The following is a 62,761-nucleotide window of genomic DNA, read 5'->3' as shown; positions in this document are numbered from 1 at the left end:
GTTCTGTCAGCCCAGCGGCTGCTGTGCAATCCTCTGAGGCTTGGAGGTTCCCCTTCTATCCTCACTGACCTCTCTGTTTGCAAGGGTGTATCCCAGTGAAAAAGCACTATTCCTCCTTTACCGCTCCCTCCCCAGCAGACAGGTCTCACGCTAATTTCCTTTTTCTTCTTATTTTTTCCCTACTGGATTTTGTGAGAAATTTGGTTTCTGAAGTAGGTGATGTTCTGTCAAAGTTCAGCAGGTGTTCTGAGTGAATGGGTGCATCCGTGGATGTCTCTTTTGGTGTATTCATGGGAGAGGGTGAGTTAAGTGTGTCCTTCTATTCCACCATCTTGGCATCCCCTCCACCCATATTCACTTTGCTAAGATTAATGTTAGAGAATGTACTGCCTGTGATTCTTCTAGGAATTTTGTGGTGTCAAGTCTTACATTTAAGTCTTTAACCCACTCTGAGTTTATTTTTGTATATGATGTGAAAAAGTAGCCCAGTTTGATTTTTTTGCATGTAGCTGTCTTGTTTTTCCATTACCATTTATAGAAGAGGCTATCTTTTCCCTATTGTATATTCTTGCCTACTTTGTCATAGATTAATTATCCATATAAGTATGGGTTTATTTCTGAAATCCTTATTCTTTTCCACTGATATATGTGTCTGCTTTTGTGCCAGTACCATACTGTTTTCATTACTGTAGTTTCTAGTATAGTTTGAAATCAGGGAGAGTGAAACCTCCAGCTTTTTCTTCTTTTCAGATAGTTTTAGCTACTCAGATTTGCGTGTGTGTGTGTGTGCGTGTGCGCATGCAATTCTATACAAATTTTAGGATTCTTCCAACTGTTTCAAATTGTAGGATTCTGTTCCAGTTCAGTGGAAAATGCTATTGATACTTTGATGGAGATTGCATTGATCTGTAGATCACCTTGGATAGTATGGTCATTTTAACAATATTAATTCTTCCAATCCATGAATATGGTATAGCTCTCCATCTGTTTGTGTTGTATTCAATTTCTTTCATGTAACATTGCCTCTATAATGTCTGATTTTATTTAGGTGAGACTCACTCTTTTTTCTTGGTGAGTGTAGTTAAACATTTGTCAATTAAAAAATTTTTTTTCTTAGAACTAGCTGTTAATTTCACTTTCTCTATTATACTTTTAGTCTTTATTTCATTTATTTCCATTCTGATCTTTATTATTCCCTTCCTTCTACTGACTTTGGGCTTCATTTGTTCTTCTCTTTTTCTAGTTCCTTGATATGTAGTTTTATTGTTTATTTGAGGTCTTTCTTGTTTTATGATGTAGACATTTATCTTTATGAACTTTCATCTTACAACTCCTTTTGCTGTAACCCATAAGTTTTGGTACGTTTTATTTCCATTTTCATTGGTTCAAGATATTTTTATTTCTCTATTGATTTTTCTTTGACCCATTATTTTCTCAGTAACATGTTGTTTAATCTCCAGTTATTTGTTAATTTTCTAGTTTTCTTCTTGTAATTGATTTATTTCATACCACTATAGTCCAAAAATATGCTTGATGTGATTTCAAGTTTCTTCAATTTTTTAAGGCTTGTTTTGTTCCCTAACATATGGTGTGTCCTGGAGACTGCTCCATGTGTGCTTGAGAAGAGTGTGTATTCTGTTGCTTTTGGATGGAAAGTCGTGTGTTAAGTTCATTTGGTCTAACTTGTCTTTTAAGGCCAATGTTTGCTTATTGATTTTTTGCCTGGATGATCTATCCATTGATAAATGTGGGGAATAAAGTCCCCTACTATTATGTATTGGTTTTTATTGTCTCTTTATGTCTATTAGTATTCCTTTAAATATAGGTTTTCCTATGTTTAGTGAATAAATATTTAAAATTATTAGTGATGTACCTTGGAAATATTGTGAATTTGGTCCCAGACCACTGCAATAAAGTGAATATTGCAATAAAGTGAGTCATAGGAATTTTTTTGGTTTTCCAGTGCATGCATATGCACTTAAATGCAGTCTATTGTGTGTAATCACATTGTACCTAAAAATCAATGTATTAAAAGTTGATAAGAATACTGATCATCATCTGACAATGGAGGGTTGCCACAAAACTTCAATTTGTCAAAAAAAATGCAGAATCTGTTAAGTACAATAAAGCAAAGTGCAGTAAGATGAGATATGCCTGTATATCCTCCTGTTGGTTTTACTCCTTTATCATTATCTAATGACTTACTTTGTCTCTTATTACAGTCTTTGTCTTAAAGTCTATTTTGTCTGATGTAAGTATAGCTACTTCAGCTTTCATTTGGTTTCCATCTGCAGGGAAGACTTTTCCTTAACTTTCAATTTGTCTGTGTCCTCACATCTCAAGTAAGTCTCTTGTAGGCAGCATATATATGTGTCTTTAAAAAAATCCATTTATCCACTCTGTGTCTTTTGATTGCATAACTTAGTCCATTTTTGTTTAAGGTAATTTTTGATACATATGTACTTTATTTTTTTGCCATTTTATTAATTGTTTCCTGGTTGTTTTTGCAGTTCTTCTCTGTTCTTTTCTATTTTGCTTGTTCTCTTCCCCTGTGGTTTGATGATTTTCTTTAGTGTTATTTTTGGATTCCTTTCTCTTTATTTTTTGTGTATCTGTTATAGGTTTTTGGTTTGTGGTTACCATGATGTTCATGTACAACAATCTATGTATAAAGGAGACTATGTTGAATTTATAGTTGCTTAAATTAGAATGCATTCTAAAACATTACATTTTTACTTACCTCCCAACTTTTAATATTTTTGACACCATATTTTATATCTTTTTATTTTGTGTATCCTTTAACTACTTCTTGTACTTTTAGTTGATTTTACTACTTTTGTCTTTAAAAGTAGCTTCATAAGTCGCTTTATTATATATTTGCCTTTACAAGTAAGATTTTTCTTTCATATATTTTCCCATTTCTATTTATGGTCTTTTCTATTCTGCTCAAAGAAGTCCCTTTAACAATTCTTTTAAGGCTGGTTTAGTGTTGATGAACTCCTTTAGTTTTTGCTTGTCTGGCAAACTGTTTCTCCTTCAATTCTGAATGATAACCTTGTCAGATAGAGTAGTCTTGGTTAAGTTTTGTCTTTTTAGCACTTTGACTATATCATGCCACTTCCTTCTGGCTTGTAAAGTTTCTGCTGAAAAATTCACTGATTGTCTTATTGGGGTTCCTTTATATGTAACTAGTTTTTTTGTGTGTGTACTGCTTTTAAAATTCCCTTTATCTTTTGACATTTTTATTGTAATGTATCTTACTGTGGCTCTCCTTGGGTTCATTTTGTTCGGGACTCTCCATGCTCTCTTTACCTGGATGTGTGTTTCTTTCCCCAGGTTAGGGGAGCTTTCAAACATTATTTCTTCAAAGGGATTTTCTGCCTCTTTCTCTCTTCTCCTTTTGGGGATCCTTATAATGCAAATGTTACTATGTTTTATGTTTTCCCAGAGTTCCCTTTAACTATCCTCATTAAAAAAAAATGTTTTCTTTTTGCTGTTCTGATTGGTTGCTTTCCACTACCCTGTCTTCCAGATCATTGATCCATTCTTCTGTATTATCTAACCTGCTATTGATTCTTTCTAGTGTATTTTTAATTTCAGGTGTTGTATTCTTCACTTTTGATTGGTTCTTTTTTTAAAATATTTTATAAGTTTTTGAAGTTCTCACTGTGTTTATCCATTCTTCTCCATGTTTAATGAGCATCTTTATGACCATTAGTTTGAATTCTTTATCAGTTAGATTACCTATCTTCATATCATTTAGGTCTATTTCTGAGGTTTCTGTCTTGTTCTTTCATTTTGAACATATTTTTCTGTCTTCTCATTTTGCTTTGGTCTCTGTTTGTTTCCATGTATTAGGCAACAGAGCTACCTTTCTCATTCTTAAAGAAGTGACCTTGTGTAGATGATGATCCTTGTTCAACCTTGTCCTAGCTCTTAGTTGTCTCATGAATCTTTGCAGTTGTCAATACCACCTGATTTATTCTTGATATACCCTGAAATTGTGGGTGTGCTAAGACCTGTCAGTGTTCTAAAGGGACGAACTCATTTAACACCTAGTTTCAATCTGATTGAAAACCAGACTCTCAGGTAGTACTTTTAAATATGCAGATATATACAATCCTGTAGAGCCATAATTGTATTCCCTACTGCCTTCCAGACCAGGAGATCTAGAGGTGTCCTCTGGGGAACAGTTGTGAAAATTGGGGCTCCTGACTAGTGTATAAGCTCCTCTCTGGAGAGTCTTGTTGAGCTCTAGTGAGGCCAAATGGATTTGCAAAGATGGTGTCTCCCTACTAATGTACCCTAGGAGCACTTTCTTAGTCTTTAGATGTGTGGGAAACCTGAAGCCTGTACCTCAGGGTGAAGCTCCATGCTAAATAAACAGGCCTTTTTAACAAGAAGACTGGGGTTGTGTTTCAGTCTGCTGTCTGTGTAGAGCTCTGGTGATAGTGGCCTGCCAAGAATTGTCTTTCTGATTGTTACAGTCCCATGGAGCTCTGGAATGCCAGCTCCCTTGGTCACCAGGGCCAGGCAATCAAGTGGTGTCCCCTTTGTGAATGATACATGCCTAATAGCTTTAGCAAGGAAGCTGGAGAGTTTATGGTGCAGGGCTTGTTCTCTTGCTTCAGAAAAATGCAGTGGAAAAATGACTTGACTGCATGCAATTGTGGGATTCAGCAAAGCAGCAGGAGAATGCCTTGTTTGAGTATATATCAGCTTTAAGGCAGGTATACGAGAACGCTGCAACTGCTCACATTTGCAAGACCTAGCCAGGCAGCAGGGAAGTATTGAGTTGGCTTTAGGCTGGGAGAAGAATAATACTACAACCTGCCATTCTAACCTGCCATTCTCACCTGCCCCATCCAGGTAGTGGGGTAGTACTGCAACCACAGAAGCTCCCTGACTTCCACAAGGTGGTGGAATAGTGCTGTGACTGCTTGCCCCTGCATCCCAAGCTAATTTTCAGGTTCTTTTCAGAGTAGAATGATCATTATATAGCTGTGTATTTGTTGTTTACTTGGGAGGAGGTAAGTTCAGGCTCTTACTATGCTGCCATCTTGAACCCTATTATCTTAATTTTTATTTTCAACATTAGCTTATCAGATGCAAAAATTCTCAATAAAATATTAGCAACTTGAATCCAACAATGTATAAAAAGAATTATACATCACAACCAATTGGAAATTATTCCAGGTATGAAAGGCTGGTTCAATAATTTGAAAATCGATAAATGCAATCCATCACATCAACAAACTAAAAAGAACAATCACCTGATCATACCAAAAGATGCAGAAAATGTATGTGACAAAATCCAACACACATTCCTGAAAAAAACTCTCAGTAACTTAGGAACAGAGAGAAACTTTCTCAACTTGATAAGACTATCTATGAAAAAATCTACAGGTAACATCTTACTTAATGGTGAGAAACATAAAACCTTCCCTCTATGATCAGGTACAGGGCAAAAATGTCCTCTCTCATTATTCTACTTCAAAATGTACTGACGGTCCCTGCTAATGCAATAAGACAAGAAAAGGAAACAAAATGTATACAGATTGGGAAGGAAGAAATAAAACTGTCTTTGCAGATAACATGATTGTATTTGTAGACAATCTGAAAGAATCAACAAAAAACTCTTGGATTATAGTAAGGTTGCAGGATGAGATCTTAATATACAAAAATCAATCTTATTCCTATATATCAATGACAAGCAAGTTGAATTTGAACTTAAAAACACAACATAATTTACATTAGCACCCCCTCAAATTAAATATTTAGGTATAAATCTAACAAAATATGTACAATACCTATATGAGAAAACCTATAAAACTCTGATAAATGAAATCAAAGGATAACTAAATAAATGATGAGATAGTCCATGTTCATGGGTAGGAAGACTTACTAATGTCCAGATGTCAGTTCTTCCCAAATTGATCTATAAATTCAAAGGAATATCAATAAAAATCACATCAAGTTACTCTATGGATATTGACAAGCTGATTAAAAAGTTTACATGTGAGGCAAAAAGAAAAAACAAACAAACCCAGAATAGGCAACACATATTAAAGGAAAAGAACAAAATTATAGAATTGACATCATCTGACTTCAAGAACTAGTATAAAGCTACTGAAATCAAGAGGGAAATATTAGGGAAAGAGCTGACAAAGTGATCGATTGAACAGAATAAAGAGCCCAGAAATAGATCTGCATAAATATAGTCAACTGATCTTTGATAAAAGAGATAAACTGGAGCAAAGATCACTTCAATAAATGATGCTGTAACAACAGGACAGCCACATGCATAAAAATGAATCTGTACACAGACCTTACATGGTTCACAAAAGTCAACTCAATATGGATCATAGAACTGAATGTGTAATGTAAAACCATAAAACTCCTAGAAGATAACATAGTAGAAAACCTAGATGACCTTGAGTATGGTGATGACTTTCTAGATAAAATGTCAAATGAATGATCTATGAAAGAAATAATCAGCTGTACTTTATTAAAATGACAATATTCTTGTCTGTGGAAGGCAATGTAAGAGAATCAGGAGGCAAGCCACAGACTGAGAGAAAATATCTACAAAAACACATGTGATAAAAGACTATTATCCTAAATATACTAATAGTTCTTAAAACTCACCCATAAGAAAACATACAATACAATTTAAAAAATGGGCCACAACCCTGATAGGTACTTTACCAAAGAAGATATACAGATGGTGAATAAGCATGTGAATGATGCTTCACATCCTATGTTGTCAGGAAAATGCAAATTAAAGCAACAATGAGGTATCACTTCACATCTATTAGGATGACCAAAATCTGGAACACTGATAATACCAAATCCTGGTGAAAAAGTGGAACAAGAATTCTCATTCGTTGCCGATGCAAATGCAAAATTCTACAGCCACTTTGGAAGACAGTTTGGCAGATTGGCAGTTTCTTCCAAAATTAACATACTCTTACATCTGATCCAGCAATCACATTTCTTGGAATTTACCCAAAAGGATTTGAAAATTTTGTTCACAGAAAAACCTGTACATGGATGTTTATAGCAGTTTTATTCATAATTACCAAAACTTGGAAGCAACCAAGATGTCCTTTAGTAAATTAATGGGTAAATAAACTGTGGTACATCCAGACAAAGGAAAATTATTCAGTGATAAAGAGAAATGAGCTATCATGACATAAAAATACATGAAAGAAACTTAAATGCATGTTGCTAAGTGAAAGAAGCCTTTGTAAAGGCCACATACTGTATGATTCCAACTATATGACATTCTGGAAGAGACAATATTTATCTCCATTTTTACTATGAAGTCAGTAAAAAGATCAGTGGATGCCAGGGGTTGGAGTGGAGGGAAGGATGATTAGCTAGAACAAAGAGAATTGTTAGTAAAGTAAAAATACTCTGTATGATATTATAATGATAGATACATGTCATTATGCATTTGTCCAAACCCATAGATTGTACAACACCAAGAGTGAACCCAAAGATAAACTATGGACTTTGGGTGATTATAATGTGTCAATGTAGGTTCATCAGTTATAACAAATGTATCATTCTGGTGAGTGATGTTGATAATGGGGGAGGCTATGCATATGTGGGATCAGGAGATGAATGTGAAATCTTTGTATCTTCTTCTCAATTTTGCTGTGACCCTAAAACTGCTCTAAAATAATAAAGTCTTTAACGAATTAACTTATCATAATATATACCATTAATATACTGTCTCATGGATTTAAAATTTGTTTGTCATATGAATTTTAATATGTGTTAACGTAAAACTAATAAAACAAAAGTTATTTTACCAGCAAAATGGGTTTTATTTGGGAAACATCAATTGCAACTTGAGACATGCAACCTATCATGAGCCACAGGCATGTCCAGAAAACAAAGGAAAGGCATCTATCTGCTTTTATATGGAAAGGAGAGGAAGTTGGGAGGGGTTCTAAATGAAAATTCATTTGGGAAAAGTAGGAATTCAGGGTGGTGATGGTTTCTCATTGGCTGAACTGCACCCATTTCTTATTGGTTGGGCTATTGCTGAGCAAGGAAAATTCATCCTTCAGGATAGTAAAATAGTTGTTATTCTTGTTTGGGAGTGCAAGGTAAACATTCCTTTCTGTGAAGCATGCAAATCAAGGTCAGTGTATGCAAATAATGGCAAGTGATAATGTGTGAGAGCTCCCTCTACAGGCCATTCCATCTTTAATTTTAGTTGAGATTTCCTTTATTTTCACGTTTGTAGATTGGTTAAAAACAAGCACAATCAGGGTACAGAAGAGTCCTATTACTCCTCAAACTGTCTTGTGTTATCCCTTTGTTATCATGCTTTTCACCATTCCTAAATCCTGACAACCACTGATCCGTTCTCTGTAAATGGAATTCTATAAATGGAATCACAGAAAAGAATACAGGACTTTTGAGAATAGCTTTTTTTTTTTTTTTTTCACTTGGTTTAATGCTTTGAGATTAACTAAAGCTGGTCCATGTATCAGTGGTTTGTTCCTTTTTATTCGGGAGTGGTATTCCATTGTATGGTTATACCACAGTTTGTTTATACATTCCCCCACTGGAGGATATTTGGGTTGTTTCCAATACACGGTGATTGTAAATGGAGCTTTTATAAACATTTGTGTACAGATTTCTGTATGTACAAAATTCTTATTTTTCTACAGTAAATACTTGGTTTACTATTGCTGGTTCACATGGTACATTTATGTTTAACTTTTACAGATTTATTGAGCTATAATTGATATAAAAGGGCAAACATTTAATGTATACAATTTGATGAATTTGGACATATTTGTACACTTATGATACTGTCACCACAATCAGGTAATAAATATATTCAGCACCTCTAAAAGTTTCCTTTTATCCTTTTTTTTTTGGATAGGAATGTATATTTAACTTTATAAGAAACTGTCAAACTGTGTTTCAGAGTGGCTTTACCATTTTGCATATCCACTATGCATGTATGGGAGTTCTGCTAATTATAGTTCTGCTCCATCCTCACCAGCACTTGGTGTTGTTATAATTTTTTATTTTACATATTGTAATAAGTGTGTAGTGGTACTCATACTTTTAGCTTTTATTTCTCTAATGGCTAATAATGGTGAACATCTTTTCATGTGCTTATTGGTCATCCTATAAACCCCTTTTGTGATGTGTCTGTTCATGTCTTTTGCCCACATATGAATTGCATCATTTATTTTCTTATTATTGAGTTCTATGAGTTTTGGCTACAAGTCCCTTGCTGGATATGTAACTTGCAAATATCACTTCCCATTTAGTAGTTTATGCTTTCCTCCTTTTTAACAGTGACTATGTCAGAGCAAAGGTTTAAAATTTTGGTGGATTTCAATTTATCAATTATATCTTAATGAATCATATCTCTAGTGTCATGTCTATTAACTATTTGCCTCTGCCAGTGCCATGAAGATTTTCTTTTATGTACTATTCCGAGTGCTTTGTAATTTTATGTTTGAATCTATGATCCATTTTGAGTTAATATTTATATAAAGTGTGACGTTTAAGTTGAGGTTCGTCTTTAAAATATGGATACCGAAATTTCCCAGCAGCATTAAAATAATGTTCTTCCTCCATCAAGTTGCCTTTGCATCTTTGTAAAAAAAATCAAGTGACCATATTCATGTGGGTCTATTTCTGGACACTATCTTCTTTTACGTTGATTTATGTCTTTATTACTGCAAATTCCACATTATCTTAATTACTGTAGCTTTATAGTAAGTCTTGAAGTTAGATAGTGTAATTAGTCCAAATTTCTTCTTCTTTTTAATATTCTTTTCTCTGTTCTAGTTCCTTTGACTTTCCATATAAAATTTAAACCAGCTTGTCTGTATCTACAAGTCTACTGGAATTTGATTGGAATTATATCCAATCCTTAGTTTAATTTGGGGAGAGCTGAAATTTTTCCTATACTTACACTGGTCTTCCAATCTATGTACATAATATGAGTTTCAGTTAATTTAGGTGTTCTTTGATTCTTTCATCATTGTAGTTTTCAGATTATAGACCCTATACATGTTTTTAGGGTTTTACATATTTCATTTTTGTGGAGCTTTTATAAGTGGTAATTTAAAAAATTTGAGTTTCCAATTGAACTTTGGTAGTGCACAGAAATACAATTGAATTTTTCCTCAGCTATATTGAGAAATAATTGCCATTTAACATTGTCTAAGTTTAAGGTGTACAAAATAATAATTTGATACATGTATATATTGCAAAATGTTTATCAAATAAAGTTAGTTAACATCTTTATTATGTTACATAATTGCCTTTTTGTGGTAATAACATTTCATATCTACTCTCTTCATAAATTTCAAGTATTCAGTACAGTTTTATTAACTACTGTCTCTTTGCTCTACAGTAGAGCCCCAGAACTCAACCATCTTAACTGGAGATTTGCACCCTTTGTCCAACATGTCTTCATTTCGCCCTTGGCAACCATCATTCTACTCTGTTTCTATGACATTGCCTTTTTGAGATTTCACATATAAGTGAGATCATACAGTATTTGTGATTTCCCATTTGACTTATTTTGCTTAGCATAAATGCCCCCAAGGTCCATCCATATTGTTGCAAATGGTAGAGTTTCTTTCTTTTTCATGGCTGAATAATATTCCATTGTTTGTGTGTGTTGTATATGTATAATTATGCACATATGTATATAAAATCACACTTTTAAATTCATTCATCCATCAATGGAAACAGGTTGTTTCAATCTCTTGGTTATTATGAATAATGTTGCAATGAACATGGGGAAGCAGATATCTCTTTGAGATGGTGATTTCATTTCCTTTGGCTGTATACTCCAAATATTGTTGTTGGGATTATTGGATCATATGGTAGTTATATTTTTAATTTTTTGAGGCACTTTCATTCTATTTTACATAATGATTATACAAATTTACATTTCCACCAACAGAACACAAAGGTTCGGTTTTCTACACATTTTTGCCAATACTTATCTTTTATCTTTTTATTAATAGCCATTCTAATAGGGATAAGGTGATATCTTATTGTGGTTTCGATTTGCATTTTACTTATGATTAGTGATGTTGAGTATGTTTTCATGTATCTTTTGGCCATACGTATGTCTTCTTTGGAAAAATATCTATTCATTTCCTCTGCCCATTTTTAATTGGGTTACTAGTTTTGGTTGATATTGTGTTTTATGAGCTTTTTATATATTTTGGATATTAACCCCTTATAGATATATGATTTGCAAATATTTTTCCCATTCTCTAAGTTACCTTTACATTTTGTTGATTTTTTTTTCACTGTGCAATAGCTTTTTAGTTTGATGTAACCAACTTGCTTCATTTTGCTTTTATTGCATGTGCTTTGGATGTCATAATTTAAAAAATCATTGCTAAGACAAATATCAAAAAACTTAACTCCTATGTTTTATAGTTTATAACTAGGAGTTTTATAGTTTCAGGTCTCATATTTAAGTCTTTAATCCATTTAAAGTTAATTTTTGTGAATGGTGTAAGATAGAGGTTTAATTTCTTTCCTTTTCATGTGAATGTCCAATTTCTCCTCCATCATTTATTTAACAGACTGTTCTTTCCCCATTGAGTATTCTTGGTTCCACTGTCAAATGTTAGTTAGACTGTATATTTGTGAGTTTACTTCTGGGCTCTCAAGTCTGTTCCATCAGTCTACGTGTGTATTCTCATGCCACACCATATTGTTTTGATTATAATATCTTTGTAGAATAGTTTGAAATCAGAGCTTGTGATGACTCCATCTTTGTTCTTTCTTCTCAAGTTTGTTTACACTATTTGGGGTGTTTTGTTGTTTCACATGAATTTTAGGATTGTTTTTCTATTCCTGTGAAAAATGCCATTGGAAGTTTGATAGGGATTGCCTTGAATGTATAGATAGGTTTAGGTAGTATGGACATTTAAAGAATATTAAATCTTCCAATCCGTGAACGTGATATTTCTCCTTTTTTTGGTGTTTGTCTTTTAATTCCTTTTGTTAATGTTATAATTTTCAGTATACAGATCTTTAACTTCCTTGGTTAAATTTATTCCCAAGTATTTTATTGTTTTTGATGAGATTGTAAATTGGACTGTTTTCTTTATTTCTTTTTCAAATACTTTGTTGTTAGTGTATAAAAACACAACTGATTTTTGTACGTTGATTTTGTATCTTGCACATTACTGAAATCATTTATTTTTGGTGTACTCTTTAGGATTTTCTATTGATAATGTCACCTGTAAACAGAGACAATTTTACTTTCTCCTTTCTGATTTGAATGCCTTTTGTTTCTTTTTCTTGTCTAATTGCTCTGGCTAGGACTTCTACCACCATGTTGAACAGAAGTGATAAGAATGGGCACCCTTGTTTTGTTCCTGATCTTAGAAGATAAGCTTTCAATCTTTCATTGAGTATGATGTTAACTGTGGGATTTTTCTATATGGCCTTTATTATGTTGAGGTACATTCCTTGTATACACAATTTATTGAAGGTTTTTCTCATCAAAGAATGTTGATTTTTTTTCAAGTGCTTTTTCTACATCTATTGAGATAATCATACAAATTTTATCTTTCATTATATTTATGTGTGGTATCACATTTATGGATTTGTGTATGTTGAATGATCCTTGCATCCCAGTGATAAGTCCCACTTGATCTTGGTGTATTATCCTTTCCATGCACTGTTGAATTTGGTGTGCTTGGATTTTGTTGAGAATTATTGCATCTTTCTCCAACAGGGATATTGGCCTGTAGTTTTTTTGTAGTGTTCTTCTCTGGCTTTGGTGGCTGGGTAATTCTGGCCTTGTAAAATGAGTTTGGGAATAGTCCCTCCTCTTAAATATTTTGGGAAGAATTTTAGAAGGACTGGTATTTATTTGGTGGAATTCACCAGTGAAACCAGTGGTCTGGAGCTTTTTTTGTTGTTGTTGGGAGGTTTTGATTACTGTTTCAATCTTCTTACTCATTATTTGTCTGTACAGATGTTCTATTTCTTCATCATTTAGTCTTGGTAGATTGTATGTTTCCTGGAATTATCCATTTCTTCTAGGTTATCCAATTTGTTGGCATATAGTATTCATAGTTATTTCATAAGAGCCTTTGTATTTCTTTAATATCAGTTGTAATGTCTCCTTTTTCATTTCAAATTTTATTTGAGTCTTCTCTCTTTTCTTAGTTTAGCTAAAGGATTGCTAATTTTGTTTATCTTGTCAAAAACCAGGTCTTAGTTTCATTGACCTCTTCTACTTAAAAAATAAACTGTATTTCATTTATTTCTGCACTGATCTTTGTTCCTTCTGCTAACTTTGGGCTTAGTTTTTTTTTTAAAACTAGTTTCTTGAGGTGTAAAATTAGGTTGTTTATTTGAGGTCTTTTTTTTCTCACTTAATGTAGGTTTTGTTTTGTTTTGTTTTTTACTATAAACTTTCCTCTTAGAACTACTTTTGAGGGAGCATGCATGGAAGTTCCACATTCCTTTTCCCATACCCTGGGGAGAACTGCAGTGGTAATCTTTTTGATGAAGCAAGATAGAGTGGGATCAGGTGCCCAAGTGGAAGAGTTGGCTTTAGATAGGAGCAGTCACCTATTATCCACAGTTAAAGGAAGACTGTGTTGGCACAGATGTGAGTAAGTGGGCAAAGGTGGTTAGAGATTTTGGGAGTTTTCTTCTGATGACTTCCATTTTTGATGTGTTAACCACTGTAAACTGAGCATAGGGAAAGTAGAGGAGGATGCCAGGAGAACAGTTCCAGAAAGGTTTAACGCAATGACTGAGGGGTCCATCTTTCTCTAATGGGCCTTGATGAGCTGCTGAGAATGTTCTGTAGCAGAGGAGTGGGATATGATCAGACTTAATATTTGGACTTGATTTTTTAGACAGAATAGATAAAAACGTACAAAGGTTGGGGGTGGACAGTAACCTAATATGTCCAGTAACCTAGGTTGGAAATGATGGGACCTAAATTAGTCTGCAAAGATGGAGAGGAGTTGCTGGCAAAACTAGAATTAAATGAAGTTGGCAGTTGTGTGACTGAGGCAGCAACTGCCTTAATTCACTTATTTATTTATTCATTCATTCAAGAAATATTGATGAGAGGTTGGCAGTGGCCCATTGGAGGTCAGGGCATAAGTGCAGAAGGCTGAAGAATGGAGGAGTTCAGTTTTTTTTATGCCAAAGCTGGTTTGTTGAACTTCATGAATTCAGTAAAGGCACTGGGGCCTCAGCAAAGAAAAAAAAAACTGAGTTGGTGGCCCAGTAGGGATTGGGGCTTGATTGAAGTGGGGAGAAAAACAGGGTGGCAGCCAGTTGTCTGAGAATATTGGTTACGTACAAGACAGGATATATAACGATATTGAAATTATCAAACAGAATATTTAAAAAAATATAATAGGCTTAAAGAGGTAAAAAAGGAGATTGAAAATATGTGCAGAACAGAAGACAATAACAAATGACCAAGTAGATTTGAAAAGCAACCAAACAGAACTATTCTATTTAAAAAATATAATAATTGAAAACTAAACTCAATGGATAGATCAAACAGAAAATTAAACTTTGCTGAACAGTAAATTAATTAGAAGACCATTCCAAAGAAATTGTCCAGAATATGGGTCAGAAAGAGAAATCCAGCAACTTAGAAACAGCTGCTTGTCTGGATTCTAATCCAGCTTGTTACAAACAGAGAAACCTAGGACTCTAACTGGCCTCTGTTTATGTGGGACTCTAACCTGGCTTCTAGAGTATGCTCAGAATCTTAAGAATCAAAATCTATCCTCATCGTGTTTCAGTGGACATTTATTTGGAGCACCAGATTTTGGTTGTAGTCAGACTCACCACTGGATGGATACCCAAATGAACAAGCAGAGTGGAAACAAAAGGTCTTAGTGGGAGATGGGAGTCTTGGTTGCCCCGTTTGAGGGTCTGATGGTGGTTCTGATCCAGATTTGAGTTGTGGCACTAAAAATCGTTAAGGAGAACCAAAGCCAGACAGAAGTTAAAGTAGTGAAGATAGATTTTATTCAGTAAATTATTGCAATTGCAGAAGACAGACTGTAGTAAAGAACTGGGTTCAATTATGAAAAGAACCAGAACAAGTGGGGATTTATAGCTAAGGAGCAAGTTGAGGGGGAGTGTTGATGAATGGAAAACTACTAAGAGGAGACATCCAGTCTGGGAGGATTCTGGCTGAACTGATCTAAGAAGATTCTTGCTGAAGGTAGGCTAGGTGATCAGATATCACTTGGGGGATAGTGGGGATGAGGAGTTTGATCAGATATCAAGGGTAGGGACCTCTCATTAAAATGACCTATTAGGATTCTTGCTAAAACTGGATTCTACAGGGAAGTACATGGATGGGCTCTGTTGGGGATAAAGTTCAGGGGAGTCTGACTAAAGTTTGGTTAAGCAAAGAATCTTTATCAGTGGACATGAATTTTTAAATCCTTTGGGTAAATACCAAGGAATGTGATCACTGGATCATGTGGTAAGAGTGTGTTTAGTTTGGTAAGAAACTGCCAAACTGTCTTGCAAAGTGGCTGTACCATTTTGCATTCCCACCAGCAATGGATGATTTCCTGTTGCTTCGCATTGTGGCCAGCATTTGTTGTCAACTCACAATGATCTGAAATGTTGTTTGGCCTTTGAAGTCCTATAGTCTGGGAATGGGATGTTTTGCCACACACTCATTTTGTCTGAGATGGCCTTTTCCTCCGTTTTGGAAAACTGTTACCTACCTTTCAGGTTCTACCTCTTCCTGGAGCCCTACCTGATCTGTTCCTCTGAGCTCCTAAAGCCTTTCTTTGCCTATATTTTTGTCTCCTCCACCAGACTGGGGGTAAGTCTGACAACATGAGGCCACAAACATTTACTGACAAGATCCTTGTTGCCAAAACTTGTTCCAGACTGTACATATAGGGTGAATTACACCTGGTCCATACTATTGAATGTTGTTGTAGAATTAGATGACTATAATGTCCTTAGCACAGTGCTTGGGGAAAGTATAAGAACTTGATATTAGCTAAAATCACCACCACCACCACCATCAATATCTTTCCATGTCAGTTTACAAATATATGGCCCTTTTTTAATTGATAAAATCACCCAAAGTGATGCTTTAAATTTTTCATTATTGCAAATTAGCAAGGCTTATACTTGTTCACACATGCTTCCTTGAAAGTATTTTTCCCGTAGAGCAAAGGTTCTTGAAGTGTGGTCCCTGAATCAGTTAGCAACAGTATTACTCCCAGCTTATTAGAAGTGCAAATTCTCAGGCCCCATTCCAAATCCACTGAAACAGAAACTCTGATAGTGGGTGGGCCTCAACAACCTGTGTTTTAACAAGCCCACTAGGTGACTCTGATGCACTGCTCTAAGATTCTTGGGCGTATACATAAAAATTGGATTCCTGAGCCAATAGGATACATGCATCTTAAGATTTTAATAGACACTGTCCAAAAAACCCCACCAGATCTCCACTAGGAGAGCAGGCTGGAATTGGCCTCTCCAATCTTGGCTCCCATCACATCTGACGTCCCCCAACTCCGCCGCCGCCCCCCTCGCCCCCCTCGCCCCCCTCGCCCCCCTCGCCCCCCTCGCCCCCCTCGCCCCCTGACTCGATTGCATCAGCCTCCTGCTAGTCCCGCCCCAGAGTACGTGCACACGCAGGCGCAGTTGCTGAATCTCAGATGCGAGCGACGCACACGGGGCGGGGCTTCAATTCCTACGCTTGGAGGAAGGAGGTGGGAGGAGTCACAAAGGGGCGGTATCTATCTCGGGAGTCGCTGGAACAAAGGCAGAGTAAGGAGTAGTGAACTCTAGGGTCGCAAGTTTCCTGGGATCCAGCTCTCAGAACCATGTGTTTGCCTGCATTTCTCGCTTACGAGTAGGACGTTGCCACTTTTTAAAGCATCGGAAGAGGGAAAGAGAGAATTCAGGAGCCTGAAGCTCTGCCCCACCTGCGGCAGAGGCTCGCCAATTGGCCAGTTGTGGGAGCGCATGCGAACCAGTGAGAATGACATAATCTTGCAGATCCGAGCGGGAGCGAGGTTTTGGGGGAGAGGGAGGGGCTTGTGTGAGAGTAGCAGGGTGGGTGGGATAAGAATGGGACAAGCCCCGGCTGAAGCGCCTACTAAGAATTGAAGGGCCCCAGAAGAGAGTAGAAAGAGGAGTCTTGGATGCGCCGAGAACTAGGCTGAGTCTGGACCCCCGAGGATGGAAGCCGCTGCCCTGGAGGAGGTTAGAGCCACCCAAGGGCTGGTAGTCGGGTGGCCGCCAGGGGGTGACCGTGCCTGCACATGTCCACAAGTTGGTTCCACACAGACTCGCCTATACATTTTGAAACCGCTTATTTTTGCCTTTCCTGCCTCTTCTGCCACGATCTCCCTGTGAAAAAGGACCGTGGGTGATTCATTGAATCTCCAGCACCTAATGGAGGGCCTGGTAACAAAAAAGGGCACATAATTAAGATGGTTGGTTGACTGAAGGAAAAGGGTGGGAGGGAGAGAAAGTTCAGAGATGTTCATAGTTTACATAAGGAAAGTTTAGGCCCCCTTTCTTTTTCCCCGTAGAGAAGACATTTTAAATGTCCACGGGCAGACCCTGAGCCCACGCAACTTTTACGTTGTTGTTGCAATTGGAGTGTACACACAACCCTGTGTCCTTAGTTACAGCATAATAATTTTCCCTTGTTGCTATAGAATCTCCACAGCCATCATCTCAGTAATGGTATTAGAATGTTCCATCACACAGCTGTGCCACAATTCACGTAACCCTTCCCCTTTTTTTGGATATTAAGGCTACTCTGGCCATCAGAAAATAGCCTTGCAAGGAATAGTTTTGTGCTTAGAGCTCTTCCTGTTTCAGAGTGGGGGCAGGTGGGTATAGACTTAGGAGCAGAATTACTGGGAAAATAGTATGAACGTTTTAGGTTCTTACTGGCTGGGTTTCCTGAAAGGGATTGTACCCATTGATGCTAGAGGCCAAATCCAAAATCAATCCTAGTGAACAGCAGGTCTTGTCTGCCTCCAGGCTGGTTTTAATTTCTCTCTCCTGCAGCAAGCTCAAGTTTATTATTAGTTTTGACCTTTGGGGCAAGACAAACACACACTAAAGGTTCAGGGACAAATTTAGCAGCTACAACAGCTGACATTGTGAGTGGGTGCAGCTCAGATTTCAAGTTTGGGCAACTGGGATGGATGAACTTGCCTCATGGAGACAGGGAATCTGAGAAGAGGAACAGGTTTGGGAGGGGGCAGATGAGATCAGTTTTAAATATGCTTAGTAGGAGGTGCCTTTGGGACATCTAAGGGGAGGTATCCAGGATACAGGCATACATATGGATAAACAACAGTCTGCCCTTCTCTGAACTCCCAGAGCTCCCTATCTGTGGTTCTCTCATGGTTTAGGTTACCTTTTCCCTTGCAGTACCTTGCGATCTCCTTGAGGCCAGAATAAAGGCCTGATTCATTTGTGTGTTTCTCTGCCAGTGCTTTACACCTCCGAGGCCTTAAAAGTCTGTCCTGAATGAAGGGATTTCAATGATTTGTTAATTGGACAATTCCTGCAGAAGGAGTTCTGTTCTGGGGGAAAAAAATTGGGAACCTTGAGAGTTCTGGGAAGGCTACCTGTAAGAAGTGGCATAATATTACTGTTAATAATCATGACCGTTTGTTGAATACCTACCATGTGCCAGTCATTCTGCTAAACACATGCATCAGAAAAGCCACTTCTTGCCTGCCATCCTTCCACTGCCCTTCTGGGAGAATCTGTTCTACTTAACAGTTCCTGCTGAATGGTCAAGCCAGGCCTGACTATGTAGTTACTATATCCTTCCTTCCCTCAAGGTAGAGCTGATTGCACCTGATACAAGGCCAGCTACACAACCTGTGAGTTTTATGGCCCAACTTGAAAAGATGAGGTGGGCCAATCAGATTTCTCTTTTGGGAATGTGAAATAAGAGAGTTGCCAGTTAGTTGTTGAGTTGGCAGGTCTAGCAGACCAGGATGCTGGGGGGTGGGGGTGGCCATCAATGACCAAGTTAAGTGTCAGTTGAATTTCTCAGTTGAGCAAAAGCATGGGGGAAAATGTACAGAGAGAAGCAGACATGTAGTGTAGATGAGTCATGTTAATGGCAAAGCTCTAGAGCAGAGGTCCATGCCTCATCCAGAATTTTCCTACAGCTCCAGACTTAATGAGCTCTAACTGTGCTTAACTTCCTGCCTTTGGATTTTTTTTTTGTATACATATGTTTTTATTGAAGTATAGTCAGTTTACAATGTTGTGTCAATTTCTGCTGTATAGCATGTTTCAGTTATATATATATACACACACACATATAATCATTTTCATATTCTTTTTCATTATAGGTTACTACAAGACATTGAATATAGTTCCTGTGCTATACAGTATGAACTTGTTCTTTATCTATTTTATATATATTAGTATCTGCACATCTCAAACTCCCAATTTATCCCTTCCCATACCCTTCCCCCCTGGTAACCATAAGTTTGTTTTCTATATCTGTGAGTCTGTTTCTGTTTTGTAATAAGCTCGTTTGTCTTTTTTTTTTTTTTTTTTAGATTCTACATACAAGTGATATCATATGATACTTTTCTTTCTCTTTCTGGCTTACTTCACTTAGAATGACAATCTCCAGTTCCATCCATGTTGCTGCGAATGGCATTAGTTTATTATTTTTTGCCCTTGGATTTCTGATTCTTGATCTAGCTTGACTGGGTTTCTCTTCCTTATGTCCAAAAGAGCCCTAACCAAAACAGCCCTTTACACTTTGGCCCTCTGAGGTGAGTGTACTTTTCCTCATTTTACAAAAGAAGAAACTGAGGCTTAGTAAGATTAACTTGACCAAGGTAACACAGCCAGTAGGTGATAGGGCTAGTCTATCTGATTCTTTTTAAAAAAACATTAACATGTTATTATTATTTAAAAAAATTACCATATACTTGTTATAAAAAATAGAAGAAAAAATCAATACAGACATGATGTATCTGACCCTCACTCAACTCCTCCAACTCTCCCCAACACTTACCAAGCCCCAGCTATACTGGCCTCGGCTTTTGGAACATACTAAGGTTGTTCTTGCCTTTGGGCTTTTACTCTGAGTCTTCCTTCTCCTTGGAATGCTTTTCTTCTTGATTTTCTGACAGCTGGCTTCTTCTTGCCATTTAGGTCTCAGCTCATTTGTCACCTCCTCAAAGAGGCCCTGCCCAACTGCTCAACTCTTTCTCCCTACTTCTCTCTGTCATATCACCCTGCTTTGTTTTCTGCCTAGACCTTATTGTGTTGACATTGTGTTTGAAAATTGTGCTGTTCATTTACGTAATTGTTTATTGTCTGCCTCTCCTTCGACACTGAGAGCAGAGGCCTCATCTGTATTCCCAGGACCTAAAACAGTGGTGCCACATAATAGAAGTTCAATCAGTATTTGTTAAATTAGTGAATGAATGTGTCTAAAAAAAGAACTCCTTATCCAATCCTCTTCTTTCCCAATGCCAATTTCCAGAGACAGTAACTCTTAAGTCTGTTCTATATCTTCCCAGACATTTTCTATGCATATACAAACATAAATCTCTCTCTGTAGATAAGTGTGCATATTTTTTCACACCAATGGAAATTCTGCAGCCTTCTTTTTTCATATAACAATTTATCATTAACATCTTTCCATGTCAGTACTTAATTACTTCATTAAAAAAGCCCAAATTCATAGTATTACATTGGCTCGATGTACCAGAATTTATTTAATTAAGCTCCTCTTAATGGCTATTATTTTCTTCTAATTTTTGTTATTATAAGAAGTAATGTTGAAATAAATAAATATTATACATGCATTTGCATAAATGTTCCCCATACCCATTTGTTGTATTTTGACTTTGCTTGTGGTATATACGAAGAGAAATCTTGTTAAAAAAGGCTTAAAAACGTAAAAGTTATGCTGTTCAAGATCTAATTGTACTATTTTTTATAGTTCAAACAATTTTATAATGTTTTATGTTTGAGTTAAAAATAATATAAAAATAATTTTAGTGATGAATTTTTTAGTACTATGAATCAAATTATACTTGAAGATAATCTGAATAACTATATTAATAATTATTTATATAGCTATATTAATTTCAGACAGAGCAGACTTCAGAGCAAGGAAAGTTATCAGAGATAAAGAGGGGCCTTACATAATGATAAAGGGATCAATTCTTCAAAAAGACGTAACAGTTTTTAATGTGTATGTGACTAAGAACAGAGCTTCAAAATACATGAAGCAAAAACTAATACTCTATTTGTATTCATTAATAAAGAGAAACAAAAAATCTACTCTAATATAGTAAATTCAGTTACTTCCCTGTAACATATTTTCCCTTAAGTTTTGAATATAAAAATAGCAGTCATTTCTTTTTTTAAACATTTTTTATTGATTTATAATCATTTTACAATGTTGTGTCAAATTCCAGTGTAGAGCACAACTTTTCAATTATACATGAACATATATGTATTCATTGTCACATTCCTTTCTCTGTGAGCTACCATAAGATCTTGTATATATTTCCCTGTGCTATACAGTATAATCTTGTTTATCTATTCTACAATTTTGAAATCCCAGTCTATCTCTTCCCACCTCCCACCCCCTTGGCAACCACAAGTCTGTATTCTATGTCTATGAGTCTATTTCTGTTCTGTATTTAAGCTTTTTTCTTTCTTTTTTTTAGATTCCACATATGAGCGATCTCATATGGTATTTTTCTTTCTCTTTCTGGCTTACTTCACTTAGACTGACATTCTCCAGGAGCATCCATGTTGCTGCAAATGGCGTTATGTTGTCAGTTTTTATGGCTGAGTAGTATTCCATTCTATAAATATACCACATCTTCTTTTTTAAATTGAAAATGATTTCTATATGCATAAAAGAAAAAATCATTAAAACCTATACTGTGGAAAAAAAAGAAGAGAAATTTTGTTTACACTTATATGGCCAAGTTTATCAATCATTCTTTAATGGCCTCTGCATTTTATTTTATGCTTTACAAAAACCGTCCTCACTCCAAGATTATATATAAAAAATTATTCATCTGTGTTTTCTGCTAGTACTTTCATGGTTTCAGCCTTACGGTTAAATTCTTGATCTGTCTGAAATTTATTTTGAGGCAGGGTTTAGGATAGAGATCTAGCCTTCTTTTCCTTTTAAATGCTAAGTCAGACATCTCAATACCGTCTGTACCATCTATTGAATAATAATTTTTGATCCATTGATTTGAACTGTCACTTTGATCATATACGAAGCTTTCATATGTACTTGGGTTTATTTCTGTGCTTTCTGTTCGGTTCCTTTGATCTGAAGGTCTATGCCTGCACCAGTGCCACCCCATTTTCATTCATGTAACTTCATAATATATTTTCATATCTATGGGGAAAGGCCTCTCTGAGTTATCTTTTCCAGAAAATTTCTGCCTATTCTCACATATTTATTCTCCCAGGTGAACCTTAGCATCATTTTGTCAAAGTAAAAAAAAATTCAAAATAACCTATCGATATTTCAAGAGGTATTGTATTGAATTTATAGGCTAATTTAGAGAAAATGGTTGCCTTTATAACATTGTCTTCCTATTGCAGAACAAGGAATTGGTTTCTATTTATTCAAGTCTTTTATGTTGCTTAGTAATTTTTGAAGTTTTCTTTATGTTCTATATATTCCATTTGAGGTTTATTCTTATTTTTGGTTCCTATTATGAAGGGGATTTTTTCCGCTTGTCTTTTTAAACTGGTTCTTGCAGGAAAGCAATTACCAGTACTTTATTAAGTCCCGCTATTGTTTCTAATGGGTTTTCCCTCAGGTTTTCAAGTTGTGCAGTCATGTCATTAACAAATAGAGATTAATTTGCTACCTATCCAAGATTTATGCCTCATTTAATTCTCTTGTCTAACTATATTCTGTAGTGGTCTAGTGAAAAATTATAGTGGTGGTAATGTGGATGTGCACCCTTTTCCTAACTTTAATGGAAATTTGCACATTTAATTATTCAGCATGATACTGACTTTTGGTTAGAAACATATATAAAATGGCCAAGGAAGTGTCCATTCCTAGATAACTAAATCAGGAATACATGTTGAATTTTGTTAAATTCATCTTTTGGGCCTATATTGAGATGATCATGTGGGTTTTATCACTTGGTCTATTTATATAATGAATTATATTTACTTCCTAATATTGAATAATTCTTGCACTCTTAGAATGGATCCCATACATTTTAGTCTTTCAGTTTACTACTGGATTCTATTTGTTAATATTTTATTTATTTTGCACCAATATATTTATAAGTGAGATTGCTTTGAGGTTTTCTTACATGTCAGCTTTGTTGGGAGCCCATGCATTTCCCAAACTGTTTTATGAAGTCCTTGACCATTCAGGACTGAAAATTTACTAATATTAGAGGAGGACTCCAGTTAGTGCCAGCCAGCTTCCCCTCTTTCCATGCTTTTTTGCTGCATTTTATGTTTTCTGAGAGATTTTATATACTCTGTGGATATCTGTTGGAATAAGGACCACTAATTGTAAATGTGGAGACATTAGCACAGAGTGCTTAATCCAAGTTGACTACCTAAATAAACTACAGTGGGATTTACTAGGAAATAAGTGGTGACTATTCTGTGATTTTATGATGTCCTTTAAAAATCATTTACACCGTAAGCTGCTACAAGATACTGAATATAGTTCCCTGTGCCATACAGTATAAACTTGTTTATCTATTTTATATATACCAGTCAGTATCTGCAAATCTTGAATTCTCAATTTATCCCTTCCCACCCGCTTCCCCTCAGTAACCATAAGTTTGTTTTCTATGTCTGTGAGTCTGTTTCTGTTTTATAAATAAGTTCATTTATCTTTTTTTAGATTAGGAACTATATTAGATATCTTGTAGTAGCTCATGGTGAAAAATATGAAAACGAATATATGTATATTCATGTATGACTTAAGCATTGTGCTATACACCAGAAATTGACACAACATTGTAAACTGACTATACTTCAATAAAAAAAGAATATACAGATGTATAACTGAATCACTATGCTGTACATCAGAAACTAACACAACATTGTAAATCAACTATAATTCAATTTTTAAAATTTAAAAAATAAAATTAAAAAATCAATTATTTGTAAAAGTAAAAAGCAATTATATAAAAAAGTATAAAACTATTACTTTATATTAAGTAATTATTACAGTATTAAAGCCTCATAATAAAAAAACCCACCCTCCCTGCTACCATTCCACACCCTCCACCCTTTCCTCCAAAGTCAAGTCCCAGTTCTAGCTTCTTTCCCACATAGTATGTCCATATTTCTATATAATGTGCTTATGTTGCTATTTATTTACATATTTATTTAAAAATTAATAAATGTTTTTAAAGAGTAGTTTGAAGTTTAAGGAAAATTGAGTAGAAAGTATAGAGAGTTCTCATTACCCTCATGCCCCACTCACCCCTTCCAGTTTCACCTATTATTCATATCTTGTGTTGGCGTGGTATATTTCTTAGAATTGATAAGCCAATATTGACACTATTATTATTAGGTAAAGTCCATAGATTACATTAAGGTTTACTCTTTCTGTTATATATTCTATGGGTTTTGATAAATATGTAATGACATGTATCTATCCATCATAACAGTATCATTCAAAATAATTTCACTGCTTCCCAAATCCTATGTGCTCCACCTGTTCATCCCTTCTTCTCCCCCTGCCAAATCCTTGCAATCACTGATCTTTTTACTGTCTCTGTTGTTTTGCCTTTTCCAGAATGTCATATATTTGGAATCATAGTATGTAGCCTTTTCAAATTGGTTTCTTTCACTTAGTAATTTGCAAAGATTTATTCCTGTGTTTTTGTGGCTTGAGAGCACACTATCTTTTTATTGATGAATAGCATTCCAGTCTGTAGATGCACCAGACTTTATCCATCCACCTACTGAAGGATATCTTGGTTGCTTCCAAGTTTTGGTAATTATGAATACAGCTGCTGTAAATATTTGAGTGCATTTCTTTGCATAAACATAAGTTTTCAATTCATCTGGGTAAATACCAAGGGACACATTTGCTGGTGATGAGTGGCCAAGGTGGTGGAATAGGAAGACCGTGAACTTACCTCTTCCCATGGGCACACCAAAATTACAACTATTTAGACACTGTTGATGAGAACAATATGAAGATCAGCAGAAAAGTTCTTCTGCAGCTACGGTGTAAAGAAGGAACCACAATGAGACAGGTGTGGGGGGGGCAGAGATGCAATATAATCAAGACCTTTTCCACCAGGGTAGGTGACCCACAAATGGGAGGATAATTACAATTGCAGAGGTTGTCCCCAAGGAGTGAGGGGTCTGAGTCCCACATAAGGCTCCCCAGCCTGGGGGGGGGTGTCCTGCACCAGGAATATGAGTCCCCAGAACATTTGGCTTTGAAAACCAGTGGGTCTTACTTTCAGATAACCAGGAGGCTGTGGGAAATAGAGACTGCAGTTTTAAAAAGCACACATAAAATCACACTCTCCAAGACCCAGGGAAGAATCAGTAACTTGAAAGTATCCTGGGTCAGACCCAGTTGCTGATCTTGGAGAGCTTCCTAGAGAGGCAGGAAGCAACTGAAACTCACACTGGAATCATAGATGCTAGCAGCAGCCATTTTTGGGAGCTCGTTCTACCATGAGGACACTTGTGATGGCAAGCATCATTTTGGAACCTTCCCTCTAGATTATCAATGCCAAGACCCTGCCCTGCCTGCTAGCCTGTTAGCACCAGTCCTGGGACACCCAAGATAAAGCAGCTAGTTGGGCAGGGACACAGTCCCACTCACCAGCAGACCAGTTGCCAAAGGACATCCTAAGCCCTTGGCCACTCCAGGACCCAGCTTAACACACTAGTGGGCTGACACTAGCTCTGGGACCCTGGGCCCTGTAGCCAGAAAACCCAGTTCCACCCATGAGAGGGCTAGACCTGGCCTCACCCACTGGTGGGCAGCATCAGACCCTGGGACCATATGGGTCCCAGCCCTGCTTACCAGCAGATTGACACCAGCCCAGGGACCACTGCATTCCCACAGCCAGCAGTGTTAGGACCCAGTCCACCCATCAGCAGACCTACACTAGTTCTGGGATGCTTGGACCCATAGCCAGCCACTTCAGGACCTGGCTCTGCAGACCAGTGGGCCAGCACTAGACCCCCAAACCATGGGGCTCTGCAGCCAGCCATCTAGTTACATGCCCTGGCTACTAGCAGGCCAGCACCAGCACGGAGACTCCCTGGGCCATAGAGCTAGCCATGCCAGGACCTGGTCCTGCCCACCAGTGGCTAGCAGCCTCTGCACTAGGCAGGGTCTGGCAACCAACTGGAGTGGTATGGGGCCAGCCATGCATACCAGGATGAAAACAGCAGAAAACCTGCCAAAACAGAAGGGCCTACACAGCCCACATAAAGAGAAGCCCTACAGTATATAGCTCTGGTGACAAGAGGGGTGTGTATAGCTGGGCTGCATAGGATGTCTCCTACATAAGGCCATTTCTCCAGATCAGGAACTATCTACCAAGTACATAGAAATAAAAAGTGAGTTAGGCTAAATGAGGTCACAGAGGAATATGTTCCAAACGAAGGAATAAGATAAAACCCCAGAAGAAGAACTAAATGGAGATAAGTGATCTACCCAATTGGTAAGGAGTTCAAGGTAATGATTACAAAGACGCTCAAAGAACTCAGGAGAAGAATGAATGTACACAGAGATGTTAAAAGTTTCTATCAAAGAGTTAGAAAATATAAAGAAGAACCAAACAGAGGTGAAGAATACAATAACCAAAATAAAAAATATACTAGAAGGAATTAACAGTAAGTTAGATGATACAGAGGAATATATTAGCAGGCTGGAAGACAGAGTACTGGAAATAACTCAAACTGAACAGAAAAATGAATTAAAAAATGAGGACAGTTTAGGAGAATTCTGGCACCACATCAAGAATACTAACATTTACAGTATAGGAGTCTGATAAGGCAAAGACAGAGAGAAAGGGGAAGATAATATATTTGAAGGTATAATAGCTGGAAACTTCCCTAATCTGGGAAAAGAAACAGAGATCAAGGTTCAGGAAGCACAGAGAGTACCAAACAAGATAAACCCTAAGAGGACCACACAAACATATCATATTTAAAATGGCAAAAATTAAAGATAGAGAATGAAAAGCAAACTTCCAGTTAAAAAATAAATGAGTCACAGGTATGCAATGTACAGTGTGGAGAATATAGTCAATAATTTGTAATATCATTGTATGACAGATGGTAACTAGACTTATGATCACTTTTTAAAAACATTTTTTATTGATTTATAATCATTTTACAATGTTGTGTCAAATTCCAGTGTAGAGCACAATTTTTCAGTTATACATGAACATATATATATATTCATTGTCACATTTTTTTCTCTGTGAGCTACCATAAGATCTTGTATATATTTCACTGTGCTATACAGTATAATCTTGTTTATCTATTCTACATTTTGAAATCCCAGTCTATCCCTTCCCACCCCCCACCCCCTTGGTAACCACAAGTTTGTATTCTATGTCTATGAGTCTGTTTCTGTTTTGCATTTATGGTTTGTTCGTTTGTTTGTTTGTTTTTAGATTCCACATATGAATGATCTCATATGGTATTTTTCTTTCTCTTTCTGGCTTACTTCACTTAGACTGACATTCTCCAGGAGCATCCATGTTGCTGCAAATGGCATTATTTTATTATTATTTTTGGCTGAGTAGTACTCCATTGTATAAATATACCATGGCTTCTTTATCCAGTCATCTGTGGATGGAAATTTAGGTTGTTTCCATGTCTTGGCTATTGTAAATAGTGCTGCTATGAATATTGGGGTGCATGTGTCTTCTTGAATTAAGGTTCCCTCTTGATATATGCCCAGGAGTGGGATTGTTGGGTCATATGGTAAGTCTATTCCTAGTCTTTTGAGAAATCTCCATACTGTTTTCCACAGTGACTGTACGAAACTGCATTCCCACCAGCAGTGTAGGAAGGTTCCCTTTTTTCCACAGCTTCTCCAGCATTTATCATTCTCGGACTTTTGAATAATGGGCATTCTGACTGGTGTGAGGTGATGGCTCATTGTAGTTTTGATTTGCAATTTTTCTAGTAATAAGTGATATTGAGCATCTTTTCATGTGCCTGTTGGTCATCTGCATATCTTCTTTGGAGAAATGTCAGTTTAGGTCCTCTGCCCATTTTTTGATTGAATTGTTTGTTTTGATATTGAGCTATATGAAATGTTTGTATATTTTGGAAATTAAGGTGTTGTTGGTTGCATCATTTGCAAATATTTTCTCCCATTCTGTAGGTTGTCTTTTATTTACATGCAGCTGTCAAGCTTTCCCAACACCATTTGCTAAAGAGACTGTCTTATCTCCATTGCATAGTCTTGCCTCCTTTGTTGAAGATTAATTGTAGGTGTGTGGGTTTATTTCTGGGCTCTCTATTCAGTTCCATTGATACATATGCCTGTTTTTGTGACAATACCATGCTGTTTTGATTACTGTAGCTCTGTAGTATTGTCTGAAGTCTGGGAGGGTTATGCCTGTAGCTTTGTTCTATTTCCTAATTGCTTTGTCAATTCTATGTCTTATGTGGTTCCATATAAATTTTAGAATTATTTGTTTTAGTTCTGTGAAAAATGTCATGGGCAATTTGATAGGGATTGCTTATAACATTGTTTTCATAATTTATTTTCTAATTGTTTATTGCCGGTGTATATAAATACAATTGATTAAAAAATTGATCATGTATCCTCTAACTTTGATGCATTTGTTTAATTCTAATATTTTTCATTGAATTCTTTAAGAGTTACTTATTTAATCATTATGACATTTGCAAAATAAAGATGTTATTTTGTTTATTCCAATCTAAATGTGTTTTACTTAATTTCTTGCCTAATTTCCTGTAGAACTTTTATTATACTGTTGAGCTGAAATTGCAAGCATGAACACCTTTATATTTCCCCTCATCTTATGGGTAAAGCTTTCAGTCTTTCTTTATTAAATATGATGTTAGCTGGGTTTCTTCTTTACTAGGTGCTCTTTATCAGGTTGAGAAAGTTCTCTTCTGTTACTAGTTTGTAGAGTATTTAATTACAGGAGTTTGTTGGATTTACAAAATGCTTTTTCTGTGGTCATGATCATGGGTTTTTGTCTTTTATTCTATTAAAATAGTGTTTTGCATGGATCAATGTTCGTATGTTGAACATGCATTCTTATGATAAATCCCAATTGATCATGGTGTGTAATTCTTTTTATATGTTGCAGATTCATTGCTGTATTTTGTTGAAAAGATTTGGGTCTATGTTCATGAGTAATTGGTACATAGTTTTCTATTCTTGATAGAAATGTCTTTGGCTTTGGTATCAGGGTAATGTTGGACTCATAGGATGAATTATAAAGTATTTTATTCTATTTTTGTGGAAGTGTCTGTAAAGGATTGGTATTAATACTTTTTTATACATCTGATAGAATTCACCAGTGAAGCCATTTAGGCCAAGGTTCTGCTTCATGGAAAATTTTTTTTTTTTTTTTTGGTTTGATTGGCTTTTTTTTTTTTTTTTTTTTAGTAGTGCAGTATTTTTACTTGTTATAAGTTTATTAAAATTTTCTATTTCTTAAATCAGTTTTGATAGTTCATGGCTTTCTAGGAATTTGTCTATTTCATCTAAATTATATAATTTATTGTCATACAATTGCTCATAGTATTCCTTTATACTCATTATTTTTTCTGATGTCAGTAGTAAGATCCCTTCTTTCATTCTTTATATGTTATGTAAATTTCTTCTCTTTTATTTATTCTTCTGTCTCTTTTTTTCTTTGGTCAGTCTAGCTAGAGATTTGTCACGTTTGTTCATCTTTTCAAACAATCACCTTTAGGTTTTGTTGATTTTCATTATGGTTTTCTTTTTCATTTATTTCCAGTCTAATGTTTATTATTTCCTTCCTCCTGCTTGCTTTGGGTTTATCTTGCTCTTCCTTTTCTAATTTCTTAAGGTGGAATGTTATTGATTTGCAATTTTTATTCTTTTTAAATATATAGTTACCCCTTTTTATGCTTTATTAGCTGTAAACCATAAGTTTTGGTGTATTTTGTTGTTGTTTTCTTTTACCTGAAAATATTTTCTAATTTCCCTTTTGCTTTTTTTTTGGATACATTGGTTAGTTAGAAGTGTGTTTTTAAGTTCCACATGTTTTTGAATTTCCCAAATTTCTTTTTGCTATTGATTTCTAGTTCAATTCCATTGTGGTTGGAAAACATACTTTATGTGATTCGAATTCTTTTAAATTTATTGAGGCTTATTTGTGGCCTAGCATATGAATTATCTTAGAGAATTTTCCGTATGTACTTGATAGGAAAGTATATTTTGAAGACTTTGGATCAAAGGTTATAGATGTATATTAGCTCTACTTAGCTTATTGTGTTAAGTCTTCTATTTCCTTGTTTATCTTTGCCTAGTTGTTCTATTTATTATTGATAATAACAATAAATTTATTATTGATTTAAATCTACAACTCTTGTTGAATTGTCTGTTTTTCTCTTCAATTCTGACAGTTTTTGCTTCATGTACTTTGACAGTTTGCTGTTAGGTGCATATATATTTATAATTGTTATCTATTTCCTGGTGGATTGACACTATGTTTATTATAGAATATCTCTTTTTATTTTAGTAACATTTTCTGTTTTAAGTCTACTTTGTCTGATGTTAGTATACCCAGTCTAGCTTTCTTAGTTGCTATTTGGAGGATATCTTTTTCCATCTTTTTACTTGCAACCATTTTGTATCTGTGAATCTAAAGCATTTCTCCTGTATACAGTTTATAGTTGGATTTTAAAAAATATCCAGTATGATCCTTTAATCTATTAATATTCACATTATCATCCACACTATTTTCCAGTTTTGTTGAGAAATAATTTACATACATAATTGTGTAAATTTAAGGTGCACAGCATGATGGTTTGATACATATATTGTGAAATGATTATCACAAAAGATTCAGCTAACATCCATCTTCTCATATAGATATAATAAAAAGAAAATAAAGAATAAAAGAAAAAATCTTGTGATGAGAACTCTTAGAATTAACTCTCTTAACTTTCCTATATATCATACAGCCATGTTAGCCTTAGTCATCACGTTCTAAATTACATCCCTAGTACTTATGTATTTTCTAACTGGAAGTTTATTCCTTTGACTACCTTCCTCCAATTCCCTTCCCCCCACTTTTTGCCTCTGGGAACTACAAATCTAATCTTTATCTATGAGTTTCTTTGTTTTTTGTTTTTTAGATTCCACATGTAAATGAGATCATACAGTATTCATCTTTCTTTGATTTATTTAACTTAACATAATGCTTTCAAGCTCTATCTAACATTGTCACAAATAGTAGGATTTCCTCATTTTTTATGGCTGAAATATATATATCACAATTTTATCTATTCATCCATTGATGAACACTTAGGTTGTTTCCATGTCTTAGCCATTGTAAATAATGCTGCTTTGAACATAGGGGTGCAGATATCATTTTGAGTTAATGTCTTGATTTTCTTTGGATATATTCTCAGAAGTGGAATTACTGGATCTTATGGTAGTTCTATTTTAATTTTTTGAGTATTCTCCCTACTGTTTCTCATAGTGGCTATATCAATTTACAATCTCATCAACAGTGCACAAGTGTTCCCTTTTCTCCACAACCATTTGTTATTGCTTGTCTTTTTAATGATGGCCATTTTAACAGGCATGAGGTGACATCTCATTGTGGTTTTAATTTGCATTTTCCTAATTGCTAGTGATATTGAACATCTTTTCATATGTCTGTTGGCCTTTTTATATATCTCCTTTGCAAAAATATGTATTCAGGTCATTTGCCCATTTTGAAATTGGGTCATTAGGATTTTTGGTATTGAGTTATAAGTGTTCATTTTCTATTTTGGATATTAACCCCTTTTCAGATATATGTTAGCAAATATTTTCACATATTCTGTAGATTGCCATTTCTTTTTGTTGATTGTTGTTTTGCAGTACAAAAGCTTTTTAGTTTGATGTAGTCCCATTTATTTCTTTTTACTTTTGTTACTTGTGCTTTGGGTGTCATAGCCAAAAAGTCACAGTCAAGACCCATGCCAAGGAGATTTTCTCCTTGGTTTTCTCCTGGAGTTTTACAGTTTCAGGTCTTATTTTTAGGTCTTTAATCTATTTAGAGTGAATGAGTGAGTGAGTGAGTGAGTGAGTGATTTATTTATTTATTTATTTATTTATTTATTTATTTATTTATTTTTTAAACAGTTTTGAGTTTTAGTCATTTTACAATGTTGTGTCAAATTCCAGTGTAGAGCACAATTTTTCAGTTATACATGAACATACATATACAGTTATACATACATATATTCATTGTTAATTGTTTTTCATTTGTGAGCGACTGCAAGATCTTGAATATATTTCTCTATGTTATACAGTATAATCTTGTTTATCTATTCTACATATGCTTGTCAGTATCTACAAATTTTGAATTAATTTTTGTGAGCGGTGTAAGACAGGGTCTACTTTAATTCTTTTTCATGTGGATATCCATTTTCCCCAGCACTATGTATTAAAGAAACTATAATTTTCACACTGAGTATTCTTGTTTCCCTTATCAAAAATTAGTTGATCATATATGTATGAGTTTATTTCTGGGATCTCAGTTCTGTCTCATTGGTCAATGTCTCTGTTTTTATGCCATTATCATATTGTTTTGATTGCTATATCTTTGTAATATAATGTTAAATTAAAAAGTATGATCCTTCAGCTTTGTTCTGTCTCAAGATTGCTTTGGCCATCTGGGGTCTTTTGTGGATCCATACAAATTTTAGGATTCTAAATTTCTGTGAAAAATTCCATTGGAAGTTTGATAAGGATTGCATTGAATCTATAGATGACTTTGGGTAGTACTTGAACAATACTAACTCTTATGATCCATGAACACAGGATACCTCTACTTATCTATGCCTTTTTCAATCTCTTTCTTTTTTAAATAGACTTTAATTTTTTTAAGGCAGTTTCAGATTTACAGCAGAATTGAGCAGAAAATACAGAGTTTCCACATAGCCCTCCCCACCCACACATATATACTCCCCTACCCTCAACATCCCTCATCAGTGTCGCATATTTGGTACAGTCAGTGAACCAACATGGGCACAGTATTATCAACCAGTCTGTAACTTACATTAGGGTTTACTCTTGATGTTGTATATTCTATGGGTTTTGACAAATGCATAATGACATGTAGCCACCACTATAGTATCATACAGAATAATTTCATTGCCCTAAAAATCCCTTGTGCTCCATCTATTCATTCCTCCCTCCCTTTTTCTCCCCAAACCCCTGGAAACCACCATCTTTTCATTGTTTCTGTAGCTGTGCCTTTTCCAGAATGTCATTTGGTTGGAATCATACAATTTTTAGCCTTTTAAGACTGGCTTCTTACATTTAGTAATATTTCTTTTAAGTTTCTTCTATGTCTTTCATGGCTTGATAGAACATTTTTTTTTTACTACACTTATATTTTTAAATTTACATATATGTACTGTTTATTGTTTCTAAGAACATTCAGAGCTTTAGCTTTTTAAACTTACATAGTTATCAAAGGAATAAAGCCAACCACAAAATAAGAATTAACTCAGAAATATACATACACCCTGCTATTAACAGCAACATTATTTATAATTGCCAAGATATGGAAACATCCTAAGTGCACATCAATAGTTGAATAGATAATGGAGATGCAGTGTGTATACACACATACACACACACACACACACACACACACACACACACACATATAGTATGTATACATATATACACACACACACAATGGAATAGAACTCACCTACAAAAAAGAAGAATATTTTGCCATTTCTGGCTCTTCATTCACTTTTTTTTTTCACTTCAAAAACCAGAATTTTATAACTGGCAGAGACATTTCCATTACATCAAAAACAACAAAACACCTAGAAATAAACTTAACCAAGGAGGTTACCTATAATCTGAAAACTGAAATGACACAAAGAAATGGAAAGATTTTTTTGTTATCTTGGATTGGAAGAATCAACACTGTCAAACTGGCCACACTACCCAAAGCAATCTGCAGATCCAACGCAACCCACATCAAAATACTTGCGACATTCCTCACAGAACTACAACAAATAATTCCAAAACTTATAAGGAACTACAAAAGACCCCGAACAGCCGAAGCAATCTTTTGTAGGTCTCTTTTTTTCTTCTCTTTCTTCTTTTTGTTCTCTTTTCTTATGATTTGATGACTAGAGAAGGTCCTTTAATATTTGCTGTAAAGCTGGTTTGGTGGTGCTGAAATCTTTTAGCTTTTGTTTATCTGTGAAGCTTTTGATTTTTCCATCAAGTCTGAATGAAAGCCTTGCTGGACAGAGTATTCTTGGTTGTAAGTTTCCCCATTGCATCACTTTAAATATATCATGCCACTCCCTTCTGGCCTGAAGAGTTTCTGCTGAAAAATAAACTGATAACCTTATGAGTTCCCTTGTATGTTATTTGTTGCTTTTCTCTTGGTAATTTTAATATTTTCTCCTTATCCTTAATTGTTGTCAATTTGATGACTGTGCCTTGGTGTTTTCCTCTTAGGTTTGATTCTGTGTGGAACTCTCTGCACTTCCTGGATTTGGGTGACTGTTTCCTTTCCCAAGTTGGGGAAGTTTTCAGTTATTATCTCTCCCCAAATTTTCTCAGGTCCTTTCTCTCTCTCTTCTCTTTCTGGGGCCCCTATAATGCAAATATTTGAGTGTTTCATGTTGTCCCAGAGTTCTCTTAAACTATCCTCATTCCTTTATATTCTTTTTTCTGTTCTGAAGTAGTGATTTCCACTAATCTGTCTTTTAGCTCACTGAATCATTCTTCTGCCTCGTTTAGTCTATTCTAGGTTCCTTCTAGTGTATTGTTCATTTCAGTGATTTTATTCTTCGACTCTGTTTGGGTATTATTTATATTTAGCAACTCTTTGCTAAAAACTTTGCTCTGTGCATCTATACTCCTCTTGAGTTCTCTGATCATCTTGGCCACCATTACTTTAAACTCTTTCTCAGATAAATTACCTATCTCCACATCACTTATTTCTTCTTCTGGGATTTTATCTTGTGCCCTGGCCTGGGAGATACTCCTTTGCTGCCTCATATTGCCTTTCTATGTGTTTGTGGATTCCTTCCACAGGCTTTGGGATTGTTTTCTTATTATCTGTCCCTGGTGGATAAGGCTGGACTAGAGGCTTATGCAGATTTCCTGGCAGGAGGAGGCAATGCCTGCCCACTGCTGGGTGAAGCTTGGTCCTGGACCTCTGGTGTGTAGGGCTGTGTCTAGAGGCCTTTGTGGCTTAGGAAGTCTGCTGATGGGTGGGGCTGTGTTCCCACCCTATATGTTGTTTGGCCTGAGGCTTCCCTACAGGCTGTTGGGTGGGGCTAGGTCTTGGTGCTAATGATCAAATCAAGATGTCAGCCTCCAGGAAAGCTTATGTAGATGAACACTCCCAGAATGTCTGCTACCAGCTTTTATGTCCCCTGAATGAGCTGCAGCCATCCCCCATCTCCCCAGGAGACCCTCCAAATCCAGCAGGCAGTTCTGGCCCAGGTTCCTATGAAATCACTGCCTCTGCCCTTGGGCTTGGTGCACATGAGTTTCTGTGTAGGCTTCTCAAGTGAATGGAGTCTCCATTTCCCCCAGTCCCATGGGGCTCCCGGATCCAAGCTCCCCTGGTCTTCAAAACCAGATATCCTTGGGTCTCCTTCTCTTCCCAATACCAGGACATGAGCTGGGGAGCCTGATGTGGGGCTTAGAGTTCTCACTCATGTGAGAGGGCCTCTGCGACTTAACAAATCTTCAGCTTGTGGGTCGCCCACCCAGGGGGTATGAGGCCCAATTATATCATGAGTACGCCCCTCCTACCATCCTGCTCTGGTTCCCTCTTTATGTTTCCAGTTGCAGGTCTTTTTTGCTAGGTTCCAATCTTTTTTCAATGGTTGTTTAGACTTCAGTTGTGGTTTCATTGTAGTTGAAAGGAGAGGCAAGCTTGTGGTCCTCCCACTCTGCCATCTTGACTGGAACTTTTGTTTTTTTTTTTTAAATTGTTGTTATTAAGTCATATAAGCTGTTTATATATTCTGGAAATTGAGCCCTTGTCAGTCTCATCTTTTGCAAAATTTCTCTCCCATTCCATAGCTTGTCTTTTTGTTTTGCTTATGGTTTCCTTTCCTGTGCAAAAGCTTTTAAATTTAATAAAGTCCCATTTGTTTATTTTTGCTTTTATTTCTATTGCCTGTGTGGACTGCCCCAGGAGAACATTGCTAAGATTTAGGTCAGAAAATGTTTTGCCTATGTTTTTTTCTAGGATGTTTATAGTTTCTTGTCTTTTGTTTAACTTTTTTTTTTGCATTTTTTTATTGAAGTATAGTCAGTTTACAATGCTGTGTCAATTTCTGGTGTATAGAATAATGCTTCAGTCATGTGTGAACACACTTATATTTGTTTTCATATTCTTTTTCACCATAAGTCACTACAAAACATTGAATACAGTTCCCTGTGCTATACAGTATAAACGTTATCTATTTTATATATATTAGTTAGTATCTGTAAATCTCAAACCCCAATTTATCCCTTCCCACCCTCTTTCCCCCCTGGTAACCATAAGTTTGTTTTCTGTGTCTGTGAGTCTGTTTCAGGTTTGTAAATAAGTTCATTTGTCTTTTTTTTGTTTGTTTGTTTCCACATATAAGTGATGTCATATGGTATTTTTCTTTCTCTTTCTGGCTTACTTCACTTAGAATGACATCCTCAGGGTCCATCCATGTTGATGCAAATTACATTTTTTATGGCTGAATAGTATTCCAGTGTATAAATATATCAGAACTTCTTTATCCAATTATCTGTGGATGGAAATTTAGGTTGTTTCCATGTCTTGGCTATTGTAAATAGTGCTGCTATGAACATTGGGGTGTCTGTGTCTTTTTGTATTAATGTTCCCTCTGGGTATAAGCCCACAAGTGGGATTGCTGGATCATATGGTAAGTCTACTTTTAGTCTTTTGTGGAATGTCCATACTGTTTTTCATAATGTCTGCACCAAGCTATAGTCCCACCAAAAGTGTAAGAGTGTTTCCTTTTCTCCACAACCTCTCCAGCATTTATAGTATGTGGACTTTTGAATGATGGCCATTCTGACTGGTGTGAGGTGATACCTCATTGTAGTTTTGATTTGCATTTCTGTGATAATTAGCAATATTGAGTATTTTTTTTTTTCATGTGCCTACTGGCCATTTGTTTTTCTTCATTGGAGAATTGCTTGTTTAGGTCTTCTGCCCATTTTTGGATAGTGTTCTTTATTTTTTTTTTCTTATTAGGTTGTATTAGCCATTTATATATTCTGGAGATTAAGCCCTTGTCAGTCTCATCTTTTGCAAACATTTTCTCCCATTCCATAGATTGTCTTTTTGCTTTGCTTATGCAAAAGCTCATAAGATTAATTGGTTCCCATTTGTCTATTTTTGCTTTTATTTCTGTTGTCTGGGTAGACTGACCTAGGAGAACATTGCTGAGATTTATATCAGATTATGTTTTGCCTATGTTTTCTCCTAAGAGGTTTGTAGTGTCTTGTCTTATATTTAAGTCTTTAAGCCATTTTGAGTTTATTTTTATGTATGGTGTGAGAAAATATTCTAACTTCATTGATTTACATGCTACTATCCAGTTTTCCCAACACCATTTGCTGAAGAGACTGTCTTTTCTCCATTGTATATTCTTGCCTCCTTTATTGAAGATTAATTGACTGTAATTCTGTGGGTTTATTTCTGAGATGTCTATTTGGTTCTGTTAATCCATATGTCTGTTTTTGTGCCAGTACCACACTGTTTTGATTACTGTAGGTCTGTAGTATTGTCTGAAGTTTAGGAGGGTTATTCCTCTAGCTTTGTTCTTTTTCTTCAGTATTGCTTTGGCAATTCTGGGTCTTTTGTGATTCCATATAAATTTTAGAATTATTTGTTCTAGTTCTGTGAAAAATTTCCTGGATAATTTGATAGGGATTGCATTGTCTGTAGATTGCTTTGGGTAGTTGGCCATTTTAACAATATTAATTCTTCCAGTCCAAGAACATGGTATATCTTTTCATTTCTTTGAGTTATCTTTAATTTCCTTAATCAATATTTTGTAGTTCTCCATGTATAAGTCTTTTATCTCCTTGATCAGACTTCTTCCTAAGTGTTTTATTTTTTTGGAAGTGATTTAAAAGGGACTGTTTCTTAATTTTCCTTCTGTGATATTTCATTGTTAGTGTAAAAAAGTGCAACTGATTTTTGTATGTTAATATTGTATCTTGCTGCCTTGCCTAATTCTATCAGCTCTAGTGGTTTTTATGTGAAGCCTGTAGGGTTTTCTATATATAGTATCATTTCATCTATATATAGTTAGAATTTTACATCTTCTCTTCCAATTTCCTCTTATTTCTTTTTCTTGTCTAATTGCTATGGCTAGGACTTCCAATACTATGTTGAGTAGAAGTGGAGACAGTGGGAATCTTTGTCTTGTTCCAGATTTGAGCAGGATGGTTTTCAACTTTTCACAGTTAATTATTATGCTAACTGTGGGTTTGTCATAATAGCTCTTATTATGTTGAAATATGTCCCATCTATACCCACTTTGGTAAGAGTTTTATTTTACTCATAAATAGGTGTTAAATTTTATCAGGTGCTTTTTCTCTCCAGCATTTATTGTTTGTAGACTTTTTGATGATGGCCATTTTGACTAGTGTGACCTCATTGTAGATTTGATGCACATTTTTGGATAAATTAGTGATTTTGATCATATTTTCATGCACTTGTTGGACATCTTAATGTCTTCTTCGAAGAAGTATATATTTAGATCTTCTGCACATATTTTGATTGGATTGTTTGTTATTTTGATATTCAGCTGTGTGAGCTGCTTGATATTTTGGAAATTGATCTCTTGTCAGTTGCATAATTTGCAAATATTTTCTCCCATTCCGTAGGTTGTCTTTTTGTTTTGTTTATGGTTTCCTTTGCTGTAGAAAACACTGCAGGTTTAATTGGGTCCCATTTGTTTATGCATGTTTTTATTTCCATTACTCTAGGAGATGAATCCCAAAATATATTGCTAAAGTTTATGTCAGAGTGTGTTCTGCTCATGTTTTACTATAGGAGTTCTATAGTACAGAAATTCCTTTAGCTTTTGTTGTAAAACTGATTTGGTGGTGCTGAATTCTTTTAGTTTTTGCTTATCTGTAAAGCTTTTTTTTTTTGCCTTTTGTGACAACATATATTTGAATCTTGGCTTTTTTTCACATTCAAGTATGATAATCTCTGCCTTTTGATTGGTTGTTTAGTTAATTTACTTCTTAATAGATTATTGATAAGGTTAGATTTATATCAGCCATTTTCTGTTTTGATTGCTATATGACTTTTAAAAATTTTTTTTATTGATTTATAATCATTTTACAATGTTGTATCAAATTCCAGTGTAGAGCACAATTTTTCAGTTATACATGAACATATATATTTTCATTGTCACATTTTTTCTCCGTGAGCTACCATAAGATCTTGTATATATTTCCCTGTGCTATACAGTATAATCTTGTTTATCTCTGTAAAGCTTTTGATTTCACCATCAAATCTGAATGAGAGCCTTGCTGGGTAGAGTATTCTTGGTTGTAGGTTTATCCCTTTCACCACTGTAAATATATCATGTTACTCCCTTCTGGCGTGCAGAGTTTCTGCTTAAAAAATCAGCTGATAGCTTTATAGGAATTCCTTTGTATGTTATTTGTTGCTTTTCTCTTGTTGCTTGTTTGCCACCTCGTTTTGTCCAAATTTCTATTTATATTTTTATATATGTGGTAGGTTAGTTATGTTTCTCAACCTTTGAGAAGTGGCCCTCTCTGGGGGACTTCCTATGTGTCCCAGCAGTACACTCCCTTCTCTTTACCCAAGGGCCAGTTGTTGTCTGGTCCCAGGGTAGGGTTTTGCCTGGGTATGTGAACTCTGTTACATAGGCTGTGTGATCATATTTTTCTTGCTGCTGGTGTCTGCCCCTTCATGGATGAAGCTGTTTTAGTGGCTTGTGCATGCTTCTTGTTGGGAGGGGCTGGTGCCTGACCATTGATGGGTGGAGCTGGGTTCTGGCTCTCTGGTGGGCAGAGTTGTACTTAGGAGCATGTCTAGAAGTGACTGTGGAATCAGGAAGTCCTTAGGCAGCCTGTTTGCTAATAGGTAAGGCTGTGTTCCCACCCATTAGTTGTTTGACTTAGGGCATCGTAGCACCTAAGTGTATGGGCTATTGGGTGGGGCTAAGTGCTAATGACCTAAGCAAGATGTCAGCCTTCAGGAAAGTTCCTGCAGATGAATACTTCCCAAATGTCCACCACCAACTTTTATGTCCCTTGGGTAAGCCATAGCTTCCCCCCTCAGGAGACCCTTCAAGAGCAGCAGGAAGGTCTGGCCCAGGATCTTATGAAATCATTACTTCTGCTCCTGGTCCAAGTGCATGTGATTTTCTGTGTGCATTCTTCTACTGCGGGAAGAGTAAAGTCTCTCCTTTCCTGAGTCATGTGGAGTTCCTGCAATTAAGCCCTAATGGCCTTCAAAGCTAAATGCCCTGAGAGCTCTTCCTCCAAATGTTGGACCCCCAGGCTGGGAAGCCTGATGTGGGGGTTAGAACTCTTACCCCTGTGGGTAAACCTCTGTATTGTGATTATTCTCCAGCTTGTGGGTCACCCACCTGGGGGTAGGAGTATGCCTCTCCTACCATCCCACTGTGGTCCCCTCATTATGTCTCCAGTTGAAGACAATCTTTTTGGTAGTTCCAGTTTTTTAAAATTGGTGGTTGTTCATCTGTCGTTTGTGGGTTTGTTGTGTTCCTGAGGAGAAGGTGAACTTGTGGTTGTGCCATCACCACCTTGGCTGGAACTTCACATAAATCTTAGATAAGTTTACTAATATCCATACAAAAAATTCTGCTGGAAATTTGATTGATAATTTTATTAAATTTACAGATCAATTTTCAGAGCATTGACTTCTAATTTATATTGTCTTCCAGACCATGAACACAACATGTCTCTCCACTTACTTAAGTGTTTGATTTCTTTAATTAGCACTTTGTTTTTTTCAGTATAAATGTTTGGTAGACTTAGTGAAACCACTTGGGTCTGGAAATTATTGTTTCTCAGAAGTTTTAGGACTGTTCAGATTGTCTATTTTTTTGGGGGTGAGTTTTGGTGATTTGTAGTGTTTAAGAAAGTGGTCTACTTAATCTGTTATATTTATGTGCATAGGTTTATTTTAAGTAGTCTCTAATTATCCTCATAATTTCTTTAGGCTCCGTGGTGATATGCCATTTCACTTTTGATTATGATAATTTGGACCTTTTCAGTCTTGACTCTGTCATTCTTGTCAGATTTATCAATGTTATTGAACTTCTCAGAAAGCCAGGTTTTGCTTTTATTGATTTTGTGCATTGTTTTTTGGTTTTGAATTTTATTGATTTTTGCTCTAGTTTATTAAACTCTTTCTGCTCATTTTGCATTATTTTTCTCTTTTTCTAAAGCTCTGTTTTTGTGGCATCACACAACTTTTGACATGTTGTATTTTCATTTCCATATAGTTCAAAATATTTTCTTATTCATCCTGATACTTTGTCTTTGACCCATGGATTATTTAGAAGTATGATTTTTAATTTCTAAGTGTTTGCAGATTTTCTTGTTATCTCTATATTATTGCTTTCTACTTTCAGTTATTATCTGAGAGCATACTGTTAGAGTCAGAGAGAAAGAAAGGAGAGACAGCTTTTTAAAATTTGTTAAGGTTTATTTTATGGCTCAGGATATCACTTATCCTGATGAATATTCAGTGTGAAACTTAATGTGTATTCTCTTTTTGTTTGGCAGAATGTTCTAAAAATATCAATTGGATTTGATTGTTGATGATTCTGCTTAGTTCTTCTATATCCTTGGTAATTTTCTGTCTATTCATTCTGTATGTTGCTGAGATGGAAGTGTTGAATTCTTCAACTATCATTGTGAATTTGTTTATTTTTCCTTTAAGTTCTTAGAATTTTTAAATATGTACAATACTATGATTCTTAGTAAATTTACAGAACTGTGTAATCATTACCACAATCTAATTTTAGTATATTCCCATTATCCCCGAAGAATCCTTCATGCCCATTGATAGTCAATCTCAATTCCCACCTTCAAGCACAAGCAACTGTTAACCTATTTTCTGTCTTTATATATTTGCTGTTACTAAATATTTTTATGTAAATGGAATAATAAAATATGTAGTTTTTTGCCTTTGAATTCTCTCAGCGTAATGTTTTTGAGGTTCCTCCATGAAGTGACTGTGCATCAGTAGTCCTTTCCTTTTAATTGTTGAATAGATTTCCATTTTAAGATTTTATGACATTTGATTTATCTATTCAGTGGATAATATACACTTGGATTTTTTCCCCCACATTGTGCTTATTATGAATGATGCTGTTATAAACATTTATGTCCAAAATTTAAGTGATCATATGTTTCTATTTCTCATGCACAGATACCTAGGAGTTGAATTGCTGCATAATATGGTAAATTTATGTTTAACTTTTTATGAAGTGGCCAAACTGTTTTCAAAGACTGAACCCTACATTTCTACCATCAATGTATGACAGTTCCACTTTGTCCAAGTCATTTTAAACAGATATCATTTGCTGTCTATTTGTATTAACACTAATCTTGCAGTTGTGAAATGATATTTCACTGTGGTTTAGTTTGCATTTTTTAATAACTAATGGTGTTGATAATTTTTACATGTGTTTATTAGATATTCTTATCTATTTGGTGAAATGTCTACGCAAATAGTTTCCTCATTTTGGGAACATATTTCAACAGAATAAAAGCTATGTAGTGTTTGTCTTTTCTTTTATTGATGTAGTGTATCTGAATTATTGATTTGATTATGTTGAACCATCCTTGTGACCCTGGGATCAATCCACCTTGATCGTGCTTTATGATCTTTTTAATGTATTGTTGGATTCAAGTTGCTAATATTTTATTTAGAATTTTTGCATTATATTCATCAAAGATATTGGGGTGTAATTTCTTTTTTGATAATGACTTTGTCTGGTTTTGATATCAGGGTTATGGTGGCTTCATAGAATGTGTTTGAAGGTGTTCCCTCTTCTTAAATATTTTGGATGAGTTTGAGAATGATAAGTATAAGTTCTTCTTTATATGTTTGGTAGAATTCCCCTGTGAAGACATCTGGTCCTGGACTTTTGTTTGCAGGGATTATTTTTAAAATTACAGATTGTATTTCACTTCTAGTGATCAGTATGTTCAAATTATCTATTTTTTCCTGATTCACCTTTGGTGGACTGTATGTTTCTAGAAACTTGTCCTTTATTTCTAGGTTGTCCAATTTGTTGCCATATAATTATTCATAGTATTCTCTTATACCTTTTTGTTTACCTGTGGTATCAGTTGTTATTTCTCCTCTTTCATTTCTTATTTTGTTTATTTGTGTCTTCTTTCTTTTCTTCTTGGCTAGCCTGGCCAGAGGATTGTCAATTTTCTTTACTCTTTCAAAAAACCAGCTCTTGATTTTATTGATTTTATTGATTTTTTTTATTGCTTTTAAAATCTCTATACTTTCCTATCTGATCTTTATTATTTCTTTCCTTCTGCTGACTGTAGATTTTGTTTGTTCTTCTTTTTCTAATTCTTTTAGGTGATAGGTTAGTTTTTTTTTTTTTTTTTTTAGATTTTTCTTATTTTTTGAGGAAGGCTTGTATTGCTATAAACATCCCTCTTAGGACTGCTTTTGCTGCATCCCATAGATTTTGTGTGGTTGTGTTTTCATTGTCATTTGTCTCAAAACATTTTAAAATTTCCTCTTTGATTTTACACTTGACCCATTGGTTTTTTAGTGGCACGTTGTTTAGTCTCCATGCAATCATTTTTTTCTCAATTCTTTTTCTGTGGTTGATTTCTAGTTTCATGCTGTTGTGGTCAGAAAAGATGTTTGAAATAATTTCTATCCTCTTAAATTTGTTGAGGCTTGTTTTGTGTCCAAGTTTGTGGTCTATCCTAGAGAATGTTCCATATCCATTTGAAAAGAATGTATATTCTGGGTGGATTTTGGATGTAATATCCTGAAAATATCAATTAAATCTAATTGTTCTATTGCATCATTTAGGATCTCTATTGCATTGCTGATTTTCTGTCTGAAGATCTGTCCATTGATGTAAGTGGGATATTAAAGTCTCTTGCTATTATTGTAATCCTATCAATTTCTTCATTTGTGTTTGTTAGTATTTGTTTTATATATTTATGTGCTTTTATATTGGGTGTATATATATGTTAACAAGAGTAATATCCTCTTCTTGTATTGATCATTTCATCATTATGTGTTGTCTTCCTTTATCTTTCTTTATGGCCTTTGTTTTAAAGTCTATTTTGTCTGATATGAGTATTGCTACCCCTGATTTCTTGTTATTTTAATTTGAATGAAATATATTTCCATCCTCTCACTTTCAATTTATGTGTGTCCTTCTCCCTAAAGTGAGTCTCTTGTAGACAGCATATTGTAGGCTCTTGTTTTATTATCCAATCTGCCACTCTATGTCTTTTTTTTAAACTTTTTTTATTGAGTAATAGTCATTTTACAATGTTGTGTCAAATTCTAATGTAGAGCACAATTTTTCAGTTATATATGAACATATATATATTCATTGTCACTTTTTTTTTTTTTGCTATGAGCTACCACAAGATCTTGTTTATATTTCCCTGTGCTATATAGTATAATCTTGTTTATCTATTCTGCATTTTAAAATCCCAGTCTGTCTCTTCCCACCCTCCCACCCCCTTGGCAGCCACAAGTTTGTATTCTATGTCTATGAGTCTGTTTCTGTTTTGTATTTATGTTTTGTTTTGTTTTTAGGTTCCTCATATAAGTGATCTCATATGGTATTTTTCTTTCTCTTTCTGGCTTACTTCACTTAGAATGACATTCTCCAGGAACATCCATGTTGCTGCCAATGTATCTTCCACTCTATGTCTTTTGAGTGGAGCATTTATTCCTATGACATTTAAGGTAATTATTGATAGATGTGTACTTATTGCCTTTATAAGGCCTGTTTTCCAGTTGTTTTTGTATTTCTTCTTTGTTCCTTTCTGTTTTTCCTCCTTTTTCAGTTTTACTAGGTAGATTTATTACAGTTTGACTGCACAGACACATTATATTGGATGTAAATACATATATACAGTATACTGCATATTTTTTAGTTTGCATATATGTACTAATTATATATGCAAACTAAAAAAATTGTTTCTAAGAATAGATTAGATCTTTAGCTTTTTAAACTTACATACTTATCAAAGGAATAAAGCCAACTACAAAATAGGAATCATCAGAATACGGTAATCCAATCATAAAGGATAGTGAAATGTGCTTACACATATTCAAAAAATCAAAATAATATTTAGTTCATTTGTGTCCTTATTATGATTGTTATTATTTTTCAGATTTCTTATATTAATGATTCATATGGCATTTTTCTTTCTCTTTCCCGTCCACTTCACTTAGAATGACAATCTTCAGGTCCATCCATATTGCTGCAAATGGCATTGTTTTATTCTTTTTTATGGCTGTGTAGTGTTCCATTGTATATGTTGATGGACATTTTGGTTGTTTCATGTCTTGGCTATCGTAAATAGTGCTGCTATGAACATTGGGGTGCATGTGACTTTTTGAATTTTATTTTTCTCTGGATATATGCCCAGGAGTGGGATTGCTGGGTCACATGGTAAGTCTATTTTAAGTTTTTTAAGGAACCTCCATACTGTCCTCCATAGTGGCTGCAGCAATCTACACTCCCACCAACAGTGTTGGAAGGTTCCCCTTTCCCCACATCCTCTCCAGCATCTATCATTTGTAGACTTTTCAATGATGGCCATTCTAGCTGGTGTGAGGTAATATCTCAGTGTAGTTTTTGTTTTATATATTTCTCTGACAATTGGCGATGCTGAGCATTTTTTTCATGTGCCTATTGGCCATTTGTATGTCTTCATTGGAGAATTGCTTGTTTAGGTCCTCTGCCCACTTTTGGAGTTGGTTGCTTGTTTCTTTGATATTAAAGTGTATAAGCTGTTTGTATATTTTGGAAATGAGTCCTTTGTTGATCACATCATTTGCAAATATTTTCTCCCATTCTGTAAGTTGTCTTTTCAGTTTGTTGATGGTATCCTTAGCTGTGCAAAAGCTTTCAAGCTTAATTAGATCCCATTTGTTTATTTTTGCTTTAATTTCCAGTACTCTAGGAGCTGGTTCAAAAAATATATTGCTGTGACTTATGTCCAAGAGTGTTCTGCCTATGTTTTCCTCTATGAGTTTTATAATATCTGGTCTTACATTTGGGTCTTTAATCCATTTTGAGTTTATTTTTGTACATGGTGTTAGAGAATGTTCTAATTTCAGTCTTTTACAAGTGGCTGTCCAGTTTTACCAGCACGACTTATTGAAGAGCCTGTCTTTTCTCCATTGTATGTTCTTACCTCCTTTGCCATAGATTTATTGACCATACATGCATGGGTTTATTTCTGGACTTTCTATCCTGTTCCTTTGATCTATGTGTCTGTTTTAGTGCCAGTACCATAGTGTTTTTATTACTGTAGCTTTGTAGTATAGTTTGAAGTCAGGGAGCATTATTCCCCCAGCTCCATTCTTTTTTTTCGAGATTGTTTTTGCTATTCAAGGTCTTTTGTCTTTCCATACAAATTTAAACATTTTTTGTTCTAGCTCTGTGAAGAATGTCATTGATAACTTGATAGGGACTGCATTGAATCTGTAAATTGCCTTAGGCAGTATGACCGTTTTAACAATATTGATTCTTTCAACCCATGAACACCATATATCTTTCCATTTGATTATGTCATCTTCAATTTCCTTCATTAGTGTCTTATAGTTTTCAGCATACAGGTTTTTTGCCTCCTTGGGTAGGTTTATTCCTAGGTATTTTATTCTTTTTGGCACGATGGTAAATTTCCCTTTCTGCTATTTCATTGTTTGTGTATAGAAATTCAACAGATTTCTGTATATTAATTTTGTACCCTGCAAATTTACCATATTCATTTATGAGTTCTAGTAGTTTTCTAATCGCTACTTTAGGGTTTTCTATGTAGTATTATGTCATCTGCAAACAGTGACAGTTTTACTTCTTCATTTCCAATTTGGATTGCTTTTATTTCTTTTCCTTCTCTGATTGCTATGGATAAGACTTCCAATACTATGTTGAATAAAAGCGAGAGTGGACATCCTTGTCTTGTTTCTGATCTTAGAGGGAATGCTTTCAGCTTTTCCACATTAAGTATAATGTTAGCTGTAGATTTGTCATATATGGCTTTTATTATATTGAGGTATATTCTGTCTATGCCCACTTTCTGGAGGTTTTCATCATAAATGGGTGTTGAATTTTATCAAAAGCTTTTCCTGCATCTATTGAGAGTATCATATGATTTTTATTCTTCAATTTTTTAATGTAGTGTATCATGTTGATTGATTTGCATATATTGAAAAATCCCTGCTTCTCTGGGATAAATCCAACTTGGTCACAGTGTATGATCCTTTTAATGCATTGTTGGAGTTGATTTGCTAGTATTTTGTTGAGGATTTTTACATCTATATTCATAAGTAATATTGGCCTATAATTTTCTTTTTTTTTGTGATATCCTTGTCTGGTTTTGGTATCAGGGTGATTATGGCCTCATAGAATGAATTTAGAAGTGTTCCTTTCTCTGCAATTTTTTGTAATAGTTTCGGAAGGATAGGTGTTAACTCTTCTCTAAAGGTTTGATAGAATTCACCTGTGATGCCATCTGGCCCTTGACTTTTGTTTGTTGGGAGGTTTTAAATTACTGATTCTATTTCAGTACTGGTAATTGGTCTATTCCTATTGTCTATTTCTTCCTGGTTTAGTCTTGGCAAATTGTACCTTTCTGAGAAATTGTCCATTTCTTCTGCTTTTCATTTTTGTTGGCATATAGTTGCTCATAGTATCCTCTTATGATCTCTTGAATTTCTGTGGTATCAGTTGTAACTTCTCCTTCTCATTTCTGATTTTGTTAATTTGGGCCCTCTACCTTTTTTTCTTCATGAGTCTGAGTAAAGGCTTATCAATTTTGTTTGTCTTTTCAAAGAACCAGCTTTTAGTTTAATTGATCTTTTCTATTTTTTTGGTCTGTATTTCATTTGTTTCTGCTCTAATCTTTATGATTTCTTTTCTCCTACTAACTTTGGGGTTTGTTTGTTCTTCTTTCTCCAGCTGCTTTAGGTGTAAGGTTAGGTTGTTTACTTGAGATTTTCTTCTTTCCTGAAGTACGCTTGTGTCTCTATAAACTTCCCTCTAAGAACTGCTTTACTGTGTCCCAGAGATTTTGGATTGTTGTGTTTTCTTTTTCATGTGTCTCAAACTGTTTTTTGATTTCCTCTTTGATTTCTTCTGTGATCCACTGTGTAGTAGCATATTGTTTAGCCTCTATGTGTTTGCTGTTTTTGCAGTTTTTTTCTTGTAGTTGATTTCTAACCTAATAGCATTGTGGTCTGAAAAGATGCTTGGTAAAATTTCAATTTTCTTAAATTTGCTGAGGCTAGCTTTGTGGGCCAGCATGTGGTCGATTCTGGAGAATGTTCCATGTGCATCTGAGAAGAATGTATATTCTGTTGTTTTTTGGTGGAATGCTCTATAGATATCAATTAGGTCCACTGGTCTAATGTGTTATTTAGGGACTGTATTTCCTTATTGATTTTCTGTCTGGATGACCTGTCTATTGGTGTACGTGGGGTGTTAAGATCCCTCACTGTTATTGTGTTATTGTCAATTTCTCCTTTTATGTCTGTTAAAAGTTGCCTTATATATTGAGGTGCTCCTATGTTGGGTGCATATCTATTTACAATTGTTATATCCTCTTCTTGGGTTGATCCCTTAAGCATTATGTAGTGCCCTTCTTTGTCTCTTGTAACAGTCTTTATTTTAAAATCTATTTTTCTGATATAAGTATTGCTACTCCAGCTTTCTTCTTGTTTCTGTTTGCATGGAATATCATTTGCCATATCCTTACTTTCAACCTGCATGTATCTCTAGCTCTGAGTGTGTTCTTGTAGACAGCATATATATGGGTCATGCTTTTGTATTCTTTCAGCCAGTCTGTGTCTTTTGGTTGGAGTGGTTAACCCATTTACAGGTAATTATTGATGGGTGTGTTCTTACTGCCATTTTGTTAATTGTTTTGAGTTTGTTTTTGTAGGTGATATTTTTCTCTTTCTTCTTTTTGTTCTCTTTTCTTGTGCTTTGATGACTAGAGAAGCTCCTTTAATATTTCTTGTAAAGCTGGTTTGGAGGTGCTGAATTCTTTTAATTTTTGTTTATCTGTGAATCTTTTGATTTCTCCATCAAGTCTAAATGAGAGCCTTGCTGGATAAATTATTTTTGGCTGTAACTTTTTCCCTTTCAGCACTTTAAATATATTATGCCACTCACTTCTGACCTGAAGGGTTTCTGCTGAAAATCAGCTGATTGCCTTATGAGAGTTCCTTTGTATGTTATTTGTTGCTTTTGTCTTGCTGATTTTAATAATCTCTCCTTATCCTTAATTTTTGTGAATTTGATTAGTATGTGCCTTGGTGTATTCCTCTTTGGGTTGATCCTGTGTGGGACTCTCTGGGCTTCCTGGACTTGGGTGATTGTTTCCTTTCCCCAGTTAGGGAAGTTTTCAGTTAGTATCTCTTCAAAAAATTTCTCAGGACCTTTCTCCCTTTCTTCATTTTTGGGACCCCTATAATGCAAATATTAGTGTGCTTCATATTGTCCCAGAGTTCTCCTAAATTATCTTCATTTGTTTTCATTCTTTTTTCTTTTTTCTGTTCTTCAATATTGATTTCCACTCTTCTGTCTTCTAGCTCACTAATGTCCTCTTCTCACTTCTGCCTCATTTAGTCTATTCTTAGTTCCTTCTAGTGTGTTATTCATTTCAATAATTTATTCTTCAACTCTGTGTATTCTTTATATTTTCCAGCTCTTTGCTATAAACTTCACTCTGTGCATCTTTACTTCTCTTGAGTTCTCTGAATATCTTCATCATCATTCTAAACTCTTTCTCAGATAAATTGCCTATCTCCTTGTCACTTATTTTTTCTTCTGTGATTTTATCTTGTGCCTTGTCCTGGAGGAAGTTCCTCTGCCACCTCATTTTGTCTGTCTTTCTCTTTGTGTTTTTAGATAGGCTAGTTATGATTCTTGACCTTGGAGAAGTGGCCCTCTGTGGGAGATGCCCTGTGTGTCCCAGCAGTACACTCCTCTCTTGTCACCCAAGGGGCAGGGTTGCATTGGTCCCAGTATAGAGTCTGGCCTGTGTTTTTGGATTCCTTCCATAGGCTTGGGACTATCATTTTCTTATTTCTGATATCTGCCCCCTGGTGGATGAGACCGCCAGAGGCTTATGTAGATTTCCTGGCAGGAGGGGTCAGTGTCTGCCCACTGCTGGGTGAAGCTTGGTGCTGGACTTCTGGTGGATGGAGTCCTACTTAGAGGCATTTGTGGTTCAGAATGTCTCCTGATGGGTGAGGCTGTGTTTCCACCCAGTGTGTTGTTTGGCCTGAGAGTTCCTAGTCCTTAAGCCTACAGGCTGTTGGGTGGGCCTAGGTCTTCGTGCTACTGACCCAATCAAGAAATCAGCTTCCAGGGAAGCTCATTTAGGTGAACACTCCCAGAATACCTGTCACCAGCTTCTGTGTCCCCTGGATGATCTGTAGCACTCCCCTAACTCCCCAGGAGAACTTCCAAAACCAGCAGGTAATTCTGGCCCAGGTTCCTATGCAATCACTGTCTCTGCCCCTGGACCTGGGTCATGCGAGATCCCTATGTGCTTCCCAAGAGAGTTAAGTCTCTGTCTCTCCCAGTCCTGTGGAGCTCCTTAAGTTAAGCCCCACTGGCCCTCAAACCCAGATGTCCTTGGGTCTCCTCCTCCCACTGCTGGAACCCTGGTCTGGGGAGTCTGACATGTGGCTCAGAACTCTCACTCTTGTGGGAACACCTCTGTGACTTAGTTGTTCTTCAGCTTTTGGGTTGCCCACCAGGGGTGTATGGGGCCCAACTATATAGTGAGCACACCCCTCCTACCTTCCTGTTGTGGTTCTCTTTCAATGCTTCCAGTTGAAGCAGATCTTTCTTGCTAGGCACCAGTCTTTTTTCTCAATGACCGTTCAAAAGTTGGTTGTGGTTTTGTTGTAGCTGCAAGGAGAGGCAAGTTCTCGGTCCTACTACTCCACCATCTTGACTGGAAATCCTATTCCTTTCTTTTTATTTTTGTTTATCCTTTTTTGGATTGATGATTTTCAGTTGTATTGTGCTTGAGTTCTGTTCTTTTTGGTTTTTGTGTCTCAATTCTATGCTTTTATTTGTGGGTACCTTGTTTTTCAAGTATGTTAACCTGTTACTATATCTACTTGCTTTGAGTGATCATCATGTAGGTCGAACACATTCTAAGAAAAGGGAAAAAATCTACATTTTTTACTCACTTCCCCCACATTTTATAATTTTTGATGTCCTCTTTGAAATCTTCCTGTTTATTCTTTTGCTGTTCATTGTAGTTGTCATTGCATTTACAGTTGTGATATTCTCTTCTCTATAGATTCTTGCTTCTGCTCTATTTAGAGAAGACCTTTCAATATTTCTTTTAGGATAGGTTAGTATTGCTGAATTCTTTTAGTTTTTGCTTGTCTGGGAAGTTCTTTATCTCTCCAATTCTAAATGACAATCTTGCTGGGTAGAATATCTACATTTTCGATTTCAAACTCCTTCTCCTCCTCCTCCTAGTCTCTTTCTCCTGAAAACCAGCGTGGAACAGTCAACTTACCTGATGCTCTTATAGATCCATTTGGTCTTCCCTCTTTTAAAAAAGAATATACTTATTTATTTATTGAAGTATTATTGACCTACAACACTGTGTTAGTTCCAGATGTACAACATAGTGATATGATATTTCTCTATGTTATAAAAAGATCACCACAAACCTAGTTACAATATGTCACCATACAAAGCTATTACAATATTACTATTTCCCCCATGTTGTATGTTTCATCCCCATGATTCCTTTATTTTGTAAGTGAAAGTTTGTACCTCTTAATCTCCCTAACCTATGTCACTCATCCTACTACCATCCCTCCCCTCCAGGAACCACTTGTTTTCTGTATCTGTGAGACTTTCTGCTTTGCTATATTTATTTGTTTTGTGTTTTAGAGTCCATATATAACTTAAATCATCTTTCTCTGCCTGTCTTATTTCATTTAGCCTACCCTTTTGGTCCATCCGTGTTGTCATAAATGGCAAGACTTTATTTTTTATGGCTAATATTTTATTGCATATATGTATACCACTTCTTTTTTTAAAAACATTTTTATTGAGTTATAGTCATTTTACAATGTTGTGTCAAATTCCAGTGTAGAGCACACTTTTTCAGTTATACATGAACATACTACCACTTCTTTGTCTATTTATCTATCCATGGGCACTTAGGTTGATTCCATATCTTAGTTAATGTAAATAAGACTGCAGTAAGCATAGGGGTAATATATTTTTTCTATTTAGTGTTTTTATTTTCTTTACAAAATTCCCCAGGAGTAGAATTGCTGGATTGAATGGTATTTCTATTTTTAGTTTTTTTGAGAAACTTCCATACTGTTTTCAACAGTGATTGCACCAATTTACATTCCTAACCAACACTGCATGAAGGTTCCCTTTTCTCCACATCCTAGCCAACATTTGTTTTTTGTTGTCTTTTTGATGATAGCCATTCTGACAGGTGTGAGGTGTTTTTCATTGTGTTTTGGTTTGCATTTTCCTGATGATTAGTGGTGTTGAACATCTTTTATGTGTCTGTTGGCCATCTGTATGTCTTCTTTCAAAAAATGTGTATTCAATTCCTTTGTCCAATTTTTAATTGAGTTTGGATTTTTTGATATTGAGTTGTATGAATTCTTTATATATTTTAGATATTAGCCACTTATTGGATACATCATTTTCAAATATCTTCTCCCATTCAGTTGCTACCTTTCCATTTTGTTAATATTTTCCTTTGCTGTACACAAAAGCTTTTTATTTTGATGCATTCCCATTTGTTTATTTTTGCTTTTGTTTCCCTTGCCTGAGGAGATATATCCAAAAAAATTTTTAAGACTGATGTCAAAGAACATTCTGCCTATGTTTTCTTGTAGAAGTTTTATGGTTTCAGGTCTTATATTTAAGTTTTTAGTCCATTTGGAATTTATTTTTGTGTGTAGTGTGAGAGAGTAGGCCAGTTTGATTTTGTATGCATATAGTTTTCCAAACACCATTTACTGAAGAGGCTGTCTTTTTCCCATTGTATATTCTTTCCTCCTTTGTCATAGATGAATTGACCATATGGATTCATTTCTGTGCTCTCTATTCTGTTCTATTCATCTGTGCATCTGTTTTTGTGCCAGTACCATACTGTTTTGATTACTGTAGTTTTGCAGTATATATTTTCCTTATGAATATCAAAAGACACTTTACTGTTCTTATCACTTAGAAAATGTTAGGAGCTTTGTACAAGAAATGGGATGAAAGCTGTATATTTCTTGTTATAAATTATCATACTGTAAAGGCCAATTTAAGGCTCTATTTAAATATTGGTTATTTTTTTCCTTCTGAGGAATAAGTCAGTCTGTTTTCAATAGGGAGGAGAAAAATGTAGCTTCTCATTTTCTTCTGAGACTGCTATTTTAATGAGTCTCATCATTTTACAATAAATATTTTGCCTTTGAGAATAGTTATAAAGCATATTATTACATAGTATACTTTACACACGATAAGGAATGTTCACCTATTTTCTTGTTTGATTTTGGTCAAAATTTTGTGATGTGACCACAGATGTGAAAACTGAGTCTGAAAGATGTAAACTAATTGCCACAATCTATTTAGCAGCAAGAGAGAAGTGAGTTTTGCAACCAACTCTTCTCAAAACAAGATTATTAAATAATTTATAGCCAATATGTTTTAAATAATACTTTTCTTCTTTTTTGCAATGGATTTATTGCAGGACACAGGTATCATGAAAACCACCTCTAAATCTAAGCCAACTTAGGAAAGGAGAAAACTCATATCAACATTGTGATCATTGGACATGTAGATTCAGGCAAGTCTAGCACCGCTGGCCATTTGATCTATAAATATGATGGGATTGACAAAAGAACCATTGAAAAGTTTGAGAAGGAGGCTGCTGAGATGGGAAAGGGCTTTTTCAAGTATGCCTGAAATTAAAAGTTAAACGTGACAGTAGTATCACCATTGATATCTCCCTGTAAATATTCGAGACCAGCAAGTATTATGTGACCATCATTGATGCCCCAGGACACATAGACTTTATCAGAAACATGATTACAGGCATATCTCAGGCTTACTGTGTTGTCCTGATTGTTGCTGCTGCATTGGTGAATTTGAAGCAGGTATCTCCAAGAATGGGCAGACCCGTGATCATGCCCTCTGGCTTATACTCTGGGTGTGAAACAACTAATTACTGGCATTAACAAAATGAATTCTTCTAAGCCATGCTGTAGCCAGAAGAGATACAAGAAAAATTTTAAGGAAGTCAGCACCTACATTAAGAAAATTGGCTTAACCCTGACACAGTAGCATTTGTGCCAATTTCTGGCTGGAACAGTGACAACATGCTGGAGTCAAGTGCTAACATGCCTTGATTCAAGGGATGGAAAGTAACCCATAAAGATGACAATGCTAATGGAACCATGTTGCTTGAAGTTCTGGACTGCATCCTGCCACCAGCTTGTCCAACTGACAAGCCTCTGTGTCTGCCACTCCAGGAAGTCTACAAGATTAGTGGAGACTGGTGTTCTCAAACTTGCCATGGTGGTCACCTTTGCTCCAGTCAATGTTACAATTGAAGTAAAGTCTGTTGAAATGCACCATGAAACTTCGAGTGAAGCCTTCCCTGGGGACAGTGTGGGGCTTCAATGTCAAGGATGTGCCTGTGAAGAATATGTGTCATGGCATTGTGGCTGGTGACAGCTAAAAAGATCCACTAAAGGAAGCAGCTGGCTTCACAGCTCAGGTGATTTCCTTGAACAATCCAGGCTAGATGAGTGCTGAATATGCATCTGTGCTGGGTTGATGCACAGCTCACATTGCTTGCAAGTTTGCTGAACTGAAGGAGAAGATTGATCATCATTCTGGGAAAAAGCTGGAAAATGGCCCCAAGTTCTTGAAATCTGGTGAAGCTGCCATCATTGACATGGTTCCTGGCAAGCCCATATGTGTTGAAAGCTTTTTCTAACTATCCTCTTCTGGGCTATTTTGCTGTCAGTGACGTGAGACAGATGGTTGCTGTGGGTGTTATCAATACAATGGACAAGAATGTGCCTAGAACTAGCTGGCAAGGTCACCAAGTCTACCCAGAAAGCTCAGAAGGCTAAATGAATATTATTCCCAGTACCTGCCACCCCAGTCTTAATCAGTGGTGGAAGAACGGTCTCTGAACTGTTTGTTTTCATTGGCCATTTAAGTTTAATAGTAAAAGACTCATTAATGATAACAATGCATTGTAAAACCTTCAGAAGGAAAGGAGAATATTTAGTGGACCATTTGTTTTGTGTGTGGCAGTTTTAACTTATTAGTTTTGAAAATAAGTGTTTTTTTAATGGAAACAACTTGATCAAAAATCTGTCATAGAATTTTAAGACCCATTAAAACAAAGTTTAATGAGGAAAAAATGACTTTTCTACTTTTTTTGTACTATCTTAAATAAAGATCTATTCCATTGTTCTGCTAAATTATCTATTCATGAATTTTCTCCTAAAGAAAGCTTTATCTTGTTACCTTTTTCCCACTCCATTAAATTGATAGAATTCTCAATATTTACAATTAACCAATTAGATATATAGAAAATAAAGTATTTTAAATGTTAGGTCCTAAAGACTGTAGGATATATCATTGATGATTCTTTGCTTTTTTTTTTGCTTCAAAACCCAGAATTTTATAACTGGCATAAACACTTCCATTGCATCAAAAACAACAAAATACCTAGAAATAAACTTAACCAAGGAGGTTACCTATACTCTGAAAACTGCAAAACACTGATGAAGGAAATTGAAGATGACACAAAGAAAGATGTCTATACAGGCCTTCTGCCCATATTTCATTGAGTTGTTTGTTTTTTGATATTCTGATTTATGAGCTGTTTATATATTTTGGATATTAACCCCTTATTGGTCATATCATTTGCAAATATTTCCTCCTGTTCAGTAGGTTGTCTTTTAATCAAACCAGTGGTTTCCTTTGCTGTGAAAAAGGTTTTAAGGTTAATTAGGACCCATTTGTTCATTTTTGTTTTTACTTCTTTTGTCTTAGGAGACAGATACAAAAAATATCACTATGATTTATGTCAAAGAGTGTCCTGTCTTTGTTTTCTTCTAGGAGTTTCATGGTTTCAGGTCTTACATTTTGGTCTTTAATCCATTTTGAGTTTATTTTTGTATATGGTGAGAGAAAATGTTCTAATTTCATTCTTTTATGTGTAGCTGTCCAGTTTTCCCAGCAACACTTACTGAAGAGACTGTCTTTTCTCTGTTGTATTTTTTCCTCCTCCTTTGTCATAGATTAATTGACCATCAATGCATAGGTTTATTTCTGGTCTCTCTGTTCTGTTACACTGATATGTGTCTGTTTTTGTGCCAGTACCATGCTGTTTTGGTTACTGTGCCTTTGGAGTATAGTCTGAAGTAAGTGAGTGTGATACCTCCTGCTTCTCAAGATTGCTTTGGCAATTCGAGATCTTTTGCGGTTTCATATAAATTTTAGGATTATTTTTTCTGGTTCTGTGAAAAATGTCATGGGTGTTTTGATAGGGATTGCATTAAATCTCTAGATTGCTTTGTGTAGTATGGCCATTTTAGCAATACTAATTCTTCCAATCCATGAATATGGGATATCTTTCTATTTCTCTGTATTATCTTCAGTTTTCTTTATCAATATTTTATAGTTTTCAGAGTATAGGCCTTTTACTTCCTTGGTTAAATTTATTCCTCAGTATTTTATTCTTTTGAATAGGATTTTAAAAAAGATAGTTTTCTTGCTTTCTCTTTCTGATAGTTCATTATCAAGGTATAGAAAAGCAACAGGTTTCTGTATATTAACCTTATATCCTGAAAATTTACTGAATTCATTTATTAGTTTTAAAAGTTTTTGGTAGAGACTTTTAGGGTTTTCTATATATAGTATCATGTCATCTGCAAATAGTGACAAGTTTACTTGTTCCCATCCAATTTGGATACCTTTTGTTTCTTTATCTTGTCTGACTGCTGTGGTTAGGACTTCCAACACTATGTTAAATGGAAGTGTCAGAAGTGAGCATCCTTGTCTTTTTCCTGACCTTAGAGAAAATTGTTCAGCTTTTCACAGTTGAGTATGATGTTAGCTGTGAGTTTGTCACAAATGGCCTTTATTATGTTGAGCTATGTTCCCTCTATACCCACTTTGTTGAGAGTTTTTATCATGAATTGATGTTGAGTTTTGTCAAATGCTGTTTCTGCATCTATTGGATTGTCATGTGATTTTTATACTTCCTTTTGTTAATGTCCCATATCACATTGATTCATTTGTGGATATTGATCCATCCTTGCATCCCTGGAATAAATCCCACTTGATCATGGCATTTGATCATTTTAATATATTGTTGAATTTGGTTGCTAATATTTTGTTGAGGAGTTTTGCATTTATATTCATCAGAGATTTTGGCCTGTAATTTTCTCTTTTTCTACTGTCTTTATCTGGTTCTGATATTAGAGTAATAGCGGCCTCATAGAATGAATTTAGGAGTCTTCCATACTTTTCAGTTTTTTGGACTTGTTTACTCTTTTCTCTTATTATTTGATGAATATCTTTAGTGTTATGTATGGATTCCTTTCTTATTTTGGATGTGTAGCTATTATAGATTTTTGGTTTGTGTTATATAAATATACTGTGATTGCTCATGCTTGAACACATTTTAACAACCTGACATTTTTACTCCCCTTCCCATGTACAATGGTTTTGACATCATATTTTAAATCTTTTTGTTTTGTGTATCCCTTAACTATTTTTGAGGATACAGATGATTTTCACTATTTTTGTCTTTTAATATTTCTACAAGCTTTATGAGTAGATGATCAACTACCTTTGCTGTGTATTTGCCTCTACCAAGGAGATTTTTCATTTTGTAACTTTTATACTTCCAATTGTGGTCTTTTTTTTCTGCTTGATGTTGTGCCAAAGGTCTCAAACTACTGTCATTTAAAAACACAGTTTTCTTTTTCTATTCTGCTTGAGTGATTTCCACATCTCTGTTTCCAGTTATCTGATCCATTCCTCTGTAGCATTTAATCTAATGTTCATTCCTTCTAGTGTAGTTTTAATTTCAATTATTGTGTTCAGCTACATTTGCTTCTTTTATTTTCTAACCTTTTTTAACTTCTCACGGTATTCATCCATTCTTCTCCTGAGTTCATTGAGCATCTTTATGATCATTACCTTGAACTCCTTATCCAATAGATTGCTTATTTCCACTTCAATTATTTCTTATTATAAGGTTTTATCTTATTCCTTTGTAATGAACATATTTCTCTATGGCCACATTTTGCTTAATGCTCTGTTTTTATTTCTATGCATTAGTTAGGTTGATTATGTTTCCCAATCTTGGAGAAGTAGCTTTATGTAAAAGACATCTTATGGGGCTGAGCAGCACATTCCTGTATTGCCACCAGAGTTCTATACTCTAGGGGTGCCCCCATGTGGGCTCCTTTGTTTTGTGGGGCTGACTACTGTGGGCAAAATTTTAGGCTGGGCTGACCTGGTTGGTGGGTGAGGCTGTGTCTTTGGGCTGCTTGCTGTTTCTTCCATGTACTGGTAGTGGTGATGGCCCTCTGATGGGTAGGAAAGCCTCTGGCACTTTTAGACCATAGGGAGGACTCCAAAATGATGCTTTCCAGCACCAGAGTCCTTGTGGTAGAATGAGTTCCTATAAATGGCTGCCACCATAGTCTATGTACCTAGGGGAGTCCCAGTTGCCTCCTGCCTTTTTGGGAGGCATTCCATGGGAGATCAGCATGTGGATCTGACTCAGGTTTCTTTAAAATTACTGCCTCTGTAGCAGGTCTCAGAGCATGTGACATTTTGTGTGTGCCATCTAAGAACAGAGTCTCTGTTTTCTACCTCCCACTGGCTCTCCAGTATACAAGCCCCACTGGTTTTCAAGGTCAGAGTTTCTGTGGGTTCATCTTCCCAGAGCAGGACCCTTGGGCTGGGAATCTTGATGTGGGGCTCAGATCCTTCATTCCTTGTGGAGATTCTCTGTAATTGTGATTATCCTCCCACTTGTGGGTCATGTACATTGAGATGTTGGTCTTGAGTATATTGCATCTCCACTCCTCTTACCCATCTCTCTGTGTTTTTTCTTTCTTTCTATATTTAGTTGTGGAAAATCTTTTCTGGTAGTATTTAGGTCATTCTCATTAATAATTTCAAACCTCCTAGAGGAAAATATAGGCAAAACATTATCTCACATACATCTCAAAAATGTTCTTCTTGGGCAATATACTGAAGCAATAGAAATAAAAGCAAGAATAAACAAATGGGACCTAATTAAACTTACAAGCTTCTGTGCAACAAAGGAAACCATAAGTAAAACAAAACGACAACCTAAGGAATGGGAGAAAATTTTTGCAAATGATGAAACTGACAAAGGCTTGATCTCCAGAATACGTAAGGAGCTCATATGACATAATAAGAAAAAAAAAAAAAAAACAAAAACAAAAAATAAGAAAAAACAAAAACAAAAAAAATCCAAAATGCTGCAGCCACTTTGGAAGGCAGTTTGGAAGTTTCTTACAAAACTAAAGATGCTCTTAGCATAAGTTTCAGCAATCATACCACTTGAGATTTACCCAAAGGAATTGAAATCTTGAAATCTTACATCCACACACAAAAAGCTACACATGTTTATAGCAACTTTATCTGTAACTGCCAAAAACTTGAAAGCAACCAAGATGTGCTTCAGCAGATGAATGGATAAATAAACTGGTACCTACAGACAATGGAGTATTATTCAGCAAAAAAAGGAAATGTGCTATCAAGCCATGAAAACAGAGGTAGAATCTTAAATGCATATTACTAAGTGAAAAATACCAATCCAAAAATACTATTTGTTATATGACTCCAACTAAATGACATGCTAGAAAAGGCAACCTGGGCAGACATTGAAAGATCAGTGGTTGCAGGTTTTAGGGGAGGGAGGAATGAACTGGCAGAGCACAGAGGATTTTTAAGGCAAGAAAAGCATTCTTAGGAAAAAAAATAGAAAAAGAATCAATCAAACCAAAAGATGATTTTTTGAAAGAGTAAATAAAATCGAAGAACCTCTGGCCAAACTCACGAAGAAGAAAAAAGACAGAGCACAAATAAGCAAAATAAGAAAGGAAAATGGTGAAATTACAAAAAATAACACAGAAATACAGAACATCATTTGAGAATATTATGAAAAACTATATGGAAGCAAAATGGATAACCTAGAGGAGGTGGACAAGTTTCTGGAAACATATAGTCCACCAAGACTGAATCAAAAAGAAATAGACCACTTGAACAGACTGATCACTATAAATGAAGTAGAATTAGCAGTAAAAACCCTCCCTACAAACAAAAGTCCAAGATCATATGGCTTCACCAGGGAATTTTACCAAGCATACAAAGAAGAATTCATACCAGTCCTTCTCAAACTCTTCTAAAAGATTGAAAAGTGGGGAGTACTCCCAAACTCATTCTAAGAAGCCACCATCACCCTGTTACTGAAACCAAAGACACTAACAAAAATGAAAATTACAGGGCAATATCACTGATGAACATAGATGCAAAATCCTTACCAAAATATTAGTAAACAGAATCCAACAGCACATAAAAAAGATCACTCACCATGATCAAATTGGATTCATCCTAGGGACACAAGGATGATTCAACATATACAAATCAATCAATATGATATACCACATCAAGAGAAAGGACTAATATCACATGATCATCTCAATAGATGTAGAAAAAGCATTTGATAAAATTCAATGCCCATTCATGATAAAAACTCTTACCAAAAGGGGTATAGATGGAACATATCTCACCATAATTAAAGCTGTTTATGAGAAGCCTACAGCCATCATAGTACTGAATGGTGAAAACTGAAAGCCTTCCCACTAAAATCTGGAATAAGACCAGTATACCCACTCTCATCACTTCTATTCAATATAGTCTCAGAAGTCTTAGTCACAGCACTAGGACAAGTAAAAGAAATAAAAGGGATTGGAATTGAAAAAGAAGAGGTAAAATTGTCAGTATATGCAGATGACATGATACTATATATAGAAAACCATAAAAACTCCACACAAAAACTACTAGAGCTGATAAAAGAATTTGGCAAGATATCATGATACAAGATTAACATACAAAATCAGTTGCATTTCTTTACACTAACTTGCAGTAAAACAAAGTGAAGAAACAATCCCTTTTAAAATTGTGTCCAAAACAATGAAATACTTAGGAATAAATCTGCCCAAGGAGGTGAAAGAATTATACACGGAGAACTACAAAACATTGACTAAGGAAATTAAAGATGACTTTAAGAGATGGAAAGATATCCCATGCTCTTGGATTGGAAGAATCAATATCATTAAAATGTCCATACTGCCCAAGGCAAGCTGCAGATTTAATGCAATCCCTAACAAATTACCCAGGACATTTTCACAGGACCAGAACAAACAATCCTAAAATTTATATGGAATCATGAAAAACTAAGAATTGCCCAAGCAATATGGAAGAAAAAGAATGAAGCTGGAGGAATAACCCTCCCAATTTTCAGACAATACTACAGAGCTACAGTAATCAAAACAGCATGGTATTGACACAGAAACATACATATGGATCAATGGAACATAATAGAGAGCCCTGGAATAAACTCTCAGACCTATGGTCGATTAATCTTGGACAAAGGAGGCAAGGAAAGACAATGGAGAAAAGATAGTTTCATCAGCAAGTGGTGTTGGAAAAACTGGATAGCAGCATGTAAATCAATGAAGTACGAACACTCCCCAACTCCATACACAAAAATAAACTCAAAATGGCTTAAAGAGTTAAAAATAAGACAAGACACAATAAATCTCCTAGAAGAAAACATAGGCAAAATATTCTGTGACATAAATCTTAGCAATGTTCTCTTCAGGTAGTCTTCCCAGGCAATAGAAGTAAGAGTAAAAATAAATAAATGGGACCTAATTAAACTTATAAGCTTTTGCACAGCAATGGAAACCATAAGCAAAACAAAACAACAACCTATGGAATGGGAGAATATATTTGTCAATGATGCGACTGATGAAGGCTTAATTTCCAGAATATATAAATATCTCATACAACTTACTAACAAAAAACAAACAACCCAATCCAAAAATGGGCAGAGGACCTAAATAAACATTTCTCCAATGAAGACATACAAGTGGCCAATAGGCACATGAAAAAATGCTCAATATCA

At 35.5% G+C, this 62,761-nt stretch overlaps 1 pseudogene; it reads left to right on the top strand.

The window, feature by feature from the left end:
* Positions 1-17,071: 17,071 nt before the first annotated feature.
* Positions 17,072-56,040, top strand: LOC105081606 (elongation factor 1-alpha 1 pseudogene; annotated as a pseudogene).
* The last annotated feature ends 6,721 nt before the right edge of the window (positions 56,041-62,761 follow it).

This window comes from Camelus bactrianus, chromosome X (assembly GCF_048773025.1).
Source record: "Camelus bactrianus isolate YW-2024 breed Bactrian camel chromosome X, ASM4877302v1, whole genome shotgun sequence".
NCBI classification, from domain to species: domain Eukaryota; kingdom Metazoa; phylum Chordata; class Mammalia; order Artiodactyla; family Camelidae; genus Camelus; species Camelus bactrianus.
Note: the sequence above shows the minus strand (reverse complement) of the source record. Positions and strands in the feature narration are given on the sequence as shown.